This window comes from Trichosurus vulpecula, chromosome 5, assembly GCF_011100635.1.
Source record: "Trichosurus vulpecula isolate mTriVul1 chromosome 5, mTriVul1.pri, whole genome shotgun sequence".
Taxonomy (NCBI): Eukaryota; Metazoa; Chordata; class Mammalia; order Diprotodontia; family Phalangeridae; genus Trichosurus; species Trichosurus vulpecula.
The window spans coordinates 277,407,660-277,479,748 of NC_050577.1; the positions used below are offsets into that span (position 1 = coordinate 277,407,660).

The 72,089-nt window shown below is 38.6% G+C and overlaps 2 protein-coding genes across 2 annotated transcripts; both read right to left on the bottom strand.

The window, feature by feature from the left end:
• Positions 1 to 1,355: 1,355 nt before the first annotated feature.
• Positions 1,356 to 9,900, bottom strand: LOC118851334 (olfactory receptor 8S1-like). The gene is made up of 2 exons (XM_036760785.1): positions 9,861 to 9,900; positions 1,356 to 2,068 (listed from the first exon to the last, which is right to left on the bottom strand). Exons 1-2 carry the CDS (start codon positions 9,898 to 9,900, stop codon positions 1,356 to 1,358), a joined length of 753 nt encoding a protein of 250 aa, XP_036616680.1.
• A 29,746-nt stretch (positions 9,901 to 39,646) lies between these two features.
• On the bottom strand, positions 39,647 to 49,653 carry LOC118851335 (olfactory receptor 8S1-like). Its single transcript, XM_036760786.1, has 2 exons — positions 49,614 to 49,653; positions 39,647 to 40,359 (listed from the first exon to the last, which is right to left on the bottom strand). Exons 1-2 carry the CDS (start codon positions 49,651 to 49,653, stop codon positions 39,647 to 39,649), a joined length of 753 nt encoding a protein of 250 aa, XP_036616681.1.
• Positions 49,654 to 72,089: the final 22,436 nt, after the last annotated feature.

A 72,089-nucleotide genomic window follows, 5' to 3' on the forward strand; every position in this document is an offset into this window, starting at 1 on the left:
TTTCTACTTCTCTTGAGCCATAATATTTTTTTCTTGTAACTCTTATTTGTTTGAGTGATTCTCCCCCAACCCCCCCCCAAACCCCCACATTTTTCCATTGAAAATTTTTGGTAGTTTTGGGTTTTTTTTCCAGCATTTTGGTTGCCATTTTTGAGGGTGATATTGAAGAACATTTAGAGTCAGTGTGGGAAGTGGATAGAGTGCTAGGCTTGTAGTTAGAAAAATCTGGGTTCAATTCTTGCCTCTGAAGGTATGTCTTGGACAAATGACAATCTCTATCTACCCCAGCCATACCCTGATTTATTGAGTCATACATGGGCTTTATTTGTCTTGGAAGAGGGAATGACCTTACTTAAAATTGTACCTCATAAAATTGGGAAGTATGGTTTCATTTCTTTGGACTTGGCCCATTGTCCTATGGCTATCTGTTCTCTTGTGGTTGCTAGTGGTAAGAGTCTTTGGAAAACTCACAAGGGACAGAAAGAAAAGGGAGAGATCTCAGGACTCTTGGTTACCAATTGTATTGGTATCCATGGTTGAAAGAAGGAATAATAGTAACAGTGATTTTAGCAACAGTAACTTAAATTTGTCTATTTACAAAGCTGAGAACCTTGGTGTTGGTAGGCAGGAGAGAACAGGTTAGGATATTCTTACACTGAGAACTCACAGAACCTTCACACAGACGTGTATTGAAAGGCTACTTTCTTGTGTTATCTTTCTCATCCATCTTCCTGGAAGTTCCCCTAGAAGTGTAAAGTTTGAATTTTTCCAAAGCAACTTTTTTCCAAAGAGAAGGGACAACCAAAATAAAACAGGAAATCATGGGTTTACAGAATCTAACTACACAGGGTAGTAACACAAATGCTCACTGAATGAATAGACAAATACCTCGTATAGTATCAGCTGAGTATTTCCGAGAGCAAGGAATGAGATCTTCTTTGTGTAGTGAAAAGAAAGCTGGATTCTGAGTAGGAAGACCTGGAGTGCAATCCCAACTTTACCCCTAATTAGTTGTGTGAACTGGGATAAACCACTTGATCTCTTGATGCTTCCATTTCAGAATCTATTAAGTGACAATAGTAATATGATAATGAAGACAGAATAAGAATCCTAATACTGCCCTTACTTTACAAGGATTGTTAGGCTCAAGTAAGCTAATGGAATGTTGAATTACTTTGGAAAGAATATATCAAGGAGCAAGGGTAGGATAGTTTAGACTATCATTACTGTGATTTCTTTGGTCCATCCCATTTCTGAGGCTGTCAGAAAGTTGAAGGCTTCCTAGACGCTGTACTGAAAATCACAACTTCTCAGATTCTGCTCATAAGCATCATTGCTGATGGAGTTCTTAATCATCAGGTGCCGGAGAGGATACTCTTCCTTTCCCACATTTTCTTTATGGCTAGTTTGACTTCCACATTCTTCAGACTGTAGATGATGGGGTTCAGTAGTGGTGTCACAATGCTGTACTGCAGGGAGATGACTTGCTCCAGGATGGAGCCTGTAGCAGGGCTTAGATATCGGCCCACACCTGTCAGGAAGAACAAGGTCACTATGATCATGTGGGAGGAGCAGGTAGAGAAGGCTTTGCTCCTGCCTGAAGCTGAGCTGATCTTTAGGATGGTAGAGACAATTTGAGTATAAGAAAACATGATGGGGAAGAAACAGCCAATGACAATAATAGAGAAGGAAGTGAACAAGATCATCTTGTTAGGGAAGAGGTCAGTGCAGGACAGAGGTAAGAGCTCAGGCATCTCACAGCTATAATGGTGGATGAGGTGGGGGCCACAGAAGTGCAGCCTCAACAAAGGCAGGGTGTTGAGCAGGGAGATGGTGACCCCAAGTAGACAAGACCCACAGGCCAGAACGAAACAAAATTGTTTGTTCATGACCATCACATAAACCAGAGGGTTGCAGATGGCTGAGTAGCGGTCATAGGCCATGGCTGAGAGGACAAAGGCTTCAGATGAACCAATGAAAAGTATCAGTCCAATCTGTGCCAGGCAACCATTGAAAGAGATGGTTTTGTTCTTGGCCAGGAGTAGTTGAACCAACTTTGGTACCATGACTGAGGAATAAAAAATATCAAAAAAGGATAAATTCACCAGGAAGAAATACATGGGTGTATGCAGGTGAGAATCCATCTTGATGATTGCCATTATCAAAAGGTTCCCAGCCAAGGTGAGGAGATAAATCAACAAGAAGATGAAGACCAGGGTGTAATGGATGTGGAGGCTGCTGGAAAATAGTAGAAGAATGAATTCTGTGTCTGTGGTCTGATTATCTGGCATCATTTGTTCCGAAGAATCCCTCCCTGGGAAATAGAAAAGCACATCAACCAACCAACTAACAAATTTTTATTGACTATCTGGTAAGTGTTCAACACTATGCCCAACACTTAATGAATGGTCTTGTGGAAAATTAGGTCAAAATCTAGGGAGTTTATCAGTATTGTATATCAGTTTCATGACAGCATGCTTGCATGGGTTCCAATTAAAAAGGGAATGCTCTTATGCTTTTGCATTCATCAACGAGTGAAGCAAGGCTGTGTGATCCCATGCTTTTTAGCATGATGTTTTCAGTAGTGTTGTCAGATGCTTTCAATGAGTACAAACACGGCATCAAGGTCAGCTACTGCACTGATAGTAAATTATTCAACTTGAAAAGGCTACAAGCCAAGACCAAAGTAGAGGGAGTGCTGGTGCATAATCTTTGGTTTGCAGATGATTGTGCACTCAATGCAGCCTCTGAGGCTGAGATGCAGCAGAGTGTGGGTTGAGTCTTTGTTGCTTTTATTAATTTTGGCCTAACAATTAACACCAAGAAAACAGGTTCTCCACCAGCCAGCACTACACCATCCATATGTGGAACTACCAGTTACAGCAAATGGAGAAATTTTGAATGCTGTGGATAAGTTCATTTACCTTGGGAGTACATTTTCCAGGGATGTATGCGTAGGTGATAAGGTTGATGCATTCATTGCCAGAGCTAGCTCAGAGGTAGGGGTACTCTGAAGAAAAGTGGTATTAGAAGAAGAGGTATTAGATTGTCTACCAAACTGAAGGTCTTCAGAGCCATCATGCTGATTTTGCTGTTGTATGCCTGTGAAACCTGGACAGTGTACTAACGCTGTGTGCCATGCTAGGAAAATGAATTGCTTTCATTTGAATTATTTTAGAGAGATTCTGAAGATCACCTGGCAAGATAAGGTACTAGGCATTGAGGCCCTTTCTCAAGCTAAACTTACTCAAGCTAAACTGACAAGCTTTCAAACTTTATTGCAGTTTGGTAGACAATCTAATACCTCTTCTTCTAATACCACTTTTCTTTGGAGTATCCCAACCTTTGAGCTAGTTCTGACAATGAATGCATTAACCTTATCACCTATGCATACATCCCTGGAACGTGTGCTGGTGTGACATGGGAGACACTGGCAAAGTACCATGGTGTGTCCATATCAAAGAAGGCACTGTACTCTATGAATGAAGGAGCATTGCAGTAGCTCAAAAAAAAAAACACCAAAAAAAAACATGAGACGCACAAATTTGGAGAAATCTCCACTCCAAATATTTGTGTGGATTATTTGTGCCTGACCTATGTCAGAGACTTCCAAGCTCATACTTGTCTGATCAGCCACAGTCAGATATGCTGTACCTTGACCCCCATCATAGTGATGTCATTTTTGTCCTTTTTCAGAAGAAAGAACAATAACCATATTAATAAACAAACAAGTCAGATTCCAGAAAATTTAGAAGAGCAAAAGTAGGTAAATATCATATAACATACTCTCTCAACTACTCATTCAAATTCCACTCATACTTGTGAGTTTCTTCACCGGCAGTTGGCTGCTACTAGGGGCTCTAAGAATAATAACCCTGTGGGTTTACACTTCTAACACTAGATTGCTTACACGTTCCCCACAGTGTAGTTCCCATTAACAATCAGCCAATAGACATAACTAACTTTTAGCAAAAGTATTTATTATCTAGTAATAACAGTAGCTACAAAACAATCTTCCCAGGAAATGCAGGCAAATTCTCCTCACTACCCCCCAAATATACACAATGTCTGTGGGAAGACTGGGCAGAAATTTAGAGTACAATCATAAGGAAGTACACATATAGACGATACATGTGGCCAAGGAGCTGCCAACTGTGTACTGACTGCCTGCTCTCAATGTTTTTTCTCTCTATTGAGACCTCATCCCTCTGGATACAGTATCTCTTCAAGTTGTTCACCTGGGGTTATCTTCTCTTCATAGTCCAACTTTTTATTGCCAGGGATAGCTCTCACTTGAACCTATAACTAATTATCTTCTCTTCTGCCTGAGGTCCTTCTTAGAAGCACTTTCTTCAGCTATCTGTCTCTGTTTTCATGGTTGGAGTCTGTGTCTCTTCTCCTTGTTTGATGTAATGCTTTACTGGTCCAATAGCTGCCCTTCAGAATGACATGGTGGATGGCAGAGTATGATAGAGAAGAAGTCCTTTTTTTCTTTCCCCCCAACCTCCAAGAGTAATTCACCTTCACAGAGACTGGGTTACTCCTCCATTCCTACTTCTAAGAGCAGGCTTCCTGGTTTGAATAACTTTGAACTACTAAATATACCCAGGCTTAGTAATCTAAAGCTTTGCAAAACTGTATCCATTTTCATTTGTCCGATGAGGTTGCTCCAATTTGGAACTATGATCCAAAAAATTACTAAATTGTACACATTCTTTAGCTTAGTGATACCGTTAGGAGGCCTTTACCCCAAAAGAATAAAGACAAAGGAAAAAGGAGCCATAGGATCACAAATATTTATAGTAGCTCTTTTTGTAGTGTCAAAGAACTGGAAACTAAGGTGGTACCCATTGATTGGGGAATGGCTCAACAAATTATATTATATGAATATAATTAAATACTACTGTGCCATAAGAAATGACAAAAGGGGGGTTTCAGAAGAACCTTGCAAGGTTTGCATGAAGTGATGCAAAGTGGAGTGAGCAGAACCAGAACAGTATATGTGTATCTATACTGATATCAATATCAATATTGATATCAATGTATGATATCAAAGTAGCAAAAACGAACATTTTAAAAGACTTAAGAGCATGGATCAACACAATGGTCAACCATGACTCCAGAGGATAGATGATAAAGGATATTATCCACCTTCTGACAGAATGGTGATGAACTCAGGGTGCAGGATGAGATATATTTTTTTGAATGGTACCAATAAAGGAATTTGTTTTGCTTGATTAAGCATTTTTGTTATTAAGGTTTTTTTTTTAGTGGGGGGACATGGGAAGGGGAGATATATTCCATGTTCAGAGTGGGGTGTTTGTGCATAATTATGGTTAAATGAATATGACTTGAGACTACCCAGAGCATTCTCTGTGAGTTGAGCGGGAACTATAAATTGTTACAAAGATTTTAATTTGGACCAAATAACAAAGTAAGAGAAATGATTATTAATAGCCAATATCTTGGGGAGATGCAGAGCTCTCCCTTTCTTCCAAATTCCTGATTTTAAAAAGTTCAGTCTCTTGAAGGACATTGCTGATAATGAGATTGAATTAGCTCTCCTCGGACCCCACCCAATGTTACAAGGAATTTAATCTAAGATGGGGAAGCCCATGGAGTTCTATTGAAGCTTGGTGGAGACAGATCCTTTTGTCTAGATAGCCCAAGGCTATCTAGCCCAAGGGAATGGTCTGGTATGGAGATAGTTTGTCTGTCCAAGGGTGACATGCTACTCTTAGACCTTCTTTTTAATATAGTTCTCCTCCCATTGCATTGTCTAATCAGAGTCCATTGCAACCCCTCATTGAACACCTCCTTTTTGAAGGGTATATAAACTGTGAGTTCATTGCCATGATTGTCTTTGGTCTAAGAGACAGTCAAATGGCCATCCTTTTATTAATAATAACCTGCTGGTCTTATTAATAAAATGATTAAATTACCCAGAAACTATGTCTTTCCAACCTTTCTAATCATCACAAAAATAAATAGTAATAACAATAACTAATATTGTCATAGCACTTTCTATGTACTGGGTACTACCCTACGTGTTTTAGAATTATTATCTCATTTGACCCTCATGACTCTGGGAGGTAGATGCTATTATCATCCACTTTTTACAGTTGGGGACAAGGAAGCAAACAAAGGTTAAATGACTTGCCCAGGGTTATATAGCTAGGAAGTGTTTGAAGTCAGATTGGAACTCAAGTTTTCTTAACTCCCAGCCTGGTAGTCTTTCTGCTGCACCAGCCAGCTGTTTTAGAATAGCAAGAAAAAAAGAAAAAAAAAAAAAACCTCCTACACACCAAGGAGAAAATGCTCCATGGACTCCCATGCGGCTGGTGGGAGAGGAAGCACTATAGGTATAACTCATGATCCTTGGACTATGTCTTGATCTCTCACAGAATCACATTATTGCATAATAACAAAATTTGACAATTGAAGGGATCTTATCAGCTCTCTTGGTCCAATTTCTCCTGGATAGGAGCCCTCAAGTATACAAGATACTTAACAAGTCCTCATTTAGCCTCTGATTGAAGACTTTCAAGGGATCCATTTCATTCTCATTATTATAGAGTTTTTCTGAAATGAAGTCTAGGTCTTTTTAGTTTCTGCCCATTGGCCCTCTGAGGCCAAACAAAACAAGCTTAATTCCTCTTTTACATGATGAGCCTTCAAATGCTTGATGGTAAGGATGGGGAGGCTTTGAGAGTGCTTTTCAGTAGCAGAGAGGGAACAAGCAGATGGGGAGAGACTGAAGATATGGAAAGAGAGATCAAGGTTTCATGACAAGGAGGTGGCTTTGGTGAGCAGAAGGGTCACCATCTGAGACTGGTATGAAGGAGATAATGGAGGATAACATAAAAAGACTGTGTGATGGAGAGAACTGGTGAATGGCCTCCGTTTTCTTGGTAAAGTGTCAAGGGAGGTACACAGCTGGGAGAAGGGAAGACAAAGATACTGTGGGAAGCAAGAAGAGATGGTTTGGAAAGCTGATGTGCTGAATGGCATAGAGAAAGAATCAAGGAGGAGAAAAAGAATGATCTTGCTACAGTGAGGGACCAGTGGAAATTATACAACACATATTTGTAGATCCAGTCAGCAAGTTGTGTGACTTCTTCCAGCTCTGTTCAGCAGCACACATGTGAACAGACCAGGTAGATAGTGGGGCCTGGGGATAATGCAGAGTTAGGGCATTGCAAGGGATGAGTGGTGACAGGCCAAAGCAGCAAGGAATTCAAGAGTAGAAGATAATGTTCAGTTGAATTGGTTCACTAAGGAGCAACAGTAAGATCAAAATGAGAGGACTACTGCTTGGGGACAAATGGACCATGATAGTGGTCCTCTGAGTGCCAGGCCTTAAATAAAGTAGAAGCTGATATTGTCACACAGCAAGCAGCCTCATTGTTTATCTTTTTCATGTTCTCAGTCCCTAAGATTTCAATCAGCTTTCGAGCACAGACTTCATTAGGGACAAGAAAGTCCCCCGGTAACATCAGTCCCCTGGAGGCACACTGCTAAGCATTGAAAAGATCTTAACTGGCTCTTTGGCTTGACCCCCACAAAGAAAACCAACTCTTCAGACACAACATAAGGGTCAATTTGTCACTCCTTGTCACATAAGGGTCACTTAGCACTGAGGTCCTACATTTCCTTTCTTTTATCTCTAATTCTCCAGCTAACATTCTCATAAGGGCTTAAGGAAAACAGCTTCTGCCTTCTTGCTCCCAATTCTCAACTGTCTTGGCTCCCTGACTGTTTTGATATGTTTGAATGTTTTGAGTGCTAATTCATGATCTGAGAAAAATTGTGGAAAATACAAGAAGTTTTGCAGGAATGGAGATAGTTAAATGCTGATCTAATTTTCAAAAGGGAGAAAGTGGATTATTCAAATTATAGGTTAATGATTTTGACAGAAAAAATAGGATGGTTCATGAGCCCTTAGAAAAAGAAAGACCATCTACAAAAATCAGAATGGGTTCATCAAGATTATTGGGTTATGACAAACAAAAGTTATTTCCTTTTTTTGTCAGGATCACTACACTGAAAGATTGGAAGGATACCATATATGTGGCATATCTGGATTTCAGCAAGACATTCAACAAAGCCTTAAAATGTCCTTGTAGATAAGATGCAAAGATATCTATATATCTATATCTATGTATATATTGGAGTATAGTAAAATAGATTGATATCAACTTAGAGGGAGACTTCTAGTAATGTAATGCAAATCTTTGTTCTAATGACAATTTTTATTGATGACTTTGCTGGAGGTTCATTTGGCAAATTCTCCAACTGGTGGATTATCAAAGCCGAGCATGATAATAGTACAATAGATGAAAGAATTAGGGTCCAAAAAGTTCTTGCCAGGGTAGGATGATGAAAGAAATCTATTAAGTTGACATAATAGAGATAATTCTTAAACTTGGTGAGCAAAGCACAGTATGGTCAGGCAATAGTTACTTTGAAAAAAGATGAGGGAGAGGGATCTAAGAGGATTGTAAGGCCAGCAAGATGCCACCCTGTGATAGGGCAGGCAAAGTGTTTACTAGCCCAATTTTAGGCTGCATTGATGGAAGCCTAGAGTGCAGCACAAAGCTGGTGACAGCCCTACTGATACAGTCAGAGGACAGTGTTTAGGACTGGGATCTGAGAGAATGCCAAGCAAGAGTCATTTGAAGGAACTGGGCATATTTAGCCCAGAGGAGAAAAGATCTGGGATGGATGTGACAGTTGTCTTCAAATGTTTGAAGGGTTATGATGTGCAGAAGGGATTAAACATGATTGATCCCAGAGTTCAGAAGGAGCCACTTGTGAATGGCAGGCCAGCTGTCTGGGCGGTTAAAAGGACCCTATTGCTGAGCAATGGGAGTAAGGAGCTTTGGCCTTATATGAAAGACAAGCAACAGTTTCTGGGGAAAAGGAGAAGCTTTTATTTTGACAAAAATAAAAGTGTTAGGAGGCTCAAATGAGATAATGGAAGTAAAGAGTTTTTCAAAACATAAAGCCATTATATAAATACCAGTTATTATTCTTACTGTTAGCCTACAGTCACAGGTGATGGTGATGACCTCACTCTCTGAGCCTTCTATTGTACTCCTGCTGAATTCAAGTAATGTCTATAGAGCAACACAGGGGTGTGCTAGTAAATGTTTAACAACCAGGCTCCCCGGAGGCAAAAAAAGTGTGCAATACACTTTTATGTTTAATTTTCATTTCTCATACTTTCTTGAGTCTAGACAATCAACAAAACAATTAATCAAGCCTTGATTTGTAGCCACCATTTCAGAAGTGAAAATTTAACAGTTGTCTCCCACAACTTGCTAGAGCTGGCTCCAGTGCAAGTCTGGATAAAAGCTTCAGGCTTGTGGAGCATCTGTGGGCAGGCAGGAAGACCCAGAGCAGCCTGGGGTCAGCATGAATCCCTCTATTTTCTTTTCATCTATTCTTCTCAATCCCTTGAAGCCTGACACGTGGCTTCCCTCCTCTACTGAAACTTCTCCCTCACAGGCATCACTGAATAATCCCATTCAGTGGCCTTATTTTCCATTTAGTTTTTATCTTCATTGACAAAGGGGTTAAAGTATCTGTTCTGCTAGAATCTGGCCTCATGACCTTGGGCAAGTGTTTTTAAAATTTCCTTTAATGGGCCTCAGGTTGCTCATTCATGAAATGAGGGAGTTGGAGTAAATGATCTTGAAATTCCCTTCCACCTTTAAATCCTATGATCCTCTGAGAGGCTGAGCTTCCTCCTACCTCTCAGGCTTTTCCTCATTTACAGGGGCAACCCCTTCCAACTTTTCCTCAAGTGGTTTTTTCAGGGAAACTAGAGGGACTTAGGAAAGAAAACATCAATTTACCTTGACTCTGGGCCATAACATAGGCAATGTCCACCATCATCACTACCCACAAGTATTGATTGGGCAGCTACTGTGGGTAGATGCTAGTCAGCCTGAGTCTTCTTTCTTTTCTTCCTCCTCCTCCAGAATAAACTGCCCATTCATCTGAAAGTCCCCAGCACTTGGAGCAACCAAAACATACTTCTCCATATCTGTGTCCCTTAAATAGTCACAGGTTTCTTCAACTTGATGAGATGCTGGTTTGAATGTCAGACTCTTTGACTACCCTGGGGGAGGTTTCATTGTTATCATTCTAGAGAGTATATTAACATATGGGATTGGATTCAATCCCAGAATATTGTTTTTTATTCTAGGCTCTTACTCTGGGGATCTTGTCCCTATGGAGTCTTTTGCTTAACAAGTTAAAACTCCTCTTATGGTAACTATTATTTCAGTTTTTTTTTTGGCAAGCAGCTGTCCTCTGGAGAAGGGGTCATCTTATCTAAATCTCTTCCTTGGGATACTATAAAGTTTAACCCATTTGAGGTCATTGGTGGCTATTAAACCTTGCTGGTTAGCTATTCCCGCAATTGCTTTCAGTATGAGAATCCTAGACTACTCCCACAACCTAATTACCTTTCTTCCCTGATACTGCCCAAATGCTTTCCATCATATTTCTGTCATAGGTTCATGGATTTACAAACAGATGTATACCCCTCAGATGTATGGTACCTTTTTGTCACCCCTTCTGCCATGTCTACTCCTCCTAAGACATATTCTTCCTTTGCTAGTCATATGTCCAATTCTTCCAAAGATATAACTCATTTTGGGAGCCTGAGCTTTGACCTAGGGCACTTAAATTTAAGAGACACTGACAAAAAATTCAGCACCTCACTCCTCTAAACAACTGAATTTAGTACTTGGTTAACAAGAATAATGAGTTCCAATGTGAAAGTTCCAGGCATTTCAAGTGGCCACACTCCAGGTGAACTCTTCCCTGGCTCTACCCCATTTTTTAATCTCTATCCTCTCTGATAGTAATCTGTAGATGTTTGGGTACCTGTGGCCTATTCCACACTGTAGTGACAAAATGGCTAGTTAATGTTCTATCAAGTGTTGGTAATGCTTTTGAGGTCATACTTTCTTTTTAAAAAATATTTTATTTTTTTCCTCATTTACATGTAACACTTTTTCAACCATTCATTTTTAAAATGTTGAGCTCTGGCGGGGCAGAGCCAAGGCAATGGAGAAAAGGCAGGGGCTTGTCTGAGCTCATCCAAATCCCCCTCCAAACAACTTCAAAATAATGCCTCAAAATGAATTCTTGTGTAGCAGAACCAACAAAAGGATAGGGTGAATCAATTTTCTAGCCCAAGACAACTCAGAAATTTGGTGGGAAAGTTCTGTCAAACCCAGGTTGAAAGTGGAGCTCAGTCCTGGACAGGCCATGCTGCAGCAAGCCAGTGGCAGGCCTTGGGGGCAACTGAATCAGCAGTAGTGGCTTCTGGAGCTTGTAGCCCACAGATGGTAAAGGAGTCAGACAACTGGTCAGAAGGAGATTACAGGGGTGCCTTTGGTAGCATGGAGTATAGGGCGTTGTTGCATTGCCCAAACATGAATCTGGGTTGCAGTCCAGGAATTTGGAACTCAATTTGAAAAAATAACTAATTTATTTATTTTTAGTTTTCAACATTCCCTGCCATAAGATTTTGAGTTTTAAATTTTCTCCCCTTTCCTCTCCTCCCTCCTCCCCAAGACAGCATGCAATCTGATATAGGCTCTACCTATACATTCACATTAAACATATTTTCACATTAGTCATGATGTAGAGAAGAATTAGAACCAATGAGAGGAGCCATAAGAAAGAAGAAACAAGACAAACAGCAAAAGAAAAGGAGAGAAAATAGTGTGCTTCCATCTTCATTCAGACTCCAGAGTTCTTTTTCTGGATGTGGATAGCATTTTCCATCATGAATCTTTTGAAGTTGTCTTAGATCCTTGCATTGCTGAGAAGAGCTAAGTCTATCAAAGTCAGTCATTGTACAATGTGGCTTTTACTATGTACAATGTTCTTCTGGTTCTGCTCATTTCACTCAGCATCAGTTCATTCAAGTCTTTCCAGGTTTTTCTGAAGCCTGCCTGTTCATCATTTCTTCTAACACAATAGTATTCCATTACATTCATATACCACAACTTGTTCAGCTATTCCCCAATTGATGAACATCCCCTCAATTTCCAATTCTTTGCCACTATATAAAAGAGCTGCTATAAATATTTTTGTACACATGGGTCCTCTTCTCATTTTTATGATCTCTTTGGGATACAGACTTAGAAGTGGTGTTGCTGGGTCAATTTTATATAGCCCTTTGGGCATAGTTCCAAATTGCTCTCCAGAATCACTAGATCAGTTCACAACTCCACCAACAATGAATTAGTTTTCCAATTTTCCCGCATCTTCTCCAACATTTATCATTTTCCTGTTTTGTCATGTTAGCAATCTGATAGGTGTGATGTGGTACCTCAGAGTTGTTTTGATTTGCATTTCTCTGATCAATAGTGATTTAGAGCATTTTTTTCATATGACTATAGCTTTAATTTCTTCCTCTGAAAGCTGCCTTTTCATATCCTTTGACCATCTATCGCTTGGGGAATGACTTGTATTCTTATAAATTTGACTCAGTTTTCTATATTTTTGCATGTAATTGGGAAAAAATAAAATATCAAATTAAAAAATTTTGAATTCCAAATTCTACCCCTTCCTCAATTCCTTCTTCCCTCCCTGAGAAGGCAATCAATTTGATATAGGTTATACATGTGCAATGGTGCAAACATATTTCCATATTAGCCATGGTGCAAAAGAAAACACAGACCACTCCTCTCTCCCCATCCAGTAAAGAAAAAAGAAAAATAAAGAAAGCAAAAAAAGTATACTTTTATATGCATTCAGATTCCATCAGTCTTTCTCTGGAGGTAGATAGCATTTTTGATACATTATTATGATGCAGCATTATGATGCATAAGTCCTATGGAGTTGTCTCAGATAATTGTATTCCTGAGAATAGTGAAGTCATTAACAACTGATCATTGTGTAATATTGCTATTACTGTGTGCTAGGTTCTCCTCATTCTGCTTACTTCACTTTGCATCAATTTATGTAGGTCTTTCCAGGTTTTTTTGAAAGCATCCTGTTTGTCATTTTGTATTCCATCACAATCATATACCACAGCTTGTTCAGCCATTCCCCAAATGATGGGCATCCTTTCAATTTCTAATTGTTTGCCCCCACAAAAAGAGTTGCTATAATTTTTGTATATATAGATCCTTTTCCTTTTTTTTTCTTTTAAAAATCTCTTTGGCATACAGAGCTAGTAGTAGTGTTACTGGGTCAGAGGGTATGCAGAGCTTTATAGCACTTTAGGTATAGTTCCAAATTGCTCTCCAGAATGGTTGGACTAGTTCATAATTCCACTAACAGGGCATTATAATTTCAATTTCAATTTTCCCACATCTTCTCTGACATTTATCATTTTCCTTTCCTGTCATATTAGACAATCTGATAGGTGTGAGGCGGTACCTCAGAGTTGTTTTAATTTGCATCTCTCTATGTGATTTAGAGCATTTTTAAATATACTATTGATTTAGATTAATTTGATTACTTCATCTGAAAACAGCCTGTTCATATTCTTTGACCATTTATCAATTAGGGAATGACTCATATTCTTATAAATTGGACTCAGTTTTCTAAATGTTTGAGAAATGAGGTTTTTATCAGAGAACCTTCCCGCAAAAAATTTCCCCCAGTTTTCTGCTTTCCTTCTAATCTTGGCCAGATTGGTTTTGTTTGTGCAAAATCTTTTAAATTTAATGCTATTAAAATTATCCCTCTTGTAATGCTCTCTATCTTTGGTTACAAATTCTTCCTTATCCATAGATCTGAAAGGCAAATCATTCCATGCTCCCCTAATTTGCTTATGATATTACCCTTTATGTTTAAATCATGTACCAGTTTTGACCTTATCTTGGTATACAGTGTAAGATGTGGGTCTGTACCTAGTTTCTTCCAAACTGCTTTCCAGTTTTCCCAGCAGTTTTTTGTCTTTGCATTTATCAAATACTAGATTATTATGGTCATTTGCTACTGTTTATTGTGTACCTAACCTATTCTACTGATCTACCACTCTCTTTTTTAGCCAGTACCAGACTGTTCTGATGATAACTGCTTTGTAATAGAGTTTGAGATCTGACACTGCTAGGTCACCCCCCCTTCACATTTTTTTTCATTGATTCTCTTAATATTCTTGATTTTCTTTTCTTCCAGATGAATTTTGTTATTTTTTTCTAGCTCTATAATTTTTTTTTGTAGTTTGTTTGGTATGGCACTAAATAAGTAAATTAATTTAAGTAAAGATTGTCATTTTTATTGTATTAGCTTGGCCTACTCACGAGCAATTAATATTTTCCCAATTGTTTAGATCTGACTTTATTTGTGTGAAAAGTGATTTGTAATTGTGTTCACATAGTTCCTGGGTTTGTCTTGGCAGGTAGACTCCCAAGTAGTTTATGTTGTCTACAGTTATTTTACAAAGAACTTCTCTTTCTATCTCTTGCTGCTGGACTTAGTTGGCACTATGCAGAAATACTGATGATTTATGTGGGTTTATTTTATATCCTAAAATTTTGTCAGAGTTCTTATTTCAAATAGTTTTTTAGTTAATTCTAATTCCTTTGATTTCTCTTTCTTCTCCTATTGCTATAGCTAACATTTCTAGTACAATATTGAATCACAATGGTGATAATGGGCATCCTTGTTTCACCCTGGAATAATGCTTGCTGATGGTTTTAGGTAGATGCTACTTATCATTTTAAGGAAAGCTCCATTTATTCTTATACTTCCCGGTGTTTTAAATAAGAATGAGTGTTTTATTTTGTCAAAAGTTTTTTTCTGCTTCTATTGACATAATCATATGATTTTTGGTTCATTATTGTTATGGTCAATTTTGCTGATGTCATTCAACTTTTTGTGATTCCATTTGGGTTTTTCTTGGCAAAGATACTGGAATGATTTGTGATTTCCTTCTCCAAATCATTTCACAGATGAGGAAACAGAGGCAAATAGGATTAAGTAACTTGGTCAGGTCACACAGTAAGTGTCTGAGGCCAGAACTGAAGTTACAAAATTAGTCTTCCTGACTCTAGGCTAGACACTCTATTCACTGTGCCACCTAGCTGCCTCAATTTATGCCAATAGTTTTCCTAATATTGAACCAGCCCTGCACTCCTGGAATAAATACCATCTGGTCATAGTGTATAGTCTTTGTGATATATATGGCTGTAATCTTCTTGCTGGTATTTTATTTAAAAATTTTGCATGAATATTCATTATGGAAGTTGGTCAATAGTTTTCTCTTTCTCTTTTTGCTCTTCCTAGCTTAGGTACCAGCAGCACATTTGTTTCATAAAAGGAATTTGGTAGGACCCTTTACCTATTTTTCCAAATAGTTTATTTCGTATTGGAATGAATTGTTCTTTAAATCTCTGGTAGAATTCACTTGTGAATCCATCTGGTCCTGATGATTTTTTTCTTAGAGAGCTCATTCATGGCTTGTTCAACTTCTTTTTCTGAGACAGGGTTATTTAAGTACCTATATCCTCTTCTGTTAATCTGGGCAATTTATATTTGTGTAAATAATTATTCGTTTCACTTAAATTATTAGGTTTATTGGCATATGATTAGGCAAAATGGTTTTTAGTAATTGCTTTAATTTCATTTTCATTGGTGGTGAATTCACCCTTTTCATTTTTGGTACTGGTAACTTGTTGTTCTTCTTTCTAGGTTTTTTTTAACATCAAATTAATCAATGGTTTATCTATTTTTTCCCGATAAAAGAAGCTTCTATTTTAATTTTAATAGTTCAGTGGTTTACTTTCAATTTGACTAATTTCTCCTTTGATTTTCAGGCTTTTTCAATTTGGTGTTTAATTGGGGATTTTAAATTTTTTCTTTTTCTATTTTTTAAAGTTGCATGCCCAATTCATTAATCTGCTCTTTCTCTATTTTATTGATGTAATTGTTTAGAGATATAAAATTTCCCCTAAGTACTGCTTTGGCTGTATCATATTAATTTGGTTATGTTGTCTCATTGTCATTTTTTTAAAGAAATTATTTATTGTTTCTGTGATTTGTTCTTTGATTTACTCATTCTTTAGGATTTGATTATTTAGTTTCCAATTAATTTTTAATCTATGCTTCAAGGGCCTCTTATTGAATGTAATTTTTATTTCATTATAATCTGAAAAGGAGGCATCAAATATTTCTGTTTTTCTGCATTTGGTTGTGAGGGTTTTATGCCCTAATATGTCAAAATATGAGAAATATGTCAATTTTTGTTTAAGTGCCATGTACTACTGAGAAAAATGTATATTCCTTTTTATTCCCGTTCACTTTTCTCCAAAGGCACATCATATCTAATTTTTCTAAAATTCAATTCATCTCCTTAACTTCTTTCTTTTTTTTTTTTGTTAGATTTATCTAAATCTGAGAGGAGAATATTAAGGTCTCCTACTAGTATAGTTTTACTCTCTATTTCTTGCTGTAACTAATTTAACTTCTCCTTTAGCAATTTGGATGCTATATCATTTGGCATATATATGTTTAATATTGATATTATTTCATAGTCTATGATACCTTTTAGTAAAATGTAGTTTTCCTGCTTGTCTCTTTTAATGACATCTATTTTTGCTTTTGCTTTGTATGAACTCATAATTGGTATGCCTTCTTCTTCTTCTTCTTCTTCTTCTTCTTCTTCTTCTTCTTCTTCTTCTTCTTTTTCTACTTCTTCTAACTTCATCTGAAGCATAATATATTCTGTGTCAGCCTTTTATCTTTACTCTGTGTGCGTGTCTCTGCTTCAAGCGTGTTTCTTGTAAACAACGTATTGTGGGATTCTGGTTTTTAATCCATTCTGTTATCTTCTTCTCTTTTACAGTAAGTTCATCCCAATCACATTCACAGTTATGATTGCTAACTGTTTATTTCCCTTGATCTTATTTTTCCTTGTTTATCTTTTTTTCTCCTTTCACCTTTCTCTCCTCTAAAGTATTTTCCTTCTAACCCTTACCTCCCTTAATCCTCCTTCCTTTTTATCAACATATTCCCCTAGTCTTAGCCCCCTTCCCTCTTACTTCCCTGTATGATATGTATGTTATTCCTTCTTTGAGCCAATTCTGATAAGAGCAAAGTTCAAGTGTTGCCTGCTCCCTACCTTCCTCTCTACTATGGCACCTCTTTTATGTGAGATAATTTACTGCATTCTTCCTCTCCTTTCCCCATTCTCCCAGTGCATCCCTCTTTTTCACCCCTTAATTTTGTAATTTTTTATATCATTCCAACATATTCAATTCACACTTGTGCCCTCTATCTATGCATACTCCTTTCTAATAATGAGAAAGTTCTTAGGAGTTACAAGTATCATCTTCCCATGTAGGAATGTAAACAATTTCGTCTTATCGAATATCTTATAATTTCTCTTTCCTGTTTACCTTTTTATGCTTCTCTTGAGTCTTGTATTTGAAAGTCAAAAATTTCTGTTCAGTTCTGGTCTTTTCATTAAGAATGCTTGAAAATAATGTTTTTCATGAGATACCTTTTTTTTCCTCTGAAGGATTATACTCAGTTTTGCTAGATGGGTGATTCTAGTCTTCCTAGCTCCTTCGCTCTCCAGAATATCATATTCCAAGCCCTCCAATCCTTTAACATAGAAGCTGCTAAATGTTGTGTGATCCTGAGTGTGACTCCATGATATTTTAATGGTTCCTTTCTGGCAGTTTGCAATATATTTTCCTTGACCTGGGAACTCTGGAATTCGGTTCTAATATTCCTGGAAGTTTTTATTTTGGGATCTCTTTCAGGAGGTGAGTGGTCTATTCTTTACATTTCTATTTTACCTTCTGGTTCTAGGATATTGGGGCAATATTCCTTGATAGTTTCTTGAAACATGATGTCTAGTCTTTTTCTAACTCACAACTTTCATGTAGTATGATAATTCTTAAATTAGCTCTCTTCAATCTATTTTCTAGGTCTGTTATTTTTTTCCCAGATATTTCACATTTTCCCCTTTTTCCCCCATTGTTTTGATTTTGTTTTATTGTTTTATTGTTTCTTTATGTCTCATGGAATCATTAGCTTGTACTTGCCCAATGCTAATTTTTAAGGAATTATTTTCTCCAGTGAGCTTTTGTATGTCCTTTTGCCATTCACCATTTTGCCATATGTACCTCCTTTGCCATTTGGTCTATTCTGTTTTTTAAGGTGTTACTTTACTTAGTATTTTTTTGTGTCTCCTTTACCAAACTGTCCACCCTTTTTTCATGACTTTCGTGCATCACTCTCATTTCTTTTTCCATTTTTTTCCTTTACCTCTCCTATTTGATTTTTAAAATCCTTTTTGAGCTCCGTCAGGAATTCTTTTTTGGGCCTCAGACCAATACATATTAAAAAAATTTTTTTGAGGTTTTTTAAAAAAAAACTTTATTTATTTATTTAATATTTTTTGTTTTCAGCATTAATTTTCGCAAGAGTTTGAATTACAAATTTTCTCCCCATTTCTACCCTCCCCCCTCCAAGATGGCATATATTCTGATTGCTCTGTTCCCCAGTCAGCCCTCTCTTCTGTCACCCCACTTCCCCCATCCCCTTTTCCCTTACTTTCTTGTAGGGCAAGATAGATTTTTATGCCCCATTGCCTGTATATCTTATTTCCTAGTTGCATGCAAAAACTTTTTTTTTGTTTTTTGGACATCTGTTTTTAAAACTTTGAGTTCCAAATTCTCTCCCTTTCCCCCTCCCCACCCACCCTCCCTAAGAAGGCAAGCAATTAAACATAGGCCACACATGTATCATTATGCAAAACCCTTCCACAATACTCATGTTGTGAAAGACTAACTATATTTTGCTCCTTCCTATCCTATCCCCTTTATCCAGTTTTCTCCCTTGACCCTGTCCCTTTTCAAAAGTGTTTGCTTTTGATTACCTCTTCCCCCTATCTGCCCTCCCTTCTAATTGTTCCCCCCTTTTTAATCTCCTTCTTCCTTCTTTCTTGTGGGATAAGATACCCAATTGAGTGTGTATGTTATTCCCTCCTCAGGTCAAATCTGATGAGAGCAAGATTCACTCATTCCCCCTCATCTGCCCCCTCTTCCCTCCCAACAGAACTGCTTTTTCTTGCCACTTTTATGCAAGACAATTTACCCCATTCTATCTCTCCCTTTCTCCCTCTCTCAGTATATTCCTCTCTTATCCCTTAATTTAATTTTTTTTAGATATCATCCCTTCATATTCAACTCACCCTGTGCCCTCTGTCTATATATACATATGTGTGTGTGTATGTATATATATCTATATCTATATATCTACATATACATATATGTAAATTCCCTTCAGCTACCCTAATGCTGAGGTCTCATGAATTATACACATCATCTTTACATGTAGGAATGTAAACAAAATAGTTCAACTTTAGTAAGTCCCTTATGATTTCTCTTATTTGATTACCTTTTCATGTTTCTCTTGATTCTTGTGTTTGAAAGTCAAATGTTCTATTCAGCTCTGGTTTATTCACTGAGAAAGCTTGAAAGTCCTCTATTTTATTGAAAGTCCATATTTTGCCTTGGAGCATGATACTCAGTTTTGCTGGGTAGGTGATTCTTGGTTTTAATCCTAGCTCCATTGACCTCCGGAATATCATATTCCAAGCCTTTTGATCCCTTAATGTAGAAGCTGCTAGATATTGCATTATTTTGATTGTGTTTCCACAATACTCAAATTGTTTCTTTCTGGCTGCTTGCAGTATTTCCCCTTGATCTGGGAGCTCTGGAATTTGGCGACAATATTCCTAAGAGTTTTCTTTTTGGGATCTTTTTGAGGAGGTGATTGGTGGATTCTTTCAATTTCTATTTTACCCTCTGGTTCTAGAATATCAGGGCAGCTCTCCTTGATAATTCCTTGAAGGATGATATCTAGGCTCTTTTTTTGATCATGGCTTTCAGGTAGTCCAACAATTTTTAAATTATCTCTCCTGGATCTATTTTCCAGGTCAGTTGTTTTTCCACTGAGATATTTCACATTGTCTTCCATTTTTTCATTCCTTTGGTTCTGTTTTATAATATCTTGATTTATCCTAAGGTCACTAGCTTCCACTTGCTCCAATCTAATTTTTAAGGTAGTGTTTTCTTCAGTGGTCTTTTGACCTCCTTTTCCATTTGGGTAATTCTGCCTTTCAAGGCATTCTTCTCCTCATTGGCTTTTTGGAGCTCTTTTGCCATTTGGATTAGTCTATTTTTTAAGATGTTGTTTTCTTCATTATTTTTTGGGGTCTCCTTTAGCAAGTCATTGACTTGTTTTTCATGATTTTCTTGCATCACTCTCATTTCTCTTCCCAATTTTTTCCTCTACTTCTCTAACTTGCATTTCCAAATCCTTTTTGAGCTCTTCCATGGCCTGAGATCAGTTCATGTTTTCCTTGGAAGCTTTTGATGTAGGCTCTTTGACTTTATTGACTTCTTCTGGCTGTATGTTTTGGTCTTCTTTGTCATCAAAGAAAGATTCCAAAGTCTGAGTCTGAATCTGAGTCCATTTTCACTGTCTGGTCATGTTCCCAGCCAACTACTTGACCCTTGAGTTTTTCATCGGGGTATGACTGCTTGTAGAGTAGAGAGTACTTTGTCCCGAGCTTGAGGGATTGTGCTGTTGTTTTCAGAGCTATTTCTACACAGCAAGCTCTGCCACACCAGTGCTCCTCCTCCCTCCGGACCGTGACTCAGATCTTAAGCAGGCTCTGCACTCCTGCTCAGATCTGCCACTTAATTCCTCCCACCAGGTGGACCTGGGGCTGGAAGCAACTGCAGCTGTAGTTCTGTCCTCAGAGCTGCACCACCTCCACTGCCCCTGGGGCAGTGGCCAAGCTGTGAACTCATTTCACTCTGTCCCCACAGTTTTTTCCCACTAACCTTCTTTGGTGTTTGTGGGTTGAGAAGTCTGGTAACTGCCACAGCTCACTGCTTCAGGGTGCTAATGCCTGTTCTACCTGGCTCCCAGTCTGGTTGGTCTTGGCGCAGCGCACACTGGGTTCTGCTCTGCTCCCAGCTCTGTGCAATAGACCCTTTCCCACAACCATCCAGGCTGTCCTGGGCTGGAGCCCTGCTTCCCTCTGTTATTTTGTGGGTTCTGCAGCTCTAGAATTTGTTCAGAGCCATTTTTGTAGGTTTTTGGAGGGACCTGGGGTGCAGCTCATGCAAGTCCCTGCTTTCCAGCCGCCATCTTGGTTCTGCCCCCTTTTTTGAGGTTTTAATGTAGATGCTTTGACATTGTTGTCTTCCTCTGAATTTGTGTCACCATAGTAGCTTTCTATGACCAAGTTCTTTTTTGTTGTTTAATCATTTTAAATCAATTTTTAGCATATTAAGAAAGTTTTTAGTCCCAAATTTTATTCCTCCCTTTCTCCTCTCCCCCCCAAGACAGTAAGCAATCTGACATAGATGATACATGTACAATAATGTAAAACATTTCTGTGTTAGTTATTTTGTACAAGAGCACTCAAATTAAAAAAAAGAATGAAAGAAAGTGAAAAGCAGCATGCTTCAGTCTGTATTTAGACAAAACCAGTTCTTTCTTTGTAGGTGGATAGCATGCTTCATCATGAGTCCCTTGGGATTGTCTTGGATCATTGTATTGCTAAGAATAGCTAAGTCATTCAAAATTCTTCATCATACAATACTACTGATACTGTGTACAATGTTCTCCTGGTTCTGCTCACTTCGCTTTTTATCAATTCATCCAAATCTTTTCTGGTTTTTCTGAAATCATCCTGATTGTCATTTCTTATACCACAATCATATACCACAAGTTGTTCAGCCATTCCCCACTTGGTGGATATCCCCTCAATTTCTGATTCTTAGCCAAAAGGGTCACTTTTAAAGTAATTTGAAATATGGTTCCAGTGAACCTTTCTGAGCTAATTTCATATTTTAAAAATTCTATTTTATTTAATTTCCAACACTGAATTCTCTCCCAACAATATCCATTACAAATGTGTGTAGTCAAGTAAAATAATTTCCTAATTATTCATGTCCAAAAATCAAATCCTCAATCTGCATTTTCAGTCCAATATCTCTTCATCTCAAGATGGATATCCAGAAAAAATGAATTACAAATATGAATATATGCAAAACTAATTTCCTCATTAACTTTCTTGAAAAATAAGGAAAAAGAAAGAGAAGAAAATATGCTTCAAATTTGTTCACTGTGCACATCAGCTCCCTGTCTGGAAGTTCTGCAAGTTTCATGAGTTCTTTGGAATTGTAGTTGGTCATTGTGTTGAACAGAGTTACTAAGTCTTTCCAAGTTGATTAACTTTACAAAATTGCTGTCATTGTAAAAATTGTTCTTTTGGTTCTACTCCCTTTTTGTTCCGTCAATTTTCATTCAAGTTGTCCTAGTTTTTTTCTAAAAGAACTCCATTTATAATTTCTTATACAAATTCAGATCTTTCTGACTCCAATTCTAGTGCCTTATCCATCACACTATGTTACCTCTTCAATATTATTTTCCATTTACATGGTTGTTGTTTTGTATATTATTTTCCTTGTTCCACAAGCTCCATGCTGCAACACTTCTTAACTGTTCTCTGCATTCTTCATATTTCTCATTTTTCATAGCTCATTGATACTTCATTGCATTCATGAACCACAGTTTGTATAGAAATCCCCCAAACTCTGAGAATTAAATCTTAAAACTTACTATGACTATTATCTTATTGTGACCTTGTGGTGGGATGGTCTAATTGTATCTTTAAAATATCCTGCTAATAGTAGTTCATTTTTACATGATGATTTAAGGATTTCTAAACACTTTACTCATATTAGTTCATTTGAGCTTAACCACAATCCTGTGAAGTAGACATTACAGTGATTGTCCCCATGTATTAGCAAAAATACTAAAACTCAGAGAGGTTTAGGAATTTGTCTTAGGTCTTCCTTAGCAAACCAGTTCTCAAACCTAGGTTTTCTGGCTCCAAGTCCAGAACTCTTTCCATTATAACACATTGCTTCTTATATTGTAAGAATTCTAAGAAAAGGCTTTAATCAATCACTTGCCCCTGGGCAAAACAGCTCCTCAGTTTGAGAACACAGGGAAATGAGTGGAGTCAGTTCTGAGAGTTATCATCAGTGCTGAATTCAGAATTCTATTGTAAGGAGGAATGAGGGACTTCAACAATAATTATTTATTATTATGTACTGTCTGTGATGTAGTGGACAGATGGCTGCCCTTGGAGTTAGGAAGTATATAGGATGATAGGCAAGTTCTAATTAAGACTATGTAAAGCAGGGGTGCTTCTATCCATAGGAGCAGTGGCATTGCACTTTCACTAGATGTAAAAGCAGGTGAGCAAGGACAGATCAGACACCTTTGTTTACTGTGCCTGTCCATCTTTAGTGCCAATTGAAAGGCATCCTATTAAGTGTGACAAGAATAGCTACACAGGATGCATATACCACCAGATGGCACTCTAAGTGCTGACTAGGTGAGTGTTGGCACCCTTTTTTTTTTTGCCTTGTCCAGGTTTGATCCTATCTGCCCTAGGGTAAGAAATATATAATTCTCCACAGCATGATTCACATAAGTATTTGTGATATATTAAATTTGCTTGTTTTGAGCCATCACTTATTTCTTTTCTTCTTTTGTTGTTGAAGCATTTTTATTTTTTTTATTATTTTTTTTAAATTAAGATTTTTTATTTTTAGTTTACAACACTCAGTTCTACATGATTTTGAGTTCCTGATTTTCTTCCTCCGCCTCCTTCTCTCCTCCCACAGACGGAATGGAATCCGATATATCTTCTATATATAACTTTGCATTAAACTTATTCACACAAATCGAGTTGTATCGAATGAATCATGAGAAAGAAGAAACAAAACCAAAAAAACCAAAACAAAAGCAAAAGAGAAAAAAAAAAACAAAAGAAAAAAAAAGGAGAGCAAATAGCTTGCCTCAATCTGCTTTCAGACTCCATAATTCTTTTTCTGGAGTTGTCTTTGAACCTTGTATTGCTGAGAAGAGTCAAGTCTATCAAGGTTAGTTATCACAGAATCAATATATCTGTGGTCATGTATAATGTTCTCCTGGTTCTGTTCCGTTCACTCAGCATTATATCCTGTAGGTTTTCCAGGTTATTATGAAGTCCATATCTTCCCCATATCTTATAGCACAATAGAATTCCATTACCTTCATATAGCACAACTTGTTCAGCCATTCCCCAATTGATGAGGATCCCCTTGATTTCCAATTCTTTGCTACTACAAAAAGAACCGCTATAAATATTTTTGTACATATGGGTCACTTTCCCACTTGTGTGATCTCTTTGGCATACAGCCCTAGAAGTGGTATTGCTGAGTCAAAGGGTATGAATATTTTTATAGCCCTTTGGTCTTAGTTCCAAATTGCTCTCCAGAATGGCTAGATCAGTTCACAACTCCACCAGCAACGTAATAGTGTTCCAATTTTCCTACATCCTCTCCAGCATTTATTATTTTCCTGTTTTTTCATTTTAGCCAATCTGACAGGAGAGATGTGGTATCTAAGAGTTGTTTTGATTTGCATTTCTCTAATCAGTAGTGATTTAGAGCATTTCTTCATATGCCTATAGATATCTTTAATTTCTTCTTCTGAAAACTGCCTGTTCATATCCATTGACCATTTCTCAATTGGAGAATGACTTATATTCTTATAAATTTGGCTCAGTTCCCTGTATATTTTAGAGATGAGGCCTTTATCAGAGACACTAGTTGTAAAGATTTTCTCCCAATTTTCAGTTTTCCTCCTAATCTTTGTTGCATTGGCTTTTTTTTTATACAAAACCTTTTCAATTTAACATAATCAAAATTATCCATTTTGCATTTTGTAATGCTCTCTATCTCTTGTTGTGTCATGAATTCTTTTCTTTTCCATAAATCTGATAGGTAAACTATTCCTTGCTCTCCCAAATTGCTTATAGTATCAGCCTTTATTCCTAAATCATGAACCAAATTTTTTTTTTTTTGCTTTTTGGCAGGGTAATTGGGGTTAAGTGACTTGCCCAAGGTCACACAGCTAGTACAAGTTTAAAGTGTCTGAGGCCGGATTTGAACTCAGGTCCTCCTGACTCCAGGGCCGGTGCTCTACTCACTGCGCCACCTAGCTGCCCCCCTCATCATGAACCAATTTTGACTTTATTTTGGTATATGGTGTAAGATATTGGTCTATGCCCAGCTTCTGCCATACTATTTTCCAATTTTCCCAGCAGTTTTTGTGAAATAGTGAATTCTTAGCCCAGAAGCTGGCCTCTTTGGGTTTATCAAAGAGTAGATTGCTATAGTCGTTGACTACTGCGTCTTGTGTACCTAAACTATTCCACTGATACACCACTCTGTTTCTTAGCCAGTACCAAGTAGTTTTGATGACTGCTGCTTTATAATACAGTTTAATATCTGGTTATGGCTAGGCCACCTTCCCTGGCATTTCTTTTCATTAATTCCCTAGATATTCTGGACCCCTTGTTCTTCCAGATGAATTTTGTTATTATTTTATCCAGCTCTGTAGAATAATTTTTTGGTAGTTTGAATGGTATGGTGCTGAATAAGTAAATTAATTTAGGTAAAATTGTCATTTTTATTATATTAGCTCAGCCTAACCATGAGCAACTGATATTTTTCCATTTATTTAGATCTGACTTTATTCGCGTGAAAAGTGTTTCATAATTATGTTCATATAGGCTCTGGGTTTGTCTTGGCAGGTAGACTCCCAGATATTTTATAGTGTTTACAGTAACTTTAAATGTAATTTCTCTTTCTATCTCTTGCTGTTGGGCTTTGTTAGTACTGTATAGGAATGCCGAGGATTTATGTGGGTTTATTTTATGACCTGCTACTTTGCTAAAGTTGTTTATTATTTCAAGTAGTTTTTTACTTGCTTTTCTAGGCTTCTCTGAGTAAATCATCATATCATCTGCAAAAAGCGATAATTTAGTTTCTTATTTGCCTATTCTAATTACTTCAATTTCTTTTTCTTCTCTTATGGCTACAGCCATCATTTCTAGTACCAAATTGAATAATAGGGGTGATGATGGACATCTTTGTTGCACCCCTGATCTTACTGAAAATGCATCTAGCTTATCCCCATTACAAATAATGCTTGTTGATGGTTTTAGGTAGATACTATTTATAATTTTAAGGAAGGCTACGTTTATTCCTATGCTTTCTAGTGTTTTTAATAGGAATGGGTGTTGAATTTTGTCAAAGACTTTTTCAGCATCTATTGAGATGATCATATGGTTTCTGTTAGTTTTGTTGTTGATATGATCAATTATGCTGATAGTTTTCCTAATATTGAACCAGCCTTGCATTCCTGAAGTAAATCCTACCTGGTCATAGTGTATTATTCTTGTGATAAGTTGCTGCAATCTTTGTGCAAATACTTTATTTAAAATTTTTGCATCAGTATTCATTAGGGAAATTGGTCTATAATTTTCTTTCTCTGGTTTGACTCCTCCTGGTTTGGGTATTAATACCATATTTGTGTCATAAAAAGAATTTGATAGGACTCTTTCTTCCCCTATTTTCCCAAATAGTCCACAAAGTATAAGAATTAATTGTTCTTTAAATGTTTGATAGAATTGACACGTAAAACCATTTGGCCCTGGAGATTTTTCCCTAGGGAGTTCATTGATGTCTTGCTCAATTTGTTTTTCTGAGATGGGGTTATTTAGGTATTTTACTTCCTCTTCTGTTAACCTGTGCAATTTATATTTTTGTAAATATTCATCCATATCCCTAACATTGTCAAATTTATGGGCATACAATTGGGCAAAATAATTCCTAATTATTGTTTTAATTTCCTCTTCATTGGAGGTGAATTCACCCTTTTCATTTTTGATACTGGTAACGTGGTTTTCTTCTTTCTTTTTTTAAATCAAATTGACCAAAGGTTTATCAATTTTATTGGTTTTTTTCATATACCAGCTCTTGGTTTTATTTGTTAATTTAATAGTTTTCTTGATTTCAATTTTGTTAATCTCTCCTTTGGTTTTCAGTATTTCTAATTTGGTATTTAATTGAGGATTTTCAATTCGTTCTTTTTCTAGCTTTTTCAGGTGCATGCTCAATTCATTGATCTCCTTTTTCTGTATTTTATTCATGTAAGCATTTAGAGATATAAAACTTCCCCTAAGAATTGTTTTTGCTGCATCCCACAAGTTTAGTATATTGTCTCATTATTGCCATTCTCTTGAATGAAGTTATTAATTGTTTCTATGATTTGTTCTTTGGCCCACTCATTATTTAGAATTAGATTATTTAGTTTCCAATTAATTTCTAGTTTATTTTTCCATGGTTCTTTACTACAAATAATTTTTATTGTTATCATGATCTGAAAAGAGTGCTTTGATTACTTCTGCCTTTCTGCACTGGATTGTGAGGTTTTTAATGCGCTAGTACATGGTCAATTTTTGAGTATGTACCATGTACCACTGAGAAAAAAAAGTATGTTCCTTTTTATCCCCATTCATTTTTCTCCAGAGGTCTATCATATCTGCCTTTTCCAAAATTTTGTTCACCTCCTTAACATTTTTCTTGTTTATTTTGAAGTTAGATTTATCAAGTTCAGAGAGGGAGAGGTTGAGGTCCCCCATTATTAGAGTTTTGCTGTCTATGTCTTCCTGTAACTCCTTTAATCTCTCCTCTAAGAATCTGCATGCTATACCACTTGGTGCATATATGTTAAATAATGATATTGCTGCATTGTTTATGGTGCCTTTTAGCAGGATATAGTGTCTTTCCTTATCTCTTTTATTTGGATCTATCTGCTTTTGCTTTGTCAGAGATTGGTATTGCCACTCCTGCTTTTTTTTTACTTTAGCTGAAGCACAATATATTCTACTCCAGCCCTTTACCTTTACCCTGTGTGTATCCCCCCCATTTCAAATGTGTTTCTTGTAAAGAGCATATTGTAGGATTATGGTTTTTAATCCATTCTGCTATCCACTTCCATTTTATGGGAGAGTTCATCCCATTCACATTCACAGTTATGATTACTATCTGTGTCTTTTTCTCCCTCCTATTTCCCCCCATTTATGCTTTTATTTCTCCCTTCTCCCTTCCACTCCTCAACAGAGTTTTGCTTTTGACGTCTGCCTTCCTCAGTTTACCCTCCTTCTTGATTCCCCTCCCTTGTCTTACCTTTTTCCCCTTGCTACTTCTTCCCTCCCTTCTGACCATCCCCTTCCCTTTTCTTTCCCCTTTCCCCTCCTACTACCCGTAGGATAAGTTAGATTTCTATACTTATCAAGGTATTTTATTCCCTTCTTGAACCAAATCAGATGAGAGTAAAGCTCAAATACTGCTCTTCTCCCTCCCTTCTTTCCCTCCACTATAATATGTTTTTGTGCCTCTTCATGTGATATAATTTACTCTTTTCTACTACCTCCTTACCTCTTCTGCCAGAACCATCCCTTTATATCTCTTAATTATATTTTTATCATTATATCAGTTATTTTATACTGACACCCACAGTCTATGAATATTCCTTTCAATTGTCATAATATTTGTGCTGTTCTCAAGATTGACACACACACACACACACACACACACATAACAAAATAATCCTATATAAGGATGTAACTGATTAGCCTTATTGATTAACTAGGGTTTTTTCCTCCTTTTTGTCTTTTTATACCTCTCTTTAGTTTTGTATTTGAAGATCAAATTTTCCATTGAGTTCTGGCCTTTTCATCAGGAAGGTCTGGAATTCCCTTATTTCATGGAATGTCCATCTCCTTGCCTAGATAATTATGCTCGATTTTGCTTGGTAGCTGATCCTTGGTTGTAGTCCAAGCTCCTTTGCCTTTCAGAATATAATATTCCAATTTCTCCTGTCATTTAATGTAGAAGCTGAAACATCCTGTGTGATCCTTACTGTAGTTCTGCGATATTTGAATTGTTTCTTTCTAGCTGCTTGCAGTATTTTCTCCTTGACCTGGTAGTTATGGAATTTGGCTATAATATTTCTTGGAGTTTTCAATTTGGGATCTCTTTCAGGGGGTGGTCAGTAGATTCTTTTGATGACAATTCTACCCTCTGGTTCTAGGACCTTGGGGCAATTTTCCTTAAGGATTTCTTGGAAGATACTGTCCAGGCTCTTTTTTTTCATCATGACTTTCAGGTAGACCAATAATTCTTAGATTGTCTCTCCTAGATCTGTTTTCCAGGTCAGTTGTTTTTCCAATCAGATATTTCATGTTTTCTTCTATTTTTTCATTCTTTAGATTTTGTTTGACTGATTCTTGATGTCTCATGGAGTCATTAGCTTCTACTTGCCTGATTCTAATTTTTAATGTATTGTTTTCTTCCTTTAGCTTCTCTATCTCCTTTTCCATTTGGTTGATTTTACTTTTCAATGAGACATTTTCTCCATTTATATTGTGATTCTCCTTAACCATTTTCCCAATTTTACTTTTTAAAGATTTGTTTTCATCAGTGAATTTTTTTCCATTTTTTCCCATTTTTTCTTTTACCTCCCTAATTTGGTTTTTAAAGTCCTCCCTGAGTTCTTCCAGGAATGCTTTTTGGTCTGGAGACTAGTTTACTTTTCCTTTCAGATGTAGGTATAGTGTCCATGCTGTCCTCTTCTGAATTGGTATTTTAATCTTCCCTGTCTCCATAATAGGAATCAATGGTCTTTAGCTTTTTTTTAAATTTATTTTTATTTTTAGTTTACAACAGATGGTTCTACATAATTTTGAGTTCCAGATTTTCTCCCCTCCCTCCCCTCTCCCTCTCCAAGATGGCATGGAATCTCATATAACTACCATGAGTGACTTTGCATTGAATTAATTTTTACACTAGTCAAGTTGTGGAGAAGAATTACGACCAATGGAATGAATAATGAGAAAGAAGAAACAGAACCAAAAAAAAAAAAACCCAAAAAACAAGAGAAGAGAAAAAAGCGAGCATGAAGTGTGCCTCAATCTGCATTCAAACTTCATAGTTCTTTCTCTGGATGTAGATAGCATTCTCCATCGTGAGTCCTTTGGAGTTATGCCTGCACCTTGTGTTGCTGAGAAGAGCAAAGTATGTCAGGATTGGTCCTCACGGAGTCCATATATCTGTGGTGGTGTATAATGTTCTCCTGGCTCTGCTCCGCTCGCTCAGCATTATGTCGTGTAGGTTTTTCCAGGTTGTTACGAAGTCCGTATCATCCCCATTTCTTATGGCACAATAGTATTCCATTACCTTCATATACCACAGCTTGTTCAGCCATTCCCCAATTGATAGGCATCCCTTTGATTTCCAATTCTTGACTACCACAAAAAGAGCCGCTATAAATATTTTTGTACATATGGGTCCTTTTCCCGCTTGTGTAATTTCTTTGGGATACAACCCTAGAAGTGGTATTGCTGGGTCAAAGGGTATGAATATTCCTGTGGCCCTTTGGGCGTAGTTCCAAATTACTCTCCAAAATGGCTGGATCATCTCACAAACTCCACCAGCAATGTAACAATGTTCCATTTTTCCCACATCCTCTCCAGCATTTATCATTTTCCTGTTTTGTTATTTTAGCCAATCTGACAGGAGAGATGTGGTATCTAAGAGTTGTTTTGATTTGCATTTCTCTAATCAGTAGTGATTTAGAGCATTTTTTCATATGCCTGTAGATATCTTTAATTTCTTCCTCTGAAAACTGCCTGTTCATATCCTTTGACCATTTCTCAATTGGGGAATGGCTTGTATTCCTATATATTTGGCTCAGTTCCCTGTATATTTTAGAAATGAGGCCTTTATCAGTGACACTAGTTGTAAAGATTTTCTCCCAATTTTCTGCTTCCCTCCTAATTTTTGTTGCATTGGCTTTTTTTGTACAAAAACATTTCAATTTAACATAATCAAAATTATCCATTTTACATTTTGTAATGAGGAGCACAGACTCTTAAGGCCAGAAGGGACAAAACGTTATGTCTCAAGAAATGGAATACAATGACAATGTGGAGTTCAGATGTGGAGTGTGAATACATTGTACCATCTGCCTGTTCCAGGTGAAGCAGAGGCCTGTCTCAGATGTCAAGCTAAAAACAAACAAGATCTTGCTGTGCTTCATTGAGAATGTAATCCTGCCTTTTGTAATTATGCATATACCTGTGAGAGGAAGAAAAGCATAGGCAAATGCAATGATGTTCACTGTTTCTTTTTTTTTTCCTATGGCTTTTTTTTTGTATTATAAATTTTTATTTTTAGTTTACAACATTCGGTTCTACATAATTTTGAGTTCCAGATTTTCTTCCCTCCCTCCCCCCTCCCTCCCCAAGATGGCATGGAATCCCATATAGCTTCCATGCATAACTTTGCATTGAATTAATTTACACACTAGCCAAGCTATGGAGAAGAACTGTGATCAATGAAATGAATCATGGAAAAGAAGAAACAGGACAAAAAAAACCCCAAAAACAAAAACAAAAGAGAGAAAAGGAAAAAAAGGTGGTGGGGGCGGGGGAAGGCTAGCATGAAGTGTGCCTCAATCTGCATTCATACTTCATAGTTCTTTCTCTGGATGTAGATAGTATGCTCCATCGTGAGTCCTTTGGAGTTGTCTTTGTACCTTGCATTGCTGAGAGGAGAGAAGTCTGTCAGGGTTGGTCCTCACAGAATCCATTTATCTGTGGTTGTGTACAATGTTCTCCTGGCTCTGCTCCGCTCGCTCAGCATTATGTCGTGTAGGTTTTTCCAGGTTGTTATGAAGTCCGTATCATCCCCATTTCTTATGGCACAATAGTATTCCATTACCTTCATATACCACAGCTTGTTCAGCCATTCCCCAATTGATGGGCATCCCTTTGATTTCCAATTCTTAACTACCACAAAAAGAGCCACTATAAATATCCTTGTACATATGGGTCCTTTCCTCGCTTGTGTGATTTCTTTGGGATACAACCCTAGAAGTGGTACCGCTGGGTCAAAGGGGTCTTTAGCTTTTTATGTGTTTTTTCATGGTTTTTTTTTCCTCCTGGGTTCTAAAGTGGATCTCTGCGTCTGGGGCTTAGGGGGCTCTGTCCTCAGTTTCTTCTGTTGGAATCTGTGGGCCTGCTCACTGGTTTTATGTGTTAGGGCCTCTGGTTTCATGAGGTGTGGGGGAGGGGTGGTCTGGCTGCTGGGAGTCTCCTCTTCCCCAGGACTGCTCTGCAGCATGGGTGGTCTCAGCTGTTGTCTGTGCTGGTGTCTGCCACTTCCCCTGGCTATGCAAAGCCATGTCTTGTGTCCTGGAATTGACGTTTGTTAGCTCCATTCCCTGGGGCTCAGTTACTCTTGTTGTTCTGCTGAGGTGGGGCCTGCTGGGTCACTTCTCTTCCTGCACTAGTCTCCTTCTGCCACCACAGGAAGGGCCCTCTCCCCAACTTCTCTCATTACTGAAGCCCCACTTCTGGCTCCTCTGTTTCTCCCATGGCAGTATTTTTTGGGTTTATTCAAGGGAGGGATGAAAGCTGTTTTTACCTGGCCATCATGGCTCCTGGAAGTTCAAGAAGGCAATTTTCAAACCTTTAGACTGTAGCTGCTCCCACAGCCGCAGCCTCTGTGCTGGTGTCTCCTTCAGATCTGACAGACTTCTGTACTGGGCTGAGAGGCCTGGGGCTCGACTGCAGCCGTAGCCAGTACTTCTGCTCTGGGCCTATTCCTGCTCCAGCTTTTAGCTCACCCAGTGGTCTCCGAGGCCAGCCTGCTGGCTGGATTTCTCTGCTGTTCCTGGTTGGTTTGGTCTGGTGCCCTTCCGTGTGCCTGGCGCTCCTACCCTTCTCCGTCTATTAGTGGCTTCTAACTCTCTCAAATCTGCTCAAATTTACTTTTTTAGTTGTATCTGACAGAATTTGTGAGAGAGCTCCAGTAGTTCCTTTCACAGCGCCATCTTGGCTCCACCCCTGCCATTATTTATTTCCAAGAGATTCTTGTGTCCTTCCTGATTTCATGAGGATTGCTCATTCACATGTGGATGATTAAATAAATGTACATCTACTAAACCAGAAACAAAATCTTCTGTCTGGTGGGCAGCCCAGTGTTATTAGTGAGGTCTGCAATCTCAATTCTCCTACCCACTCTGTAGTTTCCCTAATCAGGTGAGCTCAAATGCTTTTTTTCAGGAAACATTCCCATGCTGCTTTCAAGGACTCAGGGGTAAAAACAAAATTCATCTCATTGTCATTCAGTTCTGCCTGGTATTGAGGTGAAAGCTTGCTGCTTGCCAATTGTGTTAGATGGCCAGATGAGGTGTCACTTGGTGTTGCTTGTAGGTCCAAGGGCCTCCCCAATCAATTTGTGTGGGAATGCTCTGGAATATTTCCATAAATTACACGTCTGTCAGTCAACAAGCATTTATGCAACAACAATGCTGCTTGCAGCTACTGCTGAAGTGTAAGACCCAATGAGACCAGCAACAAGAGCTGCCAGCACAGGTTCTTTGATCTGCTTTACTAAGGAAAGCAACGTTAAGGGGTTAACAATCTCACTTTAATCAAACATACATATATCATTCACTTAGTTCAGAGGGAAAAGCCAGCACCCTGAACTTCAGAGCAAATACAAACAGAAATTACAAACGGAGACAGTATAAATAGAGCAAACAACACAAACCAGTCTATCCATAGCAATACATAGTTATCAGAGAAGCACCAACATCTGGGTTTTCAAGCTGGGGGGCTCTCATCAATGGCTGCCCACAGTCCAGTCAAATCAAAGGACACTCTTCCAGTGAGTAAGAGCCCCAAACAAAATGTTAACCTCCAAGTTTATATACCCTTATTATGGCCTGAAAGCTTCACACCTAATCAGCAAATAGGTGTGGGCCTGGGGCTTCCCACCTAGTAAGACTTAATCAAAGGCACTTGATTACTTTAGCATTCTCAAAGAGAAAACAGTAAAAAAAAAAAGTCCCACCCTGCTTAACATTAAAATTTATTAAATGCTTAATATGTGCTAGGCATTCTATTAAGCGCTGGTGATAGAAAGACAGCTAAAAACAGTTCTTACCCTTAAGAAGCTGAAATTACAAAAGTAGAGACAAACATTACTATAACTGGGTCCATTCAAGATACAGCTAGTATCCTGGAAGATAATGTTAATGGTAAGGGCCTGGTAGTTGTGGGGTGGGGAGGCATGGTGGCTGGGAAAGTTCTATAAAATCTAGAAAGAATCCAAGGAAATAAAGAGTTGGAGGTGAGGAAGGAGAGCATTTCAGGGATGGGGAATAGTCAGAAAAAGGCATGAAGATAGGAGATAGGGTGTTGTGTGTCAGGAACGTCAGCCAGTGAAGCTGGACTGAGAAGTGTGTGCTGGGGTGTAAAGTACAAGAGGGCTGGAAAGGCAGGAAGGAGCCAGGTTGTAAAGAACTTTAAGTGCCAAATAGAACACTTTATATTTGATTCTGGAGCTAATAGGGAGCTGCTAGAATTTACTGAGAAGAGGAATGACACAATCATACCCACACTTTTGGAAAATTATTTTGGTAGCTGCATGGAGGATGGGGAGAGATATGAGGTAAACTGCTGCAATAGATGAGTTGGCAGGCTACCGCAAATGTCCAGATGAAAAGTGATGGGCATATGAACTATGGTGGTGGCTGTGTGGTTGGAGAATCCAGGATGTGCATAAGGTATATTGTAAAGGGAGAGGCAATAATATCCTTAAACATATTGGATTTGAGTGTGAGTGAGGTGAGTGGATGAGGAATAGTGAAGAATTGAAGATTCACTGATATTGTGGGCCTTGGTAACTGGGAGGACAGTGGCAGCCTCAACAGTAATAAAAAGTTTGGAAGAGGAGACGGTTTAGGGGGAAAAGATAATGAACTCTGTTTCGTACATGTTGAGTTTGAAGTGCCTCTGGAATATACAGTTTGAGATGTCTCAGGAGAGAATAGGGTTGGATCATCTACACAGATTACAGTAACCCACTGGAGGCCATTTTTACACACATGGTAGTAGAATGCAGGATGAAAGGTGCCATGTTAGGCAATTTGCTTATACTCCAAGAAACATTATAGGCTGATTATCAGCATTTCTAGGCACTATGAGTTGGCTTATGTTTAGTTATCTTTATAATTGAGATTCTTGGAAAGAAATGAGCTTCCTCTGAGTTGACTCCAGTCTCTGGGTTGGAGTTCTTCATAATCCTAGGAGACCAGAAACCATGGGAGCTGTTAAGTTAACCAAATGAGGTATGATAGAAAGGAAAAAGAAGAGGGCCAGGATAGAGCTTTCAGGGACACCCAAAATTAGTGGTCATGATGGGATGAAGATCCAGAAAAAGATACTCATGAATGGTCAGATAGGTAAGAAAAGAGCTAGGAAAGAGCAGTGTAGTGAAAATCTAGAGAGCAGAGAGTATCCAGGAGGAGGGGCTTATGGGTAGTGTCAAAGAGGGTTCAAGCAGGTGGAGGTATGAGAAAAAGTCATTAAATTTGTCAATCAAGAGGATTGTTGGTAACTTTGGAGGGGGCAGTTTCAGTTGAATGTTAAGGTTGGTCACCAGGTTACAAAGGATTAAGAAGAGAGTCCCAGGAAGAGGAAGTGAAGATGATGAACATAGATGATTTTTTCCATGAGTTTAGTTGAGAAAGGGATAAAAAAACTAGGTGACAATTGTGGGGACCATGGGATCTAATGATTGCTTTTTCTTGATGTCAGAAAGGTAGAGGCATTTGTTGGCAACAGGAAAGAATCAATAAATAGGGAGAGATTAAATTAGAGAGAGAAAATGGAGATGATAGAAGGGAAATATATTCTGGAGAAGAAAGGAGGGTATAGGATCAACGATGCCTATAGAGTGATTGACTTTGGCAAGAAGGGCTGTCTTTTTATTCAAAGTAGACAAAAAAGAGATAGTGGAGGAAGATATCCAAGTCACATGAGAAGGAAAAAATGGGAGAAGAGAGAGCTTTTGATGAATAGCCTCAATTTTTTCAAAGAAGGTGAGTTCCTTAGCAGACAGGATGAATGTAGGGGGTGTCATGGAATGATTGAAGAGAGAAGAGAGTTTAAAACAATTGGTGCGTGGAGAGTGTGATATTGAACCAGGGAGGATTAACTTTATTGCCTTGCTGAAGTGAGGGACCAATTGACCAAAATTACAGAAACCTTACTGGTCTCAGCTACCTCAAACCAGGGAAATCTCTTCCCCCTTGGGCTAGTTTCCCCTTTCTTAACCAAAAACTTAAATACTTAGGTAAATATCATTGTTAATGTCCACGTGATTTCTTAGAGGAATCAAGTAATAAATCGATATGAAGCCATGTTCAAGTAAAACATAGAAGCTGTGATGAAGCTTGCATTCAGATTCACCTCTGTTCTCTGGGAGAGGGAGGGAAAGAAGAGCTGCTGGCTAGGCATTTCTCTTATTGTCCTTAACTGCCACAAGTGCTGGTTTGGCATGGCTTCAGTCCCAGGCCACTTTTCTGCCATAAGACCATGTCCCCTTCCTCTTGCTCTCTGGTTTACATACTCATGTACTTATGCAATGTTTTTACCTCTTCTCCTCCTTGCATGATGTCTCCAAACTTGGGAGAAAGTCTTTCATTAAGGTGATTGGTAACAGCAAAAAGAATTCTCCTGAGCAAACATCTTTTCTCGGGATGTCTGTCAATTGTGTTCCCCAGGGATTCTTTGTTCTCCAGGACAGTCTTCCAAAAATCTCTGTGGTATCATTAGAGATTTAGCACCAGTATCCAAAATCTCTGTGGTGCTGGGTCTTAGCATTTTAGGGCTGCACTCCTCTCTAGGGCCAAAAATTTTTAGTCCCTGAAAAATCACAGGAGATACATCAAATATACAATAACAAGCAAGACAAACATTAAATGTAGAATCGTTAGCAACTTCATCTGGCTACACATGTGACCACTGCTACAAGTTCTCTTGGAACATCTTGTTAACTTAGTTCCTGATGGTTCTAGTTCTTTTGTGAACTATTAACCTTTTTACTTATGTACCTGACCAGGCTGATTATACTGACTATCCTGGCCCGCACTGCCTGCAGGCTAGGTATGTTTCATTCCAGTCCTCCTCCAGGGTTCTCTGGAATCCTTAAGGAAATTGGTAGGGGGTTTCTAGTAGACTCTTGGCAAATGGCTTCAGCCTCCACAGATGATGTTCCCCTTTGTAGGGGTGTGTCCTTTGTACCTCAGTTTGATTTGGTTATAAACAGTTGGATTGGCTTTTACAAAGAAACATTTATTTCAAAGGTATATTCATAAATATATAATCTTACTCCACAATATGTGGGTGGCCTAATCCTTCTCCTATACCACCTCAGTCTCTGAGGAAGGGAAGAGGATTAGTTTTATATTTTAGCTCCATTCCTATGGAGCAATGTCTGAAGTTCTAACTGTAAACTTGTCTTAGGCTTAAGTCCTAGGCACCCTGACTTTTCTGGGCTTCTCTGCTGGGCTGAAACATCCCAGTCCTGGTTCCAATGTTGTCATGGCTTTAACTCCTGGATCTGGTGGGGATTATGCCACTTCTGCCCAGAAATTGAGAAGTCCAAACAAAACAGAATAGAAACAAACACCCCAGGCCCATTTCTCAGAGCCTCAGATCCAGAGGGTAGAAAGAGAGAAAGGTAGGTATCCCTTCTCTTTCAGCTCACGGTGCCCGCATGTGGGTGAACTACATGTGATCTTCACCCTTTGTATGCATTAGTTTTTAAAGAGGGAATCTGTTCTAGCTATGCAGCCAATTGAAGGCTATTCTCACATACAAGGTAAGAGAATTTAGGCTGCAGGATGCCTCCATGTTAGGCAATTTGGCCATACTTCAAGCCCCATTACAGGCATTACCAGCATTTCTAGGGTTGATGAGTTGTTTTTATACCTCAGGATCTTTACAGTTGAGATTCTAGGAAGAAAATGTCCTGCTTCTGTATTCAGCTCCCATCCTTGGATGGGGTCCTTCCCAGTGTTAGGTGAAGTTATTGGATTATGATATGCAGGGTCTTCTTCACTTGGGGCAACACTTTTTGAGCTCTTATCTGGCTCAGGCAGTTTTATTAAAACTGGTAAATAGGCTTTTTCATCTGAGTCTCCTTAGCCAATTTCTTCTTGCCCCCCAGGGAGAAATAGATGGTTTTAATGAATTGTCTTTATAGAGCCTCTGATACCCTCTAGGGGTAAACTGTCAAACTGTGTTGTCTCTCAACAATTTGATATGGAGGAGATTTCTATCAACATAAACCTCTGAACTCCCAGATTTCTCAGAAAAACTCTGTCTCTTTACTGTAGTCCTTGCTAATATATTTGGGCATCTGATTTATTCCTGTCAGAACTCTTCTGACCTGAAGTCACAGCTAGTTGTTAAGCTTTCTTCAACTTCTCACCTGAGAATTATACTAGTTGTCAGTAACTGCATCCCCTTCATTGTCTGAGATTCCAAAGCCCAAGTCAATAGAGAGTTTAGGCTCTTGCCTAAACATCATAAAATCTGCAGTATAATTTCTTCTGGAGTTGTATGCATGAACTTCATATCCTACATATTGACTCCACTGAGATTTTTGTTCAGACCTCCATATTTCTGACATCAAATACCTTTGCTGACTTAATCGATATAAAAGAATAGGTCAAATTATGATAAAGTATGAGTGATTTTTCAAGTTTGTATTGACAGCCTCCAGGTATGACCTCCGTTCAAATCCTATCTCAGATTCTTACCATGACACCTCATCTCAATTTCTGTGAGGAGCAAATGATGTAACATTGAGAATAGCATGTGGATATCCTTTGGGCACTTCTATATTGGGGAATAGCTTTTTGTTCTTATAAATTGGTATTGGTTCTTCATAATTTTTGATGGATGTATGTTTAAACTACTTAATATCTTTTAATTTTTAAAAACATTCATATTCAATAATTCATATTATATTTATATTCCAGGTTATAAATATTTTATTCAACAACCATACATTGTTACATTATTTATTCTGTCTGAACAAGAGAATAGAATCTTTATTTTATTAGTATTATTCCTGTCTCTTTTTTAATGCTCTCTCCCTCTCTCTCTTCCTATCTTTCTCCTTCCCTCTCTCCCTTCCCCTCCCCCTCATATACATGCAACTCTAACACTAAACAAAATTCCTATATTTTATCATATTCACAAAAATTTGACTTCTCTGCCCTTCTGGACCTTTGAGATTGGTGTATTACTCTGGCATGTCTTCCTCTTCACACTCGTTTCCCTTTTTCTTGTTCTTTTTTCTCTTTTATTCTTGATCACTGGATCCCATAAAACTCTTATTCTTCTCTTTCCTTCCCCAAATCTTTTGTGTCATTCAATTAAGCAAACACCGTTTATTACTTATTACTATTTATTGTTTATCTCTGGGTTAATAACATTGAGAAATGCATCAGTTAATCACTAGATATAAGGAATCCTATGATTTTGCTACTCATCTAGAGATGATGCATCTTGGCCTCTGGGGTTTTATTGGTTTTGAATTTTAGAAAATGCCTTCAAGTTTGTTAAGTGGATATCCATTAAAAAACCCATTGATTGAGTAATGTGTAAACAGATTTTGGCAAATGAATATAAAGGAATATCATTATGATGTATGAAATGATGAACATTGTTTCATTTAGTTATGCATTGGATCATTCAGTTAGAAAGTCAAAGGTATTCCTAGAGTCTGAATCAAAAGTCACAACTCCGATGGACTTCTCAGATTCTGCTCATAAGCATCATTGCTGATGGAGTTCTTAATCATCAGGTGCTGGAGAGGATGCTCTTCTTTTCCCACATTTTCTTTATGGCTAGTTTGACTTCCACATTCTTCAGACTGTAGATGATGGGGTTCAGTAGTGGTGTCACAATGCTGTACTGCAGGGAGATGACTTGCTCCAGGATGGAGCCTGTAGCAGGGCTTAGATATCGGCCCACACCTGTCAGGAAGAACAAGGTCACTACAATCACGTGGGAGGAGCAGGTAGAGAAGGCTTTGCTCCTGCCTGAAGCTGAGCTGATCTTCAGGATGGTAGAGATAATTTGAGTATAAGAAAACATGATGGGCAAGAAGCAGCCAATGCCAAAGATGAGCAAGGTCATGAACAAGATCATCTTATTAGGGAAGAAGTCAGTGCAGGACAGACGTAAGAGCTCAGGCATCTCACAACTATAGTGGTAGATGAGGTGGGGGCCACAGAAATGCAGCCTCAACAAAGGCAGGGTATTAAGCAGAGAGTTGATGACTCCAAGTAGACAAGACCCACAGGCCAGAAAGACACAGAATTGTTTGCTCATGACCATCACATAAACCAGAGGGTTGCAGATGGCTGAATAGCGGTCATAGGCCATGGCTGAGAGGACTAAGGCTTCAGATGAAGCAATGAAAAATGTCAGACCAATCTGTGCCAGGCACCCATTGAAAGAGATGGTTTTGTTCTTGGCAAGAAGTGTTTGAACCAACTTTGGTACCATGACTGAGGAATAAAAAATATCAAAAAAGGATAAATTCACCAGGAAGAAGTACATGGGTGTGTGCAGGTGAGAATCCTTCTTGATGATTGCCATTATCAAAAGGTTCCCAGCCAAGGTGAGGAGATAAATCAACAAGAAGATGAAGACCAGGGTGTAATGGATGTGGAGGCTGCTGGAAAATGGCAGAAGAATGAATTCTGTGTCTGTGGTCTGATTATCTGGCATCATTTGTTCAGAAAAATCCTCCCCTGGGAAATCGGGTCACCAACCAACCAACCAAGTCTTTATTGACCAACTAGTAGGTGTTCAACACTGTGCCAAACATCATGGAATCAACTCTAAGAACTCAAAGATATGTTCCCTGACATCTTGTGGGTATGACCTTTGTGAGGAGACAAGATGGAGATACAGGAAAGGCTTATGGAACAACAACAAAAAAAAGAAATGCAAAATACATATTAAACTTTAAGTTGGGTGGTCAAGACTCTGTGCTCTAGAGAAGTGGAAATGAATAGAGAACCATGGTGGCTGGAATAGTTATGGAGTACTGGCATTATGGAAGAAGTGAGATGATTTGAATTCAGTGCTGGAACACGGAATTGTCATTATTATAGTTCTTCCTTTTAGATATGAATATAAATAGAATCCTGGGCTGTATTGCCAATCTGCTCTGGTAGAAGAAGTTCCTCAATGGAAGCTTTGTACTGCTTTATCTGGTTAAAAAAAGAACAAATTAACAAAAGAAGAAATTTATTATCTTTCCCTCAAAACTGACTTCTCATCCAGACATTTTTTTCCCTGCCTCGCTCCCTTTGTTCCCATTGTTCTCTTCTCCCAGAACTGCTTCTTTTCCCTTCCTCATCTTGCCCTGTTCAATACCTACACATTCAGGTCCTCCATGTCATGTTCTTCAGTTCCTTGAAGCAGAAATGGTCTCTCCTCCTCATCTTCCACTGCATTTTGCTCATAATTTGCTATGATGTTCATGACACTTGTATCATAGTTATTTGTTCATATGACTAGTCTGCTACTACAGCACAATCTCCTTGAGGACAATGGCCATGTCTTGCTAATATTGTTCATTTTTGTATCACCAAAGTATCTGGCCCAGGGCCTTGAACATATATGTTTAAGAAACATTGAATTGACCACTGGCAGTAGCTGAATTACTGGCCATACTTTAGCTACCATCATCAGTAAGAGTCTGAATATATTCTAAATCACTATCGATTAAAGAAATGCCAATTAAAACAACTTTGAGGTACTACCTCACACCTATCAGATTGCCTAATATGACAGAGCAGGAAAATGACAAATATTGGAGGGGATGTGGAAAAACAGGGACATTAATGCACTATTACTGGACTTGTGAACTGATCCAAGCATTCTGGAGAGGAATTTGGAACTATGGCCAAAGGGCTATGAAACTGTGCATACCCAGCAATACCACCACTAGGTATTTACCCAAAAGAGATCAAAGGAAAAGAGAAAGGATCTATATGTACAAAAATATTTATAGTAGGTCTATTTGTGGTGGCAAAGAACTGGAAGTTGAGGGGATGCCCATCAATTGGGAAATGGCTGAACAAGTTGTGGTATGTGATTGTGATGGAATACTATTGTGTCATAAAAAATGACAAGTAGGATGCTTTCAGAAAAACCTGGAAAGACTTACATGAACTGATGCAAAATGAAATGAGGAGAACCAGGAGAACATAGTACATGGTAATAGCAATGTTATATGATGATCAGCTGTGAATGACTTAGCTGTTCTCAGCAACATAATGATCCAAGACAATTCTCAAGGAATTATAATGAAAAATGCTACCTACTTCTGAGAAAGAACTGATGGTGTCTCAATGCTGATGGAAATGTACTTTTTAAACTTTCTTAATTACTCTTGGTTTTTGGGTCTGCAGCATGGCTAATATGGAAATGTTTTGCATGACTGCACATGTATAATCTATGTCAAATTTCTTGCCTTCTCAATGAGGGATAAGGGGAGGAAGAGAAGAAGAGAATTTGGAATTAAAAATTTTAAAAATGAGTGTTAACATTTTTTATTTACATGTAATTGATAAAAAATAAAAATAAATCACATATATACTTTAAAAAAGGTGTGTTTGTGTGATAGAAAAAAATTTTAAATGAATGTTAAAAATTTTTGTTTACACATAATTCAGAAAAATAAAGTAAAAATTAAATACAAAAAGTGTTTGAATATCTACTTTCCATAGTCAAAATAATATGTAAAAATTATTTTTAAAAAATTAAGGATGAGGCTTTTCAGTCAAGATGACCAAGTAATGATGTTTCAGGGAGCTAACTTCCTGCAATCATTATTGAAAAAAAAAAATAGAAACAACTCAAAGAAGAAAAATGGTTACAAATAAGACAAGTCATATAAAACAAGTCAAAATAGAAAATGAGCAAAGTGAAGAAAGCATTTCTATAATGAAGAAATAGAATGCCACAACCGAAAACAAACACTAAAGTATCAGAAGCTAAGCATATTAAAAAAAGAAAGTATGCAAGATATCTTAAGAGGTGTCTTCATAATTAGAGAAACTAACCCAAGATAATGTTGGGGGAAAATGGTAAGAAAAATCACAAGATCATGTTTAAAATGATTTTTTGCAGAAAGTAAAGAAGCATAGGAGGAACTGAAGGCATAATGAAAAGATCTTTAAAAAGGTTAGGAGAAACAATAAAGAATATTGCTAATATCACGACTATAGTAGAGCGCTTTAAAAAATCCATAGATCCAACAAAGAAAGAACTCAGTAGAAAACAAAATCACACACAATGAGTGTGACTCAAATCAAAGTTTCAGAAATGATGGAATCATCCAAACAACTGGAATGATAACTATTAATAAACAAAGAAGTTGGATTCCAGAAAATTTAGAGAAGCATAAGACTTTAAGCATTACAAAGCGCCCTCTCTTGATTACTCTCTCATATACCACTCACACTTGTGGGTTTATTTCCTAGGAGATGACTTCTAATAGGCATAACTAGGGATAATTCTGTGGGTTTGCATTCCTAGTACTATAGCTTAGAATCCCCCAACAGTGTATTTCCCACTAACAACTAGCCAATGGGCACAGTTAACTTTTAGCCAAGGTAGTTATCAAGATGGCATAGTAATAATAACTACAAAACATTCTCCCCATAAACCTACAGCATACTCTTCCTAAAATTAACACAGTGTCTCTGGAAAGAGTGGGTAGAAACCTAGAGTACCAAGGTAGGGAAGCACATAAATAGGCAGCATATGTTGTCAAGGCACTCTCAGGTACAGTACTGATTGCTCTCAATGTCTTGTCTCTGTAGAGACCTCATCTAATTTTCCTTTGGGTGTAGCATCTCTTTCAATTATTCATCTGGAGTTTTCTTCTCTCTGTATTCAACACTTGGTTGATAGGGTTACCTCTCCTTTGAGTCTATAACTACATCCCTCCTCTGCTGCCAGAACTTCCTTCTTGGAAGCTCTTTCCTCAATTATCTCTCTACATCCATGTTTGGAGCGTATGTCTCTGCTCCTTGTTTGATGCAATGGTTTTTACTTGTGCAGTAGCTACCCTTCAGAATGATGTGGTAGAGAATGATTATGATGGAGAGTAAGTCCTTTTTCTTTCCCTCACCTTCCCAGGAATAATTCACTCCCAGGGGCTGAGTACCTCCTCCATTTCTACTTCTAAGGGTGGATTCCCTGGCTTGGATACTCTTGAACTACTGGATAAGCTCAGGGTTTAGTTATTTACACTGCAAAGGTATATCCAATTTTCACTTTTCCAGTGAGGTTGCTCCAACTTGGAACTATGCTCAAAGTCATTTAAAATATGCATACTCTTTGACCTAGTGATACCACTAGGGGGCCTATGCCTCAAAGAGTTCAAGGCAAAAGGGAAAAGAAGCATAGGTAGACAAGTATTTATAGTAGTTCTTTTTATAGTGGCAAAAAACTGCAAACTAAAGTGGTACCCATTGATTGGGGAATGGCTCAACAAATTTATGATATGAATATATTCTAATGCTATTGGGCCAAAAGAAATGATGAAAAGGATGGTTTCAGAGAAACCTGGAAAGATGGTATGAAAGGATGCTGAATAAAGTGAGAAGACCAGAACAGTTTATACTATATCAAAATAGTAAAAAGAAAATTTGAAGAGACTTAAGAACACTGTTCAACATAATGATCAGCCATGATTCCAGGGGACCGACAATAAAGAATCACCACTTTCTGTAGGAGTGATGAAAGACTCAGGCTAAAGCATGAGATGTACTTTTTTAAACATTGCCAATAATTTGTTTTGCATAAGTAAGCATATTTGTTACAAAGGGTTTTCTCCCAAAGGTGGGGCAATGTGGGAGGGAATGAAAAAATATTTTCGTTAATTAAAAAAATTAAATGAAAGAATGAGGTTGTTCCTTTTAATTCTGTCAGGGAAAAATGTTCAGACTTCATTCAGGCATCATAGGATGTCTTTTTTTTTAATCACATCAACATCTCACTACTTCTGTTATCTACTCTTTGCTTTCTATGATACAATCAACTTGGGCAGGAAGACACCAGATCCTCCCTCTCTCAAAATTATGTTTCTGGAAATCATCAAAGAAAACTTCTAAGAATTAGAAAAAGAAGCTCAAATACAAATTGAAAAGAACCCATAGGATTGTTATGAGGACTCAAGTTTCAGTATGCCATTATAGCCAACCTCTAAGACTGCAAAAAGAACATAGTACTTCCAGCTTCCAGAAGATAATAAGAAATCATTTACTACATTTTGAACCCAGGTTTTCCTTACTCCAGACCTGGTGCACTATCCACTGAACCACTGAGGTGTCTCAGAATAGCAAGGGAAAAGCCAAGGAGAAAATGTTCCACAGACTTCTATGTCACTGGTGGCAGAGAGAATACTATAAAGATAAGTCATGACTCATGGATTGTGTCCTGACCTCCCAGAGAATCACATTATTGCAAAATCACAGAATCTGAGATTTGGAAGGGACTTCATCAGCTTTCTGGTCCAACCCCTCTTGGATAGGAGTTCCCACTATACAACATATCTGACAAATGGTCATATAGCTAGTGATGGAAGACGTTCAAGTGCTGCTCCACCTCTCAGATAAGTCTGTTTCACTCTTGGGCAGCTCCAATTATTACAGAGTTTTTCTGATGTGAAGCCTAAATCTTTTCAACTTCTACGCATTGCTTTTAGTTATATGTCCTCTGGGGTGAAGCAGAAAAACCTAATTCCTCTTTCACACAATGATCCTTCAAATCCTTGAAGACAGCTCTAGTCCTTTTTTTTAAGAATGGGGAGCATTTGGGAGTGCTTTTCAGAAGCAAAGAGGGCACCAGTAGAAGGAGAGAGGAAGAATAAAATAGAAAGGGATAAGATCAAGGGTTCATGGAGAGATGTTGCACTTGGTGAGCAGAAGAATCATCATTAGAAGATCGTGTGAAGCAGAGAGTGGAAGATAATGTAAAGGGGCTGAGCAATACAAATAAGTGAACAGCCTTGGTTTTCTTTAGTAAAGTATTAGGTGAGGCATTCATCTGGGAGAGAGGGGAAGGGGATACAGTTAGAGGACTGAGTGAAGAAGAGAAGGTTTGGTACAGCTGATGTGGTGAATAGCAAAGAGAATCAATTATGAAGGATCAGAAGGGTTGTCTTAATGCATACAGTAAGGGCCTGGTGGCTGTTAGATAAGACCCATTTGTAGATCCAGTCAGCATGGTGTATGACTTCTTCCAGTTGAAAGAATTAAAGGGATTAGGACAGCACGTGGTGAATTGTGGGAATTGACTGAACCACATTGACTCCATCTTGTGACTCAATTCTGGAGCTAACTCATTTCCCTTTCTATTCAATTCTGTGTCTGGTCCAACTTCTGTCCTGTGAGAAAATTTCATTCAATTGTGGGAATTGGGAGAAAACTTTATTGCATGGTTTGAACCCAGCCCTGAGTGTCTGTGAAGCTGGACCACCTTGAACTGCTGCTTAGAGACCTTTAAATGACCTAGGTTATGCAGACCAGAAATCCAGAAAGATCCAAAGGTTGATGTAAAATGTTTTCTCACAATTGCAAATCTCATGTGAACACTGGCCCAAACTGATGAATTAGTTATTGTTTCCATGTTCCCTTGCTTGTTTACAGATACTTGGGGAGTAAATTCAGTGAATTGTGCCTGTTTATCCTTCCCTTCCAAATGTCTCTGATCTTTTATCCAATTAGAAATCAGATTACCTAATGTTATATTGTTTCCTTTTAATTAACTGGCCTTATTTGATTAGTTGTTTTTAATGTATAGTAATCTTTCTCACCTTGTATTCAAGGTCCAGGCCTTAGCTGAGGAGATGTTGTCCAGCTTTGTTGAGCAATTGGAATGTATAGCTTAATAAATGGATATGGTCTATATATTGAACCTTTGTTTTCCTCAGTCATTTCATCTTTCACCCACTGCACAGCTCTGTTCAGCAACCCCTGAGTAGGAACAGAGGTGACAGATAGTGTGGGTGGGAGCTAATCCAGGTTTGGGGAGTGGCAAGGTGTGAGTGGTTATTAGACAGAGTGGCAAGGGATTTGAGGGTAGAAGACAGTGTAGAATTGAACTGGTTTATTAAGGGGGCAACAGTAAGATCAGAAAGAGAGAACCAGTGCTTGGGGAGAAATGGACCATGATGGTGGTCCTCTGAGCACCAAGCACTGGGCCTTACATAAAGTAGAAGCTGATGGCATGTTATAAGGTTCTCACATGTCAGCTCTTTGGAATTCTCAGTGCCTAAGGCTTCAAACAGCTTGCAACACAGGCTTCATCAGGGACAAACATAATACATAGGAGCACAAATTTAAGCATGGGGTGGGAGGTGGGGAAGGGGGGAAGTTCACTTAGGCAACATCTATCCCCTGGAGTCACATTGCCCTGAATTGAAAGGATCTTAACTGGCTCTTTGGCTTGATCCCGACTTAAAGAACCATCTCTGCAGACACAGCATGAGGGTCATTTTGGGACCAGAAGCACAGAGATGCTAGATTTCCCTTCTTTTATTTCTAATTCTCAGTCAGAGAAAGGCTAACCTTCTCATAAAGGCTTACGGAAAACAGCTGGGGCCTTCTTGCTCCCAATTCTCAACTGTCTTGGCTCTCTGACTGTTTCAAAACCCTCTTATAGAGGTAAATGATGAGTGGTAATTCATGATCTTTGAAAAATCGTAGAAAACCCAGGAAGTTTTGTAGGAATGGGGGTAGATGAATGGAGGTAGATAAATGCTGACTTAATTTTAAAAGAAGGGGAAGTGGGTTATTCAAATTATAAAAGATTTTTGAGAGAAGAAATAGGAGGTTTAATAGAAAGAAAAACAGACCATCAATAAAAAGTAGGAAAAATTCACCAAGATTATCAGGTCATCTTAGAGAAAAGTTGTTTCTTTTTTTTGTCAGGACCACTAGACTGGAAGATGAGAAGAACAGCATAGATAATGACCTATCTGAATTTCAGCAGGACATTCAACAAAGCCTCAAAATGTCCTCATAGATTGGACATTCAGGTCTGGTTGACTGACTTCAAAGAGGAGTAAAGAATAGGTTAATATCATCCTGAATGATGTAATCCAGACCTTTGTTTTAATCACAATTTTTGTCACTGACCTTGATGAAGGTTTGTTTGGCAAATATACCAACTGGTGGATTTTCAAAGCTGAGCATGAAAGTTAATGTATTAGATGAAAAAATGGGGGTCCAAAAAGTTCCTGCCAGGTTAGAATGATGAAAGAAATCTATTAAAATTGATATTTAATAGTGACAAATTCTAAACTTCATGAGCAAAGTACGGCATGGCCAGACAATGAGGCCTTTGAAAAAAGACGGGGGAAGGGGATCTAAGAGGATTGTGTGCCCAGTATGATGCCACCCTGTGACATGGCAGGTAAAAACACTAACCCAACTTTAGGCTGCATTGATGGAAGCCTAGAGCGCAGCACAAAGCTGGTGGTAGCCCTGATACAGTCAGAGGACAGTGTTTAGGACTGGGATCTGAGAGAATGCCAAGCAAGAGTCATTTGAAGGAACTGGGCATATTTAGCCCAGAGGAGAAAAGATTTGTTATGGATGTGACAGTTGGAGGATTATGATGTGCAGAAGGGATTGAACGTGATTGATCCCAGAGTTCAGAAGGAGCCACTTGTGAATGGCAGGCCAGCTGTCCGGGCAGTTAAAAGGGGCTATTGCGGAGCACTAGAAGTCAGGAGGTTTGTTCTTATATAAAAGACAAGCACCAATTTCTAGGGAAAAGGGGAAGCTTTCATTCTGATAAAAGTAAAAGTGTTAGGAGGCTCAAATGAGATAATGGAAGTAAAGAGCTTTTTCAAAACTTAAAGCCATTATATAAATACCAGTTATTATTCTTACTGTTTGCCTACAGTCACGGGTGATGGTGATGACTTCATTCTCTGAGCCTTCTACTGTACTTCTGCTGAACTCAGGTAATGTTTATAGAGCAATACAGTGGTGTGCCAGTAAATGTTTAACAACCGGGTTCCCTGGAGGCAAAAAAAAGTGTGCATACACACTTTTAAGTTTAATTTGCATTTCTCACACTTTCTTGAGTCTAGACAATCAACAAAACAATTAATCAAGGCTTGATTTGTAGCCACCATTTCAGAAAAGTAAATGCTCACAGTGAAAATGTAACAGTTGTTTCTCCCAAGTTGCTAGAGCTGGTTCCAGCACAAGTCTGGATAAAAGCTTCAGGCTTGTGGAGCATCTGTGGGCAGGCAGGAACACCCAGAGCAGCCTGGGGTCAGCATGAATCCCTCTATTTTCTTTTCATCTATTCTTCTCAATCCCTTGAAGCCTGACACGTGGCTTCCCTCCTCTACTGAAACTTCTCCCTCACAGGCATCACTGAATAATCCCATTCAGTGGCCTTATTTTCCATTTAGTTTTTATCTTCATTGACAAAGGGGTTAAAGTATCTGTTCTGCTAGAATCTGGCCTCATCACCTTGGGCAAGTGTTTTTAAAATTTCCTTTAATGGGCCTCAGGTTGCTCATTCATGAAATGAGGGAGTTGGAGTAAATGATCTTGAAATTCCCTTCCCCCTTTAAATCCTATGATCCTCTGAGAGGCTGAGCTTCCTCCTACCTCTCAGGCTTTTCCTCATTTACAGGGGTGACCCCTTCCAACTTTTCCTCAAGTGGTTTTTTCAGGGAGACTAGAGGGACTTAGGGAAGAAAACATCAATTTACCTTGACTCTGGGCCATAACATAGGCAGTGTCCACCATCATCACTACCCACAAGCATTGATTGAGCAACTACTGTGGGTAGACTCTGGTCAGCCTGAGTCTTCTTTCTTTTCTTCCTCCTCCTCCAGCATAAACTGCCTATTCATCTGAAAGTCCCCAGCACTTGGAGGAACCAAAACATACTTCTCCATATCTGTGTCCCTTAAATAGTCACAAGCTCCTCCAAGTTGATGAGAGGCTATTCTAAATGTTAGACTTCTTGACTGCCCAGCTGCTCCTGGGAGGTGGTTTCATCAAGATAATAATTTAACATATGGGATTGGATTCAGTCCCAGAAAATTGTTTTTTTATTCTAGGCTCTTACTTTGGGGATCTTGTCCCTATAGAGTCTTTCGCTTAACAAGTTAAAATTTGTTTTGTGGCAAATACTATTTCAGGTTTTTTTTGGCAAGCAGCAGTCCTCTGGGGAGGGGGTCATCTTATTTAACTCTCTTATCTGGTGTACTACAGACTTTAACCCATTTGAGGTCATTGGTGGCTTTTAAACCTTGTTGGTTAGCTTTTCACACAATTGCCTTGTGAGAGATTACCCAATCTGCAAGAAAAACGATTGAGGCAGAGCTCTAAGCCAATGGTCCATGGTCCCCTCTAATGAAGTGGACCTCAGATCTTCCTCATGATCTGAGATGCCTCCTTATTCCACGACTTTATTTTTGTAGTATTTGATACTCAAATATGCAAAAGAGGCATAGTGAAATACAGAATCTCATTTGTTGATTGACCTTACTGTTGAGGGCCAAAAAAGACATCAACAGAGGGGTCACAGGTTGGCTGAAACATGGGCATCTCCACTAAGTGGTCATAAGATAGTCACCTGCTCATGCTGGACAACAGAGAATGTCCTGGAGGTACAAAAATAAGTTGGGGGACTTTCCAAAGCATCAAGGCATTCCACCCATGCTGGGTTTGGACATGAAATTTGAGCAAAACAGGATGGAGATATCTTTGTCAGCATTCTTGTGGTTGCACAAGTGAGCCTCATAACTTGGTAAACAAGTAGTGAACATTACATTACAGTTGGAAGCCCACAATAAGAACCTATTTATCCCTATATGATTTATGTAAAATATCAAACTGATTAATACTGTTTGGAATAGAGTAGGGCCAAATGAATTATTTCTCACAGCCTTCAATATGAGAATCTTACTATACTCTCACAACCTTATTGCTTCTGTTATTCTCTTCCTTAATACTGTTCTAATACTCTCCATCATACTGCCCCCTCAGGTTCATGCATTTCCAAAGAGGTATAGAACCCTCTGATGTATGGTGCCCCTTAGCAATCCCTTTTGCCATGTCTGATCCTCTCACAATGGTGTATTCTTTTTTTTTTTTTTGCGAGTTGTATGTTCCATTCTACCAGAGATTTAACTAAGGTTGGGAGTCTGGGGCTTTATCTTAGGGCACTTCAATTTAGGGGACATTGACAAAAAAAATCAGCACTTAACTCCTGCAAACAACTTCACTTAGTACTTGGTTAGCAAGAATAAATGAGTTTCAAATAGAAATTCTAGGCATTTCAAGTGGTCGTACTTCAGGTGAGCTCCTCTCTGCCTCTACCCTGCCTTCTACCCCCTATCTTCCCCTATGGGAAGATATGGCCTATGGGACCCATGGCCTGCTCCACACTTCCCTTGAATTTTGTGCCACTTACTGCAGGTACAAAATGGCTAGTTAAGATTCTATATTGCACCAAGTGTTGGTATACTTCTGATGTCATAGTACTCTCACAGCTCAAGTTCACTTCTGTTAAGAAGTTCTCTCACTTCCCTTCTGTTAAGATCCCAGTACAAATTAATGTTAGTATATAGATATTTGGGGTCATGAACACTGTGTCTGCCCTCTTGTCCACATGGTAAACTAGATAACTTTATGGCTATTTTCCCCATGTGTTTTTATTTATTTATTTAATATTTTTAGTTTGCAGCATTGGTTTCCACAAGAGTTTGAATTACAAATTTTCTCCCCATTTCTACCCTCCCCCCCACTCCAAGATGGCATATATTCTGATTGCCCCATTCCCCAGTCAGCCCTCCCTTTTGTTACCTCACTCCCACCCATCCCCTTTTTCCTTACTTTCTTGTAGGGCAAGATAGATTTCTATACTCCATTGCCTGTATATCTTATTTCCTAGCTGCATGTAAAAACTTATTTTTTTGAACATCTGCTTTTAAAACTTTGAGTTCCAAATTCTCTCACCTCTTCCCTTCCCACCCACCCTCCCTAAGAAGGCAAGCAATTCAACATAGGCCACATATGTATCATTATGCAAAACCCTTCCACAATACTCATGTTGTGAAAGACTAACTATGTTTTGCTCCTTCCTATCCTATCCCCCTTTATTCCGCTTTCTCCCTTGACCCTGTCCCTTTTCAAAGGTGTTTGCCTTTGATTACCTCCTCCCCATATCTGCCCTCCCTTCTATCATTCCCCCTTTTTTATCCCCTTCCTCCTTCTTTCCTGTGGGGTAAGATACTCAATTGAGTTCCCTCCTCAGGTCAAATCTGATGAGAGCAAGATTCACTCATTCCCCCTCACCTGCCCCCTCTTCCCTTCCAATAGAACTGCTTTTTCTTGCCACTTTTATGCGAGATAATTTACCCCATCCTATCTCTCCCTTTCTCCCTCTCTCAATACATTCCTCTCTCATCCTTTAATTTATTTTTATTTTTTTGGATATCATCCCTTCATATTCAACTCACCCTGTGCCCTCTGTCTATATCTATCTATCTATCTATCTATCTATCTATCTATCTATCTATGTATATTCCCTTCAATTACCCTAATACTGAGGTCTCATGAATTATACACATCATCTTTCCATGTAGAAATGCACACGAAACAGTTCAACTTTAGTAAGTCCCTTGTGATTTCTCTTTCTTGTTTACCTTTTCATGCTTCTCTTGATTCTTGTGTTTGAAAGTCATATTTTCTATTTAGCTGTGGTCTTTTCACTGAGAAAGCTTGAAAGTCCTCTATTTTATTGAAAATCCATATTTTGCCTTGGAGCATGATACTCAGTTTTGCCAAGTAAGTGATTCTTGCTTTTAATCCTAGCTCCATTAACCTCTGGAATATCATATTCCAAGCCCTTCGATCCCTTAATGTAGAAGCTGCTAGATCTTGTATTATCATGATTGTGTTTCCACAATACTCAAATTGTTTCTTTCTGGCTGTTTGCAGTATTTTCTCCTTGACCTGGGAGCTCTGGAATTTGGCAACAATATTCCTAGGAGTTTTCTTTTTGGGATCTTTTTGAGGAAGTGATTGGTGGATTCTTTCAATTTCTATTTTACCCTCTGGCTCTAGAATATCAGGGCAGTTCTCCTTGATAATTTCTTGAAAGATGATATCTAGGCTCTTTTTTTGATCATGGCTTTCAGGTATTCCAATAATTTTTAAATTATCTCTCCTGGATCTATTTTCCAGGTCAGTGGTTTTTCCACTGAGATATTTCACATTGTCTTCCATTTTTTCATTCCTTTGGTTCTGTTTTATAATATCTTGATTTCTCCTAAAGTCACTAGCTTCCACTTGCTGCAATCTAATTTTTAAGGTAGTATTTTCTTCAATGGTCTTTTGGACCCGCTTTTCCACTTGGATAATTCTGCCTTTCAAGGCATTCTTCTCCTCATTGGCTTTTTGGAGCTCTTTGGACATTTGGGTTAGTCTATTTTTTAAGGTGTTATTTTCTTCGGTATTTTTTTTTGGGTCATTGACTTGTTTTTCATGGTTTTCTTGCATCACTCTCCTTTCTCTTCCCAATTTTTCCTCTACTTCTCTAACTTGCTTTTCCAAATCCTTTTTGAGCTCTTTCATGGCCTGAGACCAGTTCATGTTTTCCTTGGAGGCTTTTCATGCAGGTTCTGTGACTTTGTTGACTTCTTCTGGCTGTATGTTTTGGTCTTCTTTGTCACCAAAGAAAGGTTCCAATGTCTGAGTCTGAATCTGAGTCTGTTTTCACTGCCTGGCCGTGTTCCCGGCCAACTTACTTGACCCTTGAGTTTTTCATCGGGGTATGACTGCTTGTAGAGTATAGAGTACTTTGTCCTAAGCTTGAGGGCCTGTGCTGTTGTTTTCAGAGCTATGTCTACACAGCAAGCTCTGCCACACCAGTGCTCCTCCTCCCCTAAGAACTGCCAACCAAGACTGCAACTCAGATCTAAGCTGGCTCTGCCCTCCTGCTCTGACCCACCACTTAATTCCTTCTGCCAGGTGGGCCTGGGGCTGGAGGCAACTCCATGAAGGTGCTCAGATTCAATCTAATTCAGTAGGTTGAATCTAGCCCGCTTGTGAAAACAGGCGTCACAAGGGGGAAGGGGAGGGGGGGATTTCTTAAGACAGCCCATTATGGTGAATCCTTAATAAACTTTGTCTTTTCCCTTGGCTGAGAAGGCTTGAGTCGAATTCTTTCGGCAGGACCCGGCGTGTAGGTATTTTTGGGGCTGCGGCGGTCACCCCTAGAAACATATGGTTCCCTTACAATCATCATTTACAAAAACCTCTTCAACCCCAGACTACTTGACCACCCTAGATCCCTCCCACAACCTTTCTGTATACAAGATCCATCTTGCTTCCATGAAGGTGTTCAGATTCAATTTAGCTCAGCTCAGATTGTTCTGGCCTGCTTGTTGACAAGCGTCACAAATGCTCAAGCTCTTTAAGAGTCTACCCAATATGGCGAATCTTTAATAAACTTTGTTTTTCTTTGGCTGAAAGGCTTGAGTCGAATTCATTTGGCAGGTGCTGGCATGTTAGTATTTTGGGGTCCCTAGTACCCCTAAACCTTAATATATGGTTCTCTAACCTCAACAGTTCCAATCTCTTAGGGTACTAAGGAATCCCCAAAGTCAAAACAATTCCAGGATATATCTAGGAAGAAACAAAAAAATCATTTATGATTCTAAATAAAATCTATTCATGAAGAAAAAAATGCAAACAAAAATGCTTTACAAAACAAGGAGACAAATTCTTCTCTGAGACAAAAATTGACTACAACAAAAAATTGCCTCCGTCTTTCTAAGTCAAAGAAGTTGTGCAGTCACTCAGACTGCTTGCCCAGGGTAATACTCACTCAAGTGCAAAAGATTAGTTAAAAAATGAGGCAAAATAGATGGCCCCAGGAGTCATCAACACAAAAAACATGAGCCTGAGAAGCAAAGAAAAAATCATTTGACTAAAGTTTCTTACAAAAAATTGTTAGCATACAAAGGGGTAGATCAGGCTGTTTATAGAAAACCATTCTATTTAAACTAATTTCAGGCCAGCAAAAGTATAAACAAACCTGAAACAATGATCCTCAAAGAATTTAAAGCTGAAGCTTTTAGTGGCCATTCAATAAAAGCTTGAGGTAATTTGGCTTAAAAGGAGTACTCCAGTTGCTACATTCAGAAAACAATGAACAGCTCTTGAGGCAAAATGCTGAAGAACAACAGAAGGACACAAATAATTGCCCAACTTTTAGAAAAATAAGCTCCCCCCCTCCATTTTATATAAAAACAAATAATCAGAAATAATGTTCTTATGGATGGAGTCCCTATAGGTAGTGTGGGGTGGCATGTGTGTGGTCATGCCTATGTAATTGAAATCTATCCACATGGCTCTGTCTAGAAAAGGCTCACAGGGAGGCCAGAGTAGACACATCTAGCATCTCCTCCCTAACCTGATTCCTGCAAGGACAGGAAGTAGGAGTTTAGGGCCAGAAGCTTAGCCCCTCTGCTTTTTTTGGAGAGGGGGAGTACAAATCTAGAAATATATACAGACACAGACACAGACAAATGTATATATTTACTCCCTTAAATATTATTAATCTAAGGGATATAATTTTTAGGTTCAGGCTAAACTCCTGATAACTATTTATTAATAAAGACAGGGGGATCCCAAAATTTCTCTCCAAGACTTGACATCAAATACCACTTCCACATTGAATACACTTGGCAAATATCAAACAAACTCATTTATCCAAGTCAATAGCAAAACAGCAAGCTGAGAAAGTACACATATGAGAATATATACCATATAATATAAAGAGCTTTTCCACTGGGAGCCAGATATTTCAGCATGAGTAAGAGATTCTCAATTCTCATTCAAAGGGAAAATTCCCTGGAGTCTCTAGGATAACAAACTGAAGATAGGAAAATGATTAAGCATCTTTCATGTGAGCTTCTTCCCAGTCTTTCTCTTCCTTCAGTGATCTGAAGAGAGGTTGGCATTATACATCTTCTTTCTCAAAGCTAGAAGCTAGAAGGATCTCAGGATTTCTCTCTTTCTCTCTCTCTCTCTCTTTCTCACTCACTCTCTCTCTCCCCCACTCTCTCCAATTCTATCCCACTCCTTGCACAAGTACAGGGAATTTATCTCTAACAGGAAATATCATAGCAATGAGCTTTGGGGTTTGGGCTACATTTTTTTAAATGGCAAAAAATATGCAGAAATCTTTTCAAGGTGATTAAAGCGTAATTAATAGAACCAGAACTAGATACAGATTTAAATATATAAGAAGACACTATTTTCCCCTCATTTGTCAGTCAAACCATTTGCTTCCTTTTTTTTCCCATTTGTAATTGTAAGAAAAGTGGGATTTTTCTGGATTGAATGTGTGTTGAGTTCTAGTCAATCACATGTGCATGAGTTTCAGCCAAACAGAGACTTACATGTGGCTTTAGCCAATCAGATGCTGTCTAGTGTATAAGGAGAGCCCAGAACTACATGATGTGATGCTGAGTGAGAGGAGCAGAACCAGGAGAACATCGTACACAACCACAGACATATTGATTCTGTGATGACTAACTTTGATAAACTTGGCTCTTCTCAACAATACAAGGTTCAAAGAAAGCCCCAAAGGTCTCATGATGGAAAGAGCTATCTACATCCAGATAAAGAACTATGGAGTATGAATGAGGATTGAAGGAAACTATCTGCTCTCTTTATATATATATATTTGGTTTTATTTCTTTTTTCTCATGATTCATTCCATTGATCATAGTTCTTCTTTATGACTTGACTACTGTGGAAATATGTTTAATGTGAAGGTATATGTAGAACATATTCCAGATTCCATGCTGTCTTGGGGGGAGGGGGGAGGGGGGAGGGAAGGTAGGGGAAGAAAATTTGGAACTCAAAAACCTGTGGAACTGAGTGTTGTAAACTAAAAATAAAAAATTAAATATAAAAAGAAAGAAAGAAAAAAAGGAGAGCCCAGAGTGTGAGAGAAGGAGACATAGAGAGGGCGTTGAAGTGAGTGTTGAGAAGAAGAGAAGAATGAAGAGAAGAAGAAGAATAAGCTTTGAGCTAAGAGCTGAGAGGAAACCTAAAAGAGCTGGGAAGAGCCTCCAAAAGTGCAGAGTAAAGCCTTGGAGAGAGCATAGCAGACCTTCTCAGAGCTCAGAGGAGACCTCTAAGAGAGAAGAGAAGCTGTTAAAGTGAATTGAGCTGTTGATACGAGGCCTCTGGCCTTTGAGAGTGAATTGGGATGGTGTTGCTGGTGGTATGTGCTGTTGCCCTGTTAGGTTTTGTTTTCACAGGGACAAAAGCTGTGGGCAAGAACCCTTCGAGTCTGCTGTTGGGCAAGAGTGAGAAGAGTTTGGAGTGGAGCAGTTCCTGTGAGCTGAGATCTGGAGCAGGAGCAGAGAGCTGCCTACATGAGAGTCTGGACAAGAGTCAGGAGTGTTCAGCCCACAGAGGAAGAGATATGGGACTTGAGAGTCGCTCTAGGGTCAAGATGAAAAGAGAACTTTGCTTGGATACTTGGTAATGATTAAAAATGTGTTGTGCTAGGTAAGACCCTAGCCTGTGACCCCCTGCTGTGTAAATAAATGATTTGGGGATGCAGTGATATATACAATGGAGTGTGATGTTCTTACTGTAACCTAGGGGTGATATGAGATATATGATATGTAAGAAATGGGAGGAGGAGTTTTGTTTCCACAGAACTAAAGGTGTGCTTCCCTGCCCTCCCCCACCCCAGCTTTAGCAGAGACCAGGCCTCAAGGTCGGTCAGGTGAGAGGTCAGAGGCTTGTACGCATGTGCATACTCTTTGAGAAGGCAGTCTAGGGAATTAGAGAGGCCAAACCCACTTGAACCAGTTCAAGCTTATCTAGGGTCTGGTCTTGGTCAAGAATCCAGGCCTACTGATTTGCATAATTTGCATATGTTAAAGAGGGAAAGTAGGGGAAGTAAAAGAATATAGTTTAATCCTAAACTAAGACAAGGAAAATCTAATTAACTTCACTTTTGCTTCTGTATCCTTATTATCCTATTTATATAAACTGTATAACCCAGGAAAACTATGTAAAAAAACAAAGACTGTAAACTAACCATAACTCTAGCAGGAGTGGAGGGAATGGTTACCCCTGCTCCTGCAGCTGAATCAGTGTGAGTGTTCCCGTGAGCACTACACCTGCTCTCTCAAGGAGCGTAATAAAATGTCTTCGTCTGCCCACTCTGATCTTGAGTTCCTTGGGTGAGAATGGGCAAATGGATTTTCCTAAGGTCAAGTGAAGGGAAACAACAGGCAGCGGAAGCTTGCCGGGCTTACTCCTGGATCTTGTCTTGGGGTGTCTTGTGATCCCCACAGATTAAGGGATGGCTACCACTTGGTCTTCCTCTGGGAGTCCTGTGGTCTGTATAGCCTTCCCTAAGGATTATCATAGGGTTCTTCCTCAGGACTTTGGCGCTGCCTAGGAAGTCCAGTGATCCCCAAAACCACGTTTCTCACAGATATGAGATATATGAATGTTAAATGATATGCTTTGCTTAAGGATGTTATGAATGTTATGCTTTGCTTTAATTGAACAGTGCTTGGTTTATTGATGAATAGAGTTCATTATACTGTGTGATTGGAGCCCTGAAATTGTTCACAGCAGCAGTCCTCAGATGTGCTGCCATGATTGGTGATACACCATTGGAGAATTTTGGTTTCCCTATTTACTTTCACATCTATTCTGTTTAGATTGTTGTGAAAACTTAGTGACCATGAATCTGCTTAGTGATTAAATGTGCACAGTAAGATGGAGAAAGAAGAATCCAAGCCTCTTGAAGGGTCAGGAGATATTTTTTTCTCTTAGTGAAAACTGGGGATGGGTGCCATCCCCAGAGAGAGAGTGAAAAAGAGAGAGAGGGAGAGGGGGAGGGAGAGAGAGAGAGAGAGACAGAGAGAGATAGAGAGAGAGAGAGAGAGGGAGAGGGAGAGGGAGAGTGTGTGTCTACGCAATTTTTTATCTAGCCACAAATAAATAAATGAAGGTTTAGCCCCGCTGCTTCAAGTCTCCTACTAGAGGAGGCCCCAACACATGTGGCTAATTTCTCTCCCCAAATGGAATAAGAAAAGCTTTTTTGCTTTGGTATTTTTGGAGTTAATGGTGGTTGCCAAACCTTTGTGACTCTTTGGTCATTTGTTCCCAGAGCTGACAGCAGCTAGGTGGCTCAACAGACAGAATTCCAGGCCTGGAGGCAGGAAGACTCATCTTCCTGAGTTCAAATCTGGCCTTGGACACTTACAAGCTGTGTGACCTTGGGCAAATCACTTTGCCTCAGTTTCCTCATCCATTAAATGAGCTGGAGAAGGAAATGGCAAACCACATCTAGCGTCTTTCTGAGAAACCCCAAATGGGATCATGAAGAGTTGGACATGACTGAAAAACAACAACAAAGAAGAAAGCCATGTTGTGTAGGAGCCAGTTCCCACCCCCACTGAAAAACAACAACAAAGAAGAAAGCCATGTTGTGTAGGAGCCAGTTCCCACCCAGCAGCCTAGCTCAAAGGAGTATATTACTACACTATTGTCCAGAGCTATAGAGCTTCACTTGAAGAGGTAGCATTTATTCCTGTGTGAACTTCCAGAAGTAGATAGTGGGAAAAACGCTTATTTTCTTATTACATTAGTAACAGATTTTACCAAAGATCCTGTCCTTTTACTTATTCAAAGTCCAGTCTGTCAAGGACATTTATGACCTTGTCTAAAAATTCACCTCACCTAGACCATCTTATCTAGATGGAACTTTCCACCACTCTTCTACTCTGGTAGGATTAGGTGAAAAATAGAGTCTTTCCTGGGAAAGGGCTGATGTGATTGTTATGGTAATTAGGGTGAGACTTTTTGGTTCTTCTCTTTTGGAAAGCTAAGGCCATCAGGTTCTTTTGAATGAGTCTAGTCTTTGTTTATAGGAAGGCCCACACCCTTTTGCTAGTTAGGTCAGAAGAGGTGTGAACCCTCAAAAGGTGTGAAGCTCTCTGACCTTGAAGAAGTATATATATATATATGTATATATATATATATAAAATATATATACTCTGAAGTTAGCATTTGGTTTGGGGCTCACTCACTGGAAGAGTGTCATGTGATTTGACCAGACTAGATTCTGGGTATACGTTAAGGAGGGCCCTGCCCCTGGCTTTGAAAAACCCAGATGTTGGTGCTTCTCTCTTTGGTAACTATGTATGTGATGTGATGATCAGACAAAAACCCTGTCTGTTGATCTGTTTATATTTTATGTTTGTATTTGCTTTGATGTTCACAGTGCTGATTTTTTCCCCTGAACTAAGTGGATGATATATGTATGTTTAATTAAAGTGAGATTGTAAACCCCTTAAAGTTGCTTTCCTTAGAAAAACAGATCAAAGAATCTGTGCTAGTAGCCCTCCTGTGTGCTGGTGTTGTTGATCTTATACCTCCACAGCAGCCCCCAGTAACATTGTTGTTGCAGTAGTTAGAGTCACATTCCCCAGCACCTCATTAGAAAAAAAGCCCACCTCTCATTATAATATTCATTCTCTCATTACCAGTTAACAATCAGAATTGATTTTCACCCCTAGGGATACCCCCTTTTCTAAGGGTATTTAAAGATTCAGTGACCTCTATGCAGGATCTTTGGTATTTGAGAGATTATGTGCTAACCTAATTAATAAATTGATTATTAATTATCCAGAAACTCTGTCTTTCCAGCTTTTCATTTGAAAAGAATGAAGAAAGTGAAAATAGTATGCTTCAATCTGCATTCAGATTCCACCAGTTCTTTCTCTGGATGTGGATAGCATTTTCCCATCATGAATCCTTTGGTATTGTTTTGGATCATTGTATTGCTAAGAGCTAAGTCGATCATAGTTGATTATCACCCAATATTGCTGCTATTGTGTATAACGTTTTTCTGGTTTTGCCCATTTCATTTTGCATCAGTTCAGGTAAATTTTTCCAGGTTTTTCTGAAGTCTGCCTGCTCATCATTTCTTATGGAACAATAGTATTCCATTACATTCATATACAACTTATTCAGTCATTCCCAAATTAATGGGCATTCCCTCAATCTTCAGTTCTTTGCCACCATAAAAAGAGTTGCTATTTTTGTACAAATAGGTCCTTTTTGCTTTTTTTAAAAATCTCTTTGGGGTATTAGTGGTAGTAGCAATAGTATTGCTGGATCAAAGGGTATGCATAGTTTAATTGCCTTTTAGACATAGTTCCAAATTACTCCCCAGATGGTGAGATCAGTTCTTAACTCCACCAACAATGCATAGTGTCCCAATTTTCCCACATCCCCTCCAACATTTTAAATTTTCCTTTTCATTTCATATTAGCCATTCTGATTGGTATGAGGTAGTACCTCAGAGTTGTTTTAATTTGCATTTCTCTAATCAGTTTAGAGAATTTTTTCATGTGATTATAGATAGCTTTGATTTCTTCATCTGAAAACTGCCTGTTCATATCTTTTGTCTATTTATCAATTGAGAAATGACTTGTATTCATATAAATTTGACTCAGTTCTCTACATATTTGAGAAATGAGGCTAGTATTTTATTTAAAATTTTTTGCATCAATAGTCATTAAGGAAATTGGAGCTTAACTATATATAGTACTAGTTTTCTTTCTCTGTTTTGGTTCTTCCTCGTTTAGGTATCAGCACCATATTTATGTCATTAAAGGAATTTGGTAGGACTCCTTTGTCTATTTTCCCAATTAGTTTATACAATATTGGAAATAATTGTTCTTTAAATGTGTGTTAGAATTCACGTGGGAATCCTGCTGACCCTGGGGTTTTTTCTTAGAGAGTTCATTGATGGCTTGTTCAATTCTTTTTCTAAGATGGCGTTATTTAAGTATTCTATATCCTCTTCTTTTAATCTGAGCAATTTATATTTTTGTAAATATTCATACATTTCACTTAAATCATCAGATTTATTGGGATACAGTTGGGCAAGATAGCTTCTAACTATTATTTAAATTTCCTCTTCATTGATGGTGAATTCACCCTTTTCATTTTTTATACTGGTAATTTGGTTTTCTTCCTTCTTTTTTAAATCAAATTAACCAAGTGGCTTGTCTATTTTAGGGTTTTTTTCCCATAGAACTAGTTTTTAGTTTTATTTATTAGTTCAATAGTTTTCTTATTTTCAGTCTTATTAATCTCTCTTTTAATTTTGAGGATTTTCAATTGGTGTTCAACTGGGGATTTTAAAATTTGTTCTTTTTCTAGCTTTTTTAGTTGCATGCCCAAATCAGTGATCTGCTCTTTCTCTATTTCATTTAGAGATACAAATTTTCCCTTAAGTACTGCTTTGGCAGCATCCCATAAATTTTGGTATGTTGTCTCATTTATTGTCATTCTCTTTGATGAAATTATTGGTCATTTCTATTATTTGTTCTTTGACCTACTCATTCTTTAAAATTAGATTATTTAGTTTCCAATTAATTGTTAATCTACCTTTCCACTGCCCTTTATTGAATGTAATTTTTATTGTATCATGATCTGAAAAGAATATATTTAATATTTCTGCCTTTCTGCATTTGACTATGAGGTTTTTAATGCCCTAGTACAAGGCCATTTTTTGTGTAGGTGCCATGTATCTCTGAGAAAAATGGTATCTTCCTTTCTATCCCCATTCAGTTTTCTCCAGAGGTTTATCATATCTAACTTTTCAAAAATTCTATTCATCTCCTTAATTTCTTTTTTGTTCATTTTAGGGTTAGACTTATCTAGTTCTGAAAGGAGAAGGTTGAGGTCCCCCACTAGTATAGTTTTACACTCTTCCTTCTCATTTAACCTCTTCTTTAGAAATTTAGAAGCTATAACATTTGGTACATATATATTTAGTATTGATATTACTTCATTGTCTACAGCATCTTTTAGCAAGATGTAGTTTCCTTCTTTGTCTGCTTTGTCTGAGATCATGATTGCTACTGCTGCTTTTTTGTTTTTAACTCCAGCTGAAGCACAATATATTCTGCTCCAGCCTTTAATCTTTATTCTGCATGTGTCTCCGCTTCAAATGTGTTTCTTTTAAATGACATATTATAGGTTTCTGGTCTTTAATCCACTCTGCTATCTGTTTCCATTTTATGGGAGAGTTCATTCCATTCACATTCATGGTTATGATTACTGTGTATTTCCCTCCATCCTATTTTTCCCCTGTTCATATATTTTTTTCTCTCTCTCCTGTTACTCTGTCCTTCCTCACCAGTATTTTGCTTCTTACCATTGCCTTCCTCAATTTACCTTGTCTTCTATCTGTTCCCCCCCTTTCTTGTCCTCCTCCCCTCATATTTCCCTGTAGGATAAGATAGATTTTTCTATCCAACTAAGTGTGTATGTTATTCCCTCTTTCAGCCAAATCTGATCACAGTAAGGTTCAAAGAATGCTCACCCTCACCCCCATTTCCCCTCTACTACAATAGGTCTTTTGTACCTCTTCGTGTGATATGATTTACCCCATTGTGCTTCTCCCTGCTCCCTTTTCCCAGTGCAATATTCTTTCTCATTCCTTAATTTTTTCGATATCATTGCATCAAAGTCAACTTATACCTACAACCTCTGTCTATGTATACTCCTTCTAACTGCCCTAATTAGAGATATGATTCTTAAAAGTTATGAGTATCGTCTTCCTGTGTTGGGATGTAAACAGGTTAACCTTATTGAATAACTTATGTTTTTTTCCTTCCTGTTTACCTTTTTATGTTTCTCTTGAGTTTTGTATTTGAAAATCAAATTTTCTGTTCAGCTCTGATCTTTTCATCAGAATGTGAAAGTCCCCAGTTTTATTGAATGTCCATTTTTCCCCTGAAAGATTATGCTCAGTTCTGCTGGGTAATTATTTCTTGGTTGTAATCCAAGCTCCTTTGCCTTCTGGAATATTCCAAACCTCTGATCCTTTAATGTAGAAGCTACTAAATCCTGTGTAATCCTGACTATCACTCCTTGATATTTGAATTATTTCTTTCTGGCTGTTGGCAATATTTCCTATTTAACCTGGAATTTGGTTATAACACTTCTGGGAGTTTTCATTGTGGGGTCTCTTTCAGGAGGTGATTGCTGGATATTCTCAATTACTATTTTAACCTCTGGTTGTAGGATAAAAGAGCAGTTTTTCTTGATATTTCTTGAAAGATGCTGTCCAGGCTCTTTTTTTGATCATGAATGTCAGGTAGGCCAAGAATTCTTAAATTACCTCATCTGGATCTATTTTCCAGGTCAGTTGTTTTTCCAATGACATATTTTATATTTTCTTTTATTTTTTCATTCTTTTTATTTTATTTAATTGATTCTTGATGTCTCACAGAGTCATTAGCTTCCACTTGCCCAATTCTAATTTTTAAGGAATTATTTTCTTCATTTAGCTTTTTTACCTCCTTTTCCATTTGGCCAATTCTATTTTTTAAGGAGTTGTTTTCTTCAGTTAGTTTTTGTACATCTTTTTCTAGTTTTTGTATTTCCTTTATTAAGCTGTGTTACAACAATTTGGCTAGCAGCTGCTGTAGGGGTGAAAGACCAACACAAGCCCAACAACAAGAATGCAGCCAGCACAGGTTCTTTTGATCTGCTTTACTAAGGAAAGTAACATTATGGGGTTAGCATTCTTATTTCAATCCAACATACAAATATCATTCACTTAGTTCAGGAGAAAAAGCCAGCACCCTGAACTTCTGAGCAAATACAAATAATGTTCAAACGTACATTATTAACAGACCAAATACAATTCATAGTTACCAAGAAACCATCAACATCTGGGTTGAGCCGGGAGGCTCTTAGAGTGGCTACCTAGAGTCCTGCACCAGCACTACTCCAGGAGTGAGAGCCTCCTGTGGCTCAGAGGCCTAAGCAAATAGCTCTGTTCTCTCTTTTTATACAGTCTTTGGACATCATCAAATGTCATCTGAGTGACCAGTACTTAGGCACACACTATTGGTTCTGGTCTTAGCATCTCCTCTTAGGGCCCTGAGGGCTTCACGCCCACATGGGCTTAGCACCTAGTAGATAGGGGTTTGGGCCTGGGGCTTTGCACCTAGTAAGGCTCAATCAAAGACACTTAATTAATTTAGCATTCTAAAACAGTAAAAAAGTCCCACCTTAATTGCCAGTACAAGTTGTAGATTTGTTTCCCCATAATTCTCTTGCATAACTCTCTTTTCCCAACATTTCTTTTTCCAATTTTTCTTCTACTTCTCTTATTTGATTTTTAAAACCCCTTTTGAGTTCTTCCAGGAGGACTTTTTGGGCCTGAGACCAATTTGTATTTGTCTTTGAGGCTTCACATGTAGATGTTATGACATTGCTGTCTCTTCTGAATTTGTATTTTGATCTTCCCTGTTGCCATAGTAGCTTTCTATGGTCAAGACTTGTGGTTGTTGTTTGCTCATTTTCCAGTCTCTTTTGCGACTTTAAAAGTTGAACTCTGCTTCCGGGGCACAGGGGCCCTGTTTTATGCTTCTTGCCTACAGTCAAGGGCCTGATCACTGGCTTGCTGCACAAGTGGTGGCTCCAGGACCACTGCTGGCCTGTTGGGGTGGGGTAGCCCAGCCTAGTCACACCTGTTTTGGGCCTGACTGGCCTGGCTGCTAGCCTGCTGCACCAGTGCTGGAAGCCTCACAGCTGACCCACAGTACTGCTGGCCTATGGACCTTTGTTGCTGATCTGTGCTGGGGGAAGGGGATCCTCTTGCTAAGTTGTCCGGATACCTCCTGTGCTGGGCTGTGCTCCCCTTTTATCCAGGTGAGACAGACATTTGAAACAGTCCTTCTAAGTTACGTTAGGCTGGAAAATTGTTTTACCCCATTCTTTTGTGGGTTCTGTCACTTCAGAATTCATTTTGAGGCTTGATTTAAAGTCGTTTTGAGGAAAATTGAGGAGAACTCAGGCAACTTCCTGTCTTTTTTCTTGCATCTTCCTCCTTTAAATTTTTTTTTCTTGCTATTTGTGACTATTCATTCTTCCATAGAAAATTTCTTATGTCTCTTTTGTCTTGCATTAAACCTATAGAATAATTTGACTAATATTGCTGTTTTTTTTACTATATTGGCTCAACCTAGACATTTGTAGTGAGCATCTTTCCAGTTCTGAGTCCTAAATTTTTATAAGAATTGTTTTACAATTGCCTTTATATAGGTGTTCAGTGTGTCTTGACAGATTAAAGCTACAGTATTTAATGCATTTCATGATAATTAAAAATGTTATTTCTCTATCAGTTTTTCCTTTTCACTTGGTGATGTATTATGAGAGACATTTGCTGCAGAGACAGGGTTGTGGAGGGAATGTTTTGTGCTGTAACTACCATTTTTTCTATTCCGTCTTGGTAATTGTCCTTTCTCAGGAATAATTGTATCTATTTGTTGACTGTTAAGGGAAAGCCCAGTGATTGGGCCTCATGAGCTATAAGGGTAGATACCTCTTACACCTTGAGGTAGCAGTCATCTTTTGGGGACCTAACCTGAGAGTATATGTACCAGTTAGAAGGAGTTACCTGGAGAGAGTTCTATATTACGAAGATTCATCTGGAATTTATTTGGGCTCCCTGTAAATTTTCAAGGACTCACTAGAGAGATTTTCTCTTGTGGACTCTTTCTTGAATGCCTTAGTATTGAAAGGATCAACTGAAAATTTTTTTTGTGTGTTGTTTTCTTCTTTTGCTTTAGACTAGGGGTGGGGAAGCTGTGACCTCGAGGCCACCTATGGCCTTTTAGATCCTTGGGTGAGGCCTTTTGTCTGGGTTCAAGTTTTACAGAACAAATCCTGTTATTAAAGGGATTTGTTCTGTAAAGTTTGGGTTCAGTCAAAGGGCTGCACTTGAAGCAGCAGGTGCCCCACCCCTGCTTTAGACCATACTGAGACAGTTTTATGGTGTTTTCTTTACATGTCAGAGCTATTGTTTTGAAATAACCTTTGTGTGAATGAAGGTTGTATTACTCTGCCTATTCCAAGTGTGGATGCTGATAGAGGCAGTACTGTATAGATATTGGTGCTTGGAATTTTTCCTAGAGCACCTTGAGGGAACTTGTCCATGTTAATTTCTTTTTCATTTTTGTGCAGGCCTGGATTGTTTATCTTACTCTGATGTGAGGCCAGACAAGTTGTCTGAGAACCTTATGATGTAGTTTTCTTGATGACCTAGAAACCAAGAGCAATCAGTTACAAGTATTTAATACCTTTTGGGGCCTCTTCTAAATTTGTTTCCCTTCTACGTTAGTTCACTTGTTCTACTGTGGAGTGAGTTCAGACCTCCTTTTGGATTGCCCTAGTTAGTGCAGGTCACTACCCACATGGGTCTAGAGCAAGTGGTAGGTCCCTTTAGGAAGAGAGTACAGTGCCTCAGACCAAGCACTGGTTCTAACTGTTAGATACAGAGGAAATAGAGGCCCAGCAAGATTAAGTGACCTGTCTAGTCACTTAGGACGTGCCAGAGGAAGGCTCTGAGCCCAAGTTCTCTAACCCCAGATCTGGTTAGTACATCAGAGCATTTCCAGGAAAGGCGATGATAGGACACAGAGAGATTAACAGCCATAAAGATTTACAAGATTTGGAATACCAACTCTCCATTTTCTATTAGCAACTCTGCTGGATTTGGACTCCAGGATGCCCCACCCATGACAAACTCACCTTAAATCTTATCATCCTGCTGACAAACACCTTCTCAACTTTCCCAGCCTCCTTTCCCCTTTAGATAGGTCTGGGATCTGAAGTTTCCAGTTAACTCCAATTTCCATCAGAAGTTCTGCTTGGTTTGATTTTTGTGGAACAGTTGGGTGCTCCCTGGTGGTCCCCCTCCCAACTTTCTAGCATTCTTTTGTTTCTTATCTTCCCCAATTAGATTGTAAGATCTTTGAGAGAAGGGACTATCTTTCTTTTTCTTATTTCTATCATCAGCACTTAGCACAATGCCTAGAAGATATTAGGTGCTTAATAAATGTTGACTGAATTAAATATAAACTTGCAAATTCATTTACCCCATCCTCTGTATCTAACAGTTAGAACCATAGCTTGGCCTGGGGCACTGTGTCCTCTCCCTAAAGGGACCTACCACCTGCTCTGACCCTAACTCTAATTGCTACTCTGACTGTAATTAGACTCTGTCATTTTATAGATAAGAAAACGAAGGTTAAGATATAGAATGAGTTGCTGAAGTGACTTGCTTCAATACTTCAAAAGATCTGAGATATCATTAGTGTGACTGTTCCTCTCACCTAGACAAACTGCAACCCTTCCATTCCTTAGTAAATGGTACTCATTAGTTGAGTAAAAGAAAATGGTGATGATCAATTTTGCCAGGCTGGTCGTTGCATGATAGACATGTGGTCTGCTACTGTTGAGCTTATACTCAAAACTTTTCTAGTTCAGTGGAAGTTTCTCATGTTTATGATTCATAGATAGAGTCATGAAGAATCCAGGACCACTTCCCCGTCATGGTGAGACACTGGTGTAGGACCTTAGTGGAGAGTACTTATTTACATATTGTGACACCAAATATGTATCAATTCCTAGCAACCCTTACAAGGTTTGGAGGTGTTTAATAATGTCAGAAACAATTAATGGGGTTTATATTGTGGGAACCCCCTTGAACTCCCCTTGAATATCCCTCCTAGGTAAGGCATTTGACTGAGGCCATAAGCCTTTCATTATTGCTAGGCCCAAATCTCTAGGCTAGGTTAGTCTTACCCTAGCCAGCCCTCCCTTGTCTGGCTAGCTTTCACCTTTGATCATATTAAAGTGTCTATGCCCAAATCTGTTATCCTTAAACTAGCCTAGCCCTACATTGTCTGTTATCTCCAGGTAGCCTTCAGCTCCTTCCACCCTTAATCCCATTCCTGGAGTCTGACCTCTAGTTACCGAAGTCCCATCAAGCTCCTCCTTAGACTGCCCATCAAAACCCTCCCTAAACCTCTCCTCCCTTCATCCCAGGACCACCCTAGATCCCTCCCACAATCTTTGTGTATATAAGTTTCATCTTGCCTCCATGAAGGGGCTCAGATTCCATCTGCCTCAGATGGAATCTGGCCTGCTTGTGAAAATGAGCATCATAAATGGTGAGATTTCTTAAGACAACCCAATATGGTGATTCTGTAATAAACTTTGTCTCTCTTTGGCTATGAGAAGGCTTGAGTCGAATTCATTTGAGCAGGACCTGGTGTGTTGGTATTTTGGGGTCTTGACCACCCCTAAAAACATATAGTTCCCGGACTTCAACAGAATGATTCTTTAAACTAAGTCCTTTCTCTTTCTAACCTGAGATTAAGTCCTAGGATCTCTACCATCATCTCCATTCATTGCTAAAAATAGCTCCTTTTTTAACAATTGAGAGTATTGTAGGGAACTGGTGAAATCTAAGAATGCTATTGAATCAACCTTATACGGTAAATTGACTTTAGTTGACCTAACCTTTTCAACTTATATTTACTGAGCAAGTTCTAGGTTATTAAAAAAAACTCTGGGAAGTGTCACAGTTGTGACTAATTATACTGTCATATTGTTGGGGTACAAGGTGTGTATGTCCTGGTGTTGTCTCAAAAGTCTCTAAGTCAAGTAAAGGGATTTATTTGGAGTAATGCATCCAGTGGGCTTTTCTCCTTAAGGGAGGCAGCAGTCAGCCAGGAGAAGCTAGGGATTCTTACAGAGGAAAGTGCCTTGTGGGCAGGGAGATGTGGTAATAAGGGATATGCAGGCAAGAGGCAATAGCTCAGAGTTCTCTGTATATGGAGGCACATCATTATTTCATTATCTAGCCCATTTGCCCAGGGCAGAGGGCAAATGTTAATCTTATCATCTCCAGAAAGGCTTCAGCTAATCTCATCATCCCTAGAAAGGGGATGCTCCTCCTGCCTGGTTGCTGTCTCCCTTAAGGAGAAAAGCCCACTGGATGCATTACTCCAAATAAATGCCTTTACTTGACTTGGAGACAGCCTGATCTTGAATTCTTTTGAGAGGACAGCTAATCTCATCAATATGCACATACAAATAGACCAAGCTTAAGTATTTCAGATAAATTTGCAGGCTGGGATCAATATAATTTCTCTGTCTCCTAATGATTACACCTAATGAATTCCATGGTCATTCTGAATGGAGTTAACAATTTCTGGTGTGGCAGGAAGATATCATTCATCCTCAGTTCCTATGGACCCTTCTCAGAAACAGGTAACTTTCTTCATGTCATAAGTTGGTATAGACCAAGGATTCTTAGACAGCGGGTCCAGATCCCAAAGATATGGTCTTTTCCTTTTGGGGATTCAGATCCCATCCCCATCAGTTGTGTATCCTGATTATATGAGGTAATTTTTCCAAACTTTATTTTTTCTTTCCCCTCATTGTATTCCTCTTCCCCTCTCTTTCCATTATTCTCTTCAGATCATTAAGACGTAACAAAATAGTTCCTGGTCTTGTCTAAATGGACTGCCTTTATAGACTGCCTTTATAGGAGGAGTCAGAGGGGACACATGTGTCATTTCCTTGTATTTGAATGTAAGCAGTTTGTCCTTGTTAGGCCTTTATCATTGTTCATTCATGTTTACCTTTCCTGTGTTTGAACTTTAAATGTCTCGACAACTCTATTTTTTTTTAAATCAGGAATGCTTGGAAGTCCTCTATTTCATTAAAGATTAATTTTTTTTTCTCTTGTGGCATTATACTTAGTTTTGCTTGGTAAGTTATGTTTTGTTATAAGTGCATATCTTTTGTCTTCTGGAATATCATATTCCAAGTTTTACATCCTTGTATAGTGATGGCTGCTAAATTGCCTGCAGCTCCTCAGCTTCCCTTTCTTTCTGGATACTTAAGAGTATTTTTTTAAAACCCAGAAGCTCTGAATTTTGGTATGTTATTCCTGAGACCTTTCATTTTAGGCTTTCTTTTAGAAGGTGACTGGTAGATTCTTTCTATTTCCACTTTACTCTCTCATTCTAAGAGATCTGGCTAAGTTTTCTTTTAAGATTTCTTGAAATATACTAAGCTTTTTTTTTTTTTTAAAGTCATGGCATTCAGGCAGTCCAGTGATTCTTAAAATGTTTGTCTTCAATCTGTTTTCCAGGTCAGTTGTTTTTACTATGAGATATCTTTCACTTCCTTTCATTTTTTTCTGCCTTTTGGCTTTGTTTTAGTATTTATTGTTGCCTTATAGAGTCATTAGCTTCTATTTGGCTTATTCTAATTTTTAAGAAGTGGATTGCTTGGGCAAGGTTTTGTGCCTTTTATGCCAAGGTGTAAATTTCCTTTCCAATTCTTTATTTTATAACTCCCATTTTTCCCCATTTTTTTTACTCAAGTACTCTCATTCTATTTATAAAAAAATTATAACTCTTTTTACCTCCCTGCCAAAACCCCAAACCAAACAAGAACAACAACAAAACCTTCTTGCTTTATCTCTTCCAGGAATTTTAGTTGAGTTTGTGCCCAAGATGAGGCATTTCTTTGAGGCATTCCCTATAGATGTTTTTAGAGTCATTACCTTCTTCTGTATTTGTTTATTGAGCATCCCTTCCAACATTATGATCATTATGTCACTGTGGTGGAGTTTTTTTTTGTTTGTTTGTTTATTCTTCCTACCTGCTTCCTTACTTCAGACTCAATGTTAGGGCTGAGCTCTGCCATACTTCTGGAGAGAAGGTCTGGGCTGGTCCTGTTGCTGCTTTCTTGGGGTATTGAGTGTTGTATTATTCCAGGACCTCAGAGACAGGCAAGGGACTTGTAAGCTTTCAGTGCTCCCAAACTGGTCCCATCCAGGGTAAAATCTGACCATTGGCTCCCTGATCTAAGCTGGGCAAATTTCTGATCTGGGTTTTTGTCTGAGAAAGATAGAAGTACTGCTGAATCTATCAGCTTGCTAGAAATCTCTAAAGCTCTTTTGACTCAGAGCAGCAGAATCGTAGGCTCACCTTTGGTCTCAGATTCCCATTCTAGTTATTCCTTTGCAGGCTAGGCTAGATGCTAGAAGTGAGACCCCCCTCTTCCCAGGTTCGAAGCTACTCTGCTGTTGCTACTAGAGGCTTCTGAACTTCTTTATTTCTCAGTACATCACCCAGGGCCTCCCTATCTGGCAACACTTTTCCCTTGCACAGGTCTCCTTTTCACTCCATCCTGGATCTGGGTAAAGGGTGATAAGTCTCTGATGGGTCTGGAGGTGGCCTGGTCTGAGGCCTTGGCATGCAGCCTCTCCTTGGGAATTGCAGTGC

Excerpts from the sequence above, each read along its gene's own strand:
- LOC118851334 (XM_036760785.1), bottom strand. The coding sequence starts at position 9,900 with ATGATGGTGGACATTGCCTATGTTATGGCCCAGAGTCAAG. Across the intron at positions 2,069-9,860 it reads TGTTATGGCCCAGAGTCAAG|TCATGGTACCAAAGTTGGTT; the intron begins GTAAATTGATGT and ends TTTATTCCTCAG.
- LOC118851335 (XM_036760786.1), bottom strand. The coding sequence starts at position 49,653 with ATGATGGTGGACACTGCCTATGTTATGGCCCAGAGTCAAG. Across the intron at positions 40,360-49,613 it reads TGTTATGGCCCAGAGTCAAG|TCATGGTACCAAAGTTGGTT; the intron begins GTAAATTGATGT and ends TTTATTCCTCAG.